The sequence below is a fragment of the Cherax quadricarinatus genome, unplaced genomic scaffold (assembly GCF_038502225.1).
Source record: "Cherax quadricarinatus isolate ZL_2023a unplaced genomic scaffold, ASM3850222v1 Contig1541, whole genome shotgun sequence".
Classification (NCBI taxonomy): Eukaryota; Metazoa; Arthropoda; class Malacostraca; order Decapoda; family Parastacidae; genus Cherax; species Cherax quadricarinatus.
In genome coordinates, this window is record NW_027196567.1 from 4,482 (window position 1) to 76,570 (window position 72,089).

At 44.0% G+C, this 72,089-nt stretch overlaps 1 protein-coding gene across 1 annotated transcript; it reads left to right on the forward strand.

Moving 5' to 3' along the window:
- The first annotated feature begins 26,673 nt into the window (after window positions 1–26,673).
- On the forward strand, window positions 26,674–30,116 carry LOC128697930 (uncharacterized). The gene has a single exon (XM_070081038.1). The coding sequence runs from the start codon at window positions 27,162–27,164 to the stop codon at window positions 30,084–30,086; it is 2,925 nt and encodes a 974-aa protein (XP_069937139.1). The 5' UTR covers window positions 26,674–27,161; the 3' UTR covers window positions 30,087–30,116.
- The last annotated feature ends 41,973 nt before the right edge of the window (window positions 30,117–72,089 follow it).

Sequence of the window (72,089 nt, forward strand, 5' to 3'; positions counted from 1 at the left end):
ACTGTTGATGGTAGGGGCATGGAAAGGGTGGGTGGGGATGGTAGGAGCATGGTAAAGGTGGGTGGTAATGGTAGGAACATAGTACGGGTGAATGGGGATGGAAGAAGCATTGAAGAGGTGAGTGGTTATGGTAGCAGCATGTTAGGGGTGAGTGGTGATGGTAGGAGCATGGTAATGGTGAGTGGTGATAATAGGAGAAAGGTAGGGGTGAATGGTGATGGTAGGAGTATGGTAGGGATGAGTGGCGATGGTAGGAGAATCGTAGTTGTGAGGGGTGATGGTAGGACCATGGAAGCTGTGGGTGGTGATGGTATGAGCATGGTATGGGTGAGTGGTGATGGTAAGGGTGAGTGGTTACGGTAGGAGCATCCTAGTTGTGAGGGGTGATAGTAGGAGCAAGGTAAGGGAAAGCGGGTATGGTAGGAGTATGACATTTGTGAGGGGTGATGGTAGGAGCATGGTAGCTGTGGGGTGGTGGAGGTAGAAGCATGGCAGGGGTGAGTGTTCATGGTAGGAGCATGATTTTTGTGAGGGGTGACGGTAGAAGCGTGGTAGCTGTGGGATTGTGATGGAAGAAGCATGGTAAGGGTGCGTGATGATGGTAGGAGCATGGTACAGGTGAGTGTTGATGGTATTAGCGTGGTAGGGGTGAGTGGTGATGATAGGAGCATGATAGTTGTGAGGGTTGCTGGTAGGAGCATGGTAGCTGCGGGTGGTGAAGGAAGGAGCATGGTAGAGGTGACTGGTGGTGGTAAAAGCATGGTAGAGATGAGTTATGATGGTAGGAGCATGGTAGCTTTGAGTGGTGATGGGAGAAGCATAGAAGCTGTGAGGGGTGATCGTAGGAGCATAGTAATGGTGAGTGGTGATGGCAAGAGCATGATAGGTGTGAGGGGTAATGGTAGGGGCATCGTAGGGGTGAGTGGTTATGGTAGAAACATGGCAGTTGTGAGGGGTTATGGTAGGAGCATGGTAGCTGTGGGTGGTGATGGCAGGAGCATGGAAGGGGTGAGTGATAATGGTAGGGGCATGGTAGGGGTGAGTGGAGTTGTAGGAGCATGGAAGATGTGAGTGGTGATGACAGGAACATTATAGGGGTAAGTGGTGATGGTAGGAGCATGGTAGGAGTGACTGGTGATGATAAGAGCATATTAGGGGTCAATGGTGATGGTAGTTACATGGTACGCGGGAGTGGTGAAAGTAGGAGCATGGTAGCTGTGAGTGGTGATGGTTGGAGCATGGTACGGGTGAGTGGGTATCTTAGGAGAATGATAGTTGTGAGAGGTGATGGTAGGAGCATGGCAGAGGTGAGTGGTGAAAGTACGAACATGGTAGGGGTGGTAGGTGATGGTAGGAGCATGGTACCTGTGAGGGGTGATGGTAGGAGCATTGTAGGGGTGAGTGGTAATGGTAGGAGCAGGGTAAGGGTGAGTGGTGATTGTAGGAGCATTGTAAGGGTGAGTGGTAATGGTAGGAGCTTTGTAAGGATGAGTGGTGATGGTAGGAGCATGGTAGAGGTGACTGGCGATGCTAAAAGCATGGAAGGGATGAGTGGTGATGGTAGGAGCATGGAAGCTTTGAGTGGTGATGGTAGGAGCATGATAACTGTGAGGGGTGATTGTAGGAGCAGGTAATGGTGAGTGGTGATGGTAGCAGCATCATAGGAGCATGGTAGGGTTGAGTAATGGTAGTAGGTGGATGGGTATGAGTGGTAATGGTAAAAGCATCGTAGAGGTGAGTGGTTATGGTAGGAACATGGTAATTGTGAGGGGTGATGGTAGGAACATGGAAGGGGTGAGTGGTGATGGTAGGAGTATGGAAGGGGTGAGTGGTGATGGTAGGAACATGGTAGATGTGAGTAGTGTTGGTAGGAGCATGGTAAGGGTGACTGATGACGATAAGAGCATATTAGGGGTAAATGGTGATGTTAGTTACTTGGTACAGGTGAAAGGCCTACATGGCCCACATTAACGACCCAAAGTCCACACCGAAGCAAGATGCACTGAGAAACATACGCAGCAATACCCAGCGAAAAATGCGTGAAATGCAAGACTCTTGGCTAAGCAACAAAGCCGATGAGATTCAGGGCTTTGCAGACAGAAACGATATGAAGAACTTCTATGACGGCCTGAAAGAAATCTACGGCCCTACCACCTCTGGCACATCACCACTCCTCAGCGCAGATGGGTCAACGCTGCTCACAGACAAGGAGAAAATTCTAGAGAGATGGGCAGAATACTTTGACAGCGTGCTGAACCATCCATCCACCATCAACGATGAAGCCATCGAACGTCTACCTCAGATTCCGACTAACGAGACGCTGAATGCCATCCCCACTTTGGAGGAGACTCAGCAAGCAATACGTCAACTGTCCAGTGGCAAAGCTCCTGGGTCTGACGCCATCCCAGCTGAAGTCTACAAAGAAGGCGGAATGGCACTGGTAGAGAAACTTCACCAACTCTTCCAGCTTGTACGGCAGCACGAGACAGTTCCTCAGGGCTTTAAAGATGCTTCCATCGTGCATCTCTACAAACGAAAAGGAAACCGCCAGGCATGCGACAACCACCGTGGTATCTCCCTGCTCTCCATCGCAGGCAAAACCCTGGCTAGAGTTCTACTCAATCGGCTCAACGAACATCTAGAGCAAGGACTCCTACCTGAAAGCCAGTGCGGCTTCCGGAAATTCGCGGGACTATCGACATGGTGTTCGCTGCTAGACAGCTACAGGAGAAATGTCAGGAACAGAACGCCGATTTGTACTCCACCTACGTCGATCTGACCAAGGCCTTCGACACCTTTAGTAGAGAGGGCCTTTGGAGAATCATGGCGAAGTACGGCTGCCCAAAGACGTTCATCGCCATCGTACGCCAACTTCACGATGGAATGCTGGCCAGAATCCAAGACAACGGAGAGACGTCTAAACCATTCCCAGTCTCAAATGGAGTGAAACAAGGCTGCGTGCTTGCTCCCACCCTGTTCAGCCTGATGTTCTCGGCCATGCTTACAGACGCATTCAGGGACACAGACGCAGGAATCGGCATCAGGTACCGTACAGATGGGTCTGTCTTCAACCTCAGGAGGCTTCAAGCAAAAACCAAGGCTGCAACTGACACCATCAATGACCTGCTATTTGCTGATGACTGCGCCCTCAACGCTGCTTCAGAAGCCGCCATGCAGCACAGTGTTGACAAGTTCTCTGACGCCTGCAACAACTTCGGGCTGACAATCAGTACAACGAAGACTGAAGTGATGCACCAGCCTGCTCCGGGAAAGACGTATGTTGAGCCAAACATCACCATCAACGGGCAGCGACTGAACGCCGTAGACAAATTCACCTACCTCGGCAGTACCCTTTCCAGAAACGTTGTCATTGATGATGAGGTGAATGCCAGACTTGCCAAAGCCAGTGCCACCTTTGGCAGGCTCCACAAGAATGTATGGAACAGAAGAGGCATTACCACAAGCACCAAGATCAAGGTGTACAGAGCCATAGTCCTCACCACACTTCTCTATGGCTGCGAAACCTGGAGTGTCTACAAACGTCACGCCAGAAAGTTGAACCGCTTTCACACCACACGGCTCAGAAAAATTCTCGGCATCAAATGGCAAGATAAGATCCCAGACACAGAAGTGCTGACTACAGCTGGCCTGCCTAGCATCTACACCATCCTAATGCAGACACAGCTTCGCTGGGCAGGTCACGTTGCTCGCATGCCAGACCACCGGCTGCCAAAGAAACTCTTGTTTGGCGAACTGCAGCATGGAAAGCGCTCTCAAGGAGGCCAAAAGAAGCGCTACAAGGACACCCTTAAGACTGCTCTGAAAGGTTTCAACATCAACCACACTATGTGGGAGCTGATAGCTCAGGACAGGAATGACTGGCGAGCAGTTGTCCAGAAAGGGGCAACATCCTGCGAGGCAAGCAGAATCTCACTAGCTGAGCAGCGCAGGCAGGCGAGGAAGACCAGAGCCATCAGACCCCTCGATGCCGCCACCCTTCCCTGTCCACACTGCCAGAGAACGTTTCGTGCGCGGATTAGCCTGACAAGTCATCTGCGTACCCACCAACTTCGACCCCAGGATGACTAGATGGTCCTCGTCGAATCGACGGACAAACAACACAGGTGAGTGGTGATGGTAGGAGCATGGTAGCTGTGAGTGGTGAAGTTTGGAGCATGGTAGCTGTGGGTGGTGATGGCAGGGGCATGAAAGGGGTGAGTGGTGATGGTAGGATCATGGTAGGGGTGAGTGGTGTTGGTAGGAGCATGGCAGGGGTGAGTGGTGATTGTTGGAGCATTGCAAGGGTGAGTTGCAATGATAGGATCATGGTAGGGATGAGAGGTGATGGTTGGAGCATGGTAGCAGTGAGTGGTGATAGTAGGAGCATTGTAGAGTGAGTGATGATAGTAGGAGCATGGTACCTGTGAGTGAAGATGGTAGGAGCATTGTAGGGGTGAGTGGTAATGGGAGTAGCATGGAAGGGGTGAGTGGCGATGGTAGGTGCATGGTAGGGTGAGTGGTGATAGTACAGCATGGCAGGGGTGAGTGCTTATGGTACGAGCAAGGTAGCTGCGAGTGATTATGGGACGAGCATGGTAGCGGTGAGTGAAGAAGGTAGGAGCACAGTAGTTGTAAGAGGTGATGGTAGGGAAATGGAAGCTGACGGTGGTGATGGTTGGTGCTTGGTTGTTTTGAGGGGTGAGGGTAGGAGAGTGGTTGGGGTGAGCGGTTATGTTAATTGCATGGTATCAGTGAGTGGTGGTGGTAGGAGCATGACATAGGAAAGTGGTGATAGAAGGAGCATGGTAGGAGTGGGTGGTTAGGGCACGAGCATGGTAGCGGTGAGTGGTTTTGGGATAAGCAGGGTAGCGGTGAGCAGTGACGGGAGGAGCATGGTAGGGGTTGAGAGTTGATGGTAGGAGCATGGTTGGGGTGAATGATGATGGTAGGAGCTTGGTATGGGTAATTCGTGATAAAAAGAGCATAGAAGGGGAGAATGGTGATGGTAATGGCATGGTATCGGTGAGTGGTGATGATAGGAGTAAGGTAGGGGTGAGTGGTTATGGTACGAGCATAGGAGTGGTGAGTAGTGATGGAAGGAGCACGGTAGATTTGAGTTGTGATCGTCGGAGCATGGTACCTGTGAGTGGTGATAATAGGAACATGGTAGGGGTGAATTGTGATGGTAGGAACATGGTAGGGGTGAGTGGTGATGGTAGGAGCATGATAGTTGTTAACGATGATGGTAGGAGCATGACAGCTGTGGGTAGTGGTGGTAGGAGCATGGTACGGGAGACTGGTGATTGTAGGAGCATGATAGATGTTAAGGGTGATGGAAGGAGCATGGTAGCTGTGGGTAGTGATGGTAAGAGCATTGAAGGAACATGAGTGGTGATTGTGGGAGCATGGTAGGGGTGACTGGTGATGATAGGAGCATGGTAGGGATGAATGGTCATTGTAGTATCATGCTAAGGGTGAGTTGTGATTGTAGGAGATTGGTAGCTGTGAGTGGTGATAATTGGAGGATGATAGGGTTGATTGGTGTTGGTAGGAGAATGATAGTCGTGAGGGGTAATGATAGGAGCATGGTAGCTGTGGGTAGTGATGGTAGGAGCATGGTAAGAGTGCGAGGAGATGGTAGGAGCATGGTAGGGGTGAGTGGTGATAGTAAGAGCATGGTAACTCTGAGTGGTGATGGTAGGAGCATGGGAGGGATGAGTGGTGATAGTAGGAACATGGTAATTGTGGGTGGTGATGGTAGGAAAATGGTAGGGGTGAGTGGTGACGGTAGGAGCATAGTACGGGTGAGTTTTTGTGGTAGGAGCATAGTATTTTTGAGGAGCGATGGTAGGAGCATGCTTGGGGTGAGAGGTTATGGTAGTTCCATGGTAGCGGTCAATGGTGATGGTAGGAGCAGGGTAGGGGTGAGTGGTAATAGTAGAATTATGGTAGAAATGATTGGTTATGGTACGAGCATTGTAGCTGTGAGTGGTTTTGGGACGAGCATGGTAGCGGTGAGTGGTGATGGTAGGAGCATGGTAATTGTGAGTGATGATGGTATGAGAATTACACTTGTGAGGGGTGATGGTAGGAGCATGGTAGGGGTAAGTGGTGATGATAGGAGCATGGTAGCTGTGTGTTGATGGTAGTAGAAAGGTAAGGGTGAGTGGTGATGGTAGGAGAATGATAGTTGTGAGGGGTGATAATAGGAGCATGGTAGGGTGAGTGATGATGGTAGGTGCATGGTAGGGGTGAGTGGTGATGCTGGGAGCATGGTAGGGGTGAGTGGTGATGGTAGGAGCATGGTACCTATGAGTGGCAGTGGTAAGAGAATGGAAGGGGTGAGTGGTAATGGTAGGATGATGCTAGGGCTTATTGGTGATGGTAGGAGCATTGTAACTGTGGGAGGTGACGGTAGGTGCATTGTAGAGGTGAGTGGTGATGCTAGGAGCTTGATAAGGGTGAGTGGTGATGATAAGAGCGTGGTAGAGGTGAATGGTGATGGTACTAGCATGGTAGGGGTGAGTGGTGATGTTAGGAGCATGGTAGCTGCGGGTGGTGTGGGTATGAGCATGGTAGAGGTAAGGGGTGATGGTAGAAGCATGGTAGGGGTGAGTGCTTATGAAAGTTATATTGTAGCGTTGAGTGTTAATGGTAGGAGCATGTCAGGGGTGAGTGTTAATAGTAGGAGCATTGTAGGGGTGAGTGGTAATAGACGGACCTTGGTACGGATGGGTGGTGATGGTAGGAGTATGGTAGAGGTGACTGTTGATGGTAGGAGCATGGAAGGGGTGAGTAGTGTTGGTAGGAGCATGGTAAGGGTGGGTGGTGATTGTAGGAACATAGTACGGGTGAGTGGGGATGGAAGGAGCACTTTACCTACGAGTGGTGATGGTAGGAGCATTGTAGAAGTGATTGGTAATGGTAGGAGCATGTTAGGGGTGAGTGGTGATGGTAGGAGCATGGCAATGGTGAGTGGTGATAGTCGGAGCATGCTAGGGGTGAATGTTGATGGTAGGAGTATGGTAGGGATGAGTGGTGATGGTAGAAGAATCATAATTGTGAGGGGTGATGGAAGGAGCATGGAAGCTGTGGGTGGTAATGGTATGAGCATGGTATGGGTGAGTGGTGATGGTAAGGGTGAGTGGTTACGGTAGGAGCATCGTATTTGTGAAGGGTGATGGTAGGAGCATGTTAAGGGAGAGCGGTTATAGTAGGAGCATGATATTTGTGAGGGGTGATAGTAGGAGCATCGTAGCTGTGGGATGGTGACGGAAGGAGCATGGAAGGGGTGAGTGATGATGGTAGGAGCATGGTAGGAGTGAGTGTTGATGGTAGGAGCATGATATTTGTGAGGGTTAATAGTAGGACCATGGAAGCTGTGGGTGGAGATGGAAGGAACATGGTAGGGTTAAATGGTGAAGTTAGGAGCATGGTAGGAGTGAATGATGATGGGAAGAGCATGGTAGAGGTGACTTAGGATGATTGGAGCATGATAGGGAAAAGTGGTGGTGCTAGGTACATGGTATGGGTGAGTGGTGAAGGTAGGAACATGGTGGGGGTGAGTAGGGACGGTAGGAGCATGGTACCTGTGAGTGGTGATGGTATGAGCATTGTAGAGGTGAGTGGTAATGGTAGTAGTATGAGAGGGGTGAGTGGTGATGGTAGGAGCATGGTAATGGTGAGTGGTGATAGTAGGAGCATGGAAGGGGTGAGTGCTTATGGTACGATCATTGTAGCTGTGAGTGGATTAGTGACGAGCATGGCAGCGGTGATTGGTGATGGTTGGACCATGGTAGGGATGAGTGGTGATGGTAGAAGAATTTTAGTTGTTAGAGGTGATGGTAGGAGCATGGTAGTGGTGAGTGTTCATGGTAGGAGCATGATTTTTGTGAGGGGTTATGGTAGGAGCATTTTAGTAGTAGAATGGTGATGGAAGAAGCATGACAGGGGTGAGTGGTGATGGTAGAAGCATGGTAGGGGTGAGTGGTTATGGTAATTGCATGGTAGCGATGAGTTGTGATGGTAGGAGCATGGCAAGGGTGAGTGTTGATGGTTGGAGCATGCTAGGGGTGAGTGGTGATGGTAGGAGCATGATAGTTGTGAGGGTTGATGATAGCAGCATGGTAGCTGTGGGTGGAGATGGAATGAGCATGGTAGGGGTGAATGATGATAATTAAAGCATGGTAGAGGTGACTGATCATGGTAGGAGAATATTTGGGATGAGTGGGGATGGTAGGAACATGGTAGGGGTGAGTGGTGATGGTAGTAGCATGGAACCTGTGAGTGGTGATGATAGGAGCATTGAAGGGGTGAGTGGTGATGGTAGAAGCATTGTACTTGTGAGTAGTGATGGTAGGGTCATTGTAGGGGTGAATATTGATGGTAGAAGCAGGGTAGAGGTGACTGATGATGGTAGGACTATGGTAAGGATGAGTGGCAATGTTAGGAGCATGGTAGCTGTGAGTGGTGAAGGTAGGAGCATGGTAAGGGTGAGCGGTTATGGTAGGGGCATGGTAGGGGTGAGTGGTGATGGTTGGAACATGGTAGGGATGAGTGGTGAAGGTAGAAACATGGTAGAGGAGAGTGGTGATGGTAGGAGCATCGTAAATATGAGTGGTGATGGTAGAAGCATTGTAGAGATGAGTGTTAATGGTAGGAATATGTTAGTAGTGAGTGGTGATGGTAGGAGCATGGTAGCGGTGAGTGGTGACAGTAGGAGCATGGTAGCTCTGAGTGGTTATGGGACGAGCATGGTAGGGGTGAGTGGTGATGGTAGGAGCATGGTAATTGTGAGTGATGATGGTATGAGAATTACACTTGTGAGGGGTGATGGTAGGTGCATTGTAGGGGTAAGTGGTGATGATAGGAGCATGGTAGCTGTGTGTTCATGGTAGTAGAAAGGTAAGGGTGAGTGGTGATGGTAGGAGAATGATAGTTGTGAGGGGTGATAGTAGGAGCATGGTAGGGGTGAGTGGTGATGGTAGGTGCATGGTAGGGGTGAGTGGTGAAGCGGGGAGCATGGTAGGGGTGAGTGGTGATGGTAGGAGCATGGTACCTATGAGTGGCACTGGTAAGAGAATGGAAGGGGTGAGTGGTAATGGTAGGATGATGCTAGGGCTTATTGGTGATGGTAGGAGCATTGTAACTGTGGGAGGTGACGGTAGGTGCATTGTAGGGGTGAGTGGTGATGCTAGGAGCTTGATAAGGGTGACTGGTGATGATAAGAGCGTGGTAGAGGTGAATGGTGATGGTACTAGCATGGTAGGGGTGAGTGGTGATGGTAGGAGCATGGTAGCTTTGAGTGGTGACGGTAGGAGCATGGTAGCTGCCGGTGGTGAGGGTATGAGCATGGTAGAGGTAAGGGGTGATGGTAGAAGCATGGTAGGGGTGAGTGCTTATGAAAGATATATTGTAGCGTTGAGTGTTAATGGTAGGAGCATGTCAGGGGTGAGTGTTAATAGTAGGAGCATTGTAGGGGTGAGTGGTAATAGACGGACCTTGGTACGGATGGGTGGTGATGGTAGGAGTATGGTAGAGGTGACTGTTGATGGTAGGAGCATGGAAGGGGTGAGTAGTGTTGGTAGGAGCATGGTAAGGGTGGGTGGTGATTGTAGGAATATAGTGCGGGTGAGTGGGGATGGAAGGAGCATTTTACCTATGAGTGGTGATGGTAGGAGCATTGTAGAAGTGATTGGTAATGGTAGAAGCATGTTAGGGGTGAGTGGTGATGGTAGGAGCATGGCAATGGTGAGTGGTGATAGTCGGAGCATGCTAGGGGTGAATGTTGATGGTAGGAGTATGGTAGGGATGAGTGGTGATGGTAGAAGAATCATAATTGTGAGGGGTGATGGAAGGAGCATGGAAGCTGTGGGTGGTAATGGTATGAGCATGGTATGGGTGAGTGATGATGGTAAGGGTGAGTGGTTACGTTAGGAGCATCGTATTTGTGAAGGGTGATGGTAGGAGCATGTTAAGGGAGAGCGGTTATAGTAGGAGCATGATATTTGTGAGGGTTGATGGTAGGAGCATCGTAGCTGTGGGATGGTGACGGAAGGAGCATGGAAGGGGTGAGTGATGATGGTAGGAGCATGGTAGGGGTAAGTGTTGATGGTAGAAGCATGATATTTGTGAGGGTTAATGGTAGGACCATGGAAGCTGTGGGTGGAGATGGAAGGAGCATGGTAGGGTTAAATGGTGATGTTAGGAGCATGGTAGGGGTGAATGATGATGGGAAGAGCATGATAGAGGTGACTTAGGATGATAGGAGCATCATAGGGAAAAGTGGTGGTGCTAGGTACATGGTATGGGTGAGTGGTGAAGGTAGGAACATGGTGGGGGTGAGTAGGGACGGTAGGAGCATGGTACCTGTGAGTGGTGATGGTATGAGCATTGTAGAGGTGAGTGGTAATGGTAGTAGTATGATAGGGGTGAGTGGTGATGGTAGTAGCCTGGTAGGGGTGAGTGGTGATGGTAGGAGGATGTTAGGGGTGAGTGGTGATCTACCTGGAGTCTACCTGGAGGGCATTCCGGGGATCAACGCCCCCGCGGCCCGGTCCACGACCAGGCCTCCCGGTGGATCAGGGCCTGATCAACGAGGCTGTTACTGCTGGCCGCACGCAATCCAACGTACGAACCACAGCCCGGCTGATCCGGCACCGTCTTTAGGTATCTGTCCAGCTCCCTCTTGAAGACAACCAGGGGTCTTCCCGTAATGCCCCTTATTGCTGGTGGGAGGCTGTTGAACAGTCTTGGGCCCCGGACACTTATTGTGTTTTCTCTTAGTGTACCAGTGACGCCCCTACTTTTCACTGGGGGTATGTTGCATCGCCTGCCAAGTCTTTTGCTTTCGTATGGAGTGATTGCTGTGTGCATATTAGGGACCAGTCCCTCCAGAATCTTCCAGGTGTAGATTATGATATATCTCTCTCGCCTGCGCTCTAGTGAGTACAAGTCAAGTGCTTCCAGGCGCTCCCAGTAGTTAAGGTGTTTGATGGAACTTATACGTGCAGTAAAGGTTCTCTGTACATTCTCTAGCTCTGCAATTTCACCTGCCTTGAATGGGGATGTTAATGTACAGCAGTATTCCAGCCTAGAGAGAATAAGTGATTTAAAAAGGATCATCATTGGCTTAGCATCTCTTGTCTTGAATGTTCTCATTATCCATCCTATCAGTTTCCTAGCAGATGTGATAGTGGCATTGTTGTGGTCCTTGAAGGTGAGGTCTTCGGACATTACCACACCCAGGTCCTTCACATTACTTTTCCGCTCTATTGTGTGATTGGAGTTTGTAGTATACTCAGTCCTAGTTATTATTTCCTCCAGTTTTCCATAACGGAGTAGTTGGAATTTGTCTTCATTGAACATCATATTGTTCTCTGTTGCCCATTGGAAAACTTGGTTTATATCTTCTTGGAGCTTTGCCGTGTCCTCAATGGATGACACTCTCATGCAGATCCTAGTATCGTCTGCAAAAGATGATACAGTGCTGTGGTTTACATCTCTGTCTATGTCTGATATGAGAATAAGGAACAGGATAGGTGCGAGTACTGTGCCTTGTGGGACAGAGCTCTTCACTATGGCAGCATCTGATTTAACTCTGTTTACCACTACTCTTTGTGTGCGATTGGTTAGAAAGTTGAAGATCCATCTGCCTACTTTGCCGGTTATCCCTTTAGCACGCATTTTGTGTGCTATTACACCATGGTCGCACTTGTCAAAGGCTTTTGCAAAGTCTGTGTATACTACATCTGCATTCTGTTTGTTTTCCAGTGCATCTAGGACCATATCATAGTGGTCAAGCAGTTGCGAAAGGCAGGAGCGACCTGCTCTGAAACCATGTTGCCCTGGGTTGTGCAATTTTTGGGAGTCCAGGTGGTTTGCTATCCTGCTTCTTAGAACTCTTTCAAAGATTTTTATGATGTGGGACGTTAAAGCTATTGGTCTATAGTTCTTAGCTACTGCTTTGCTGCCACCTTTATGGAGTGGGGCTATATCTGTTGTTTTTAGTGACTGTGGAATCTCGCCTGTGTCTAAGCTCCTTCTCCATAGCATACTTAGGGCCCGTGAGAGGGGTTTCTTGCAGTTTTTAATGAACACCGAGTTCCACGAGTCTGGGCCTGGGGCTGAGTGCATGGGCATGTCGTCGATGGCTTTCTCAAAGTCTAGTGGAGTTAGGGTTATGTCATAAATCTGGCCTACATTGGCAGGGTTTTGAGGCTCATTCATGAAAAAATTGTTTGGATTGTCTATCTTTAAACTGGTTAGTGGCTTGCTGAACACTGAGTCATACTGCAGATCTCAGTATCTCGCTCATTTCTTTGTTGTCGTCTGTGTAGGATCCGTCTTGTCTGAGCAGGGGCCCTATACTAGAAGTGGTTTTTGACTTGTTTTTGGCATATGAAAAGAAATATTTCGAATTTCTTTCAATTTCATTAATCGCTTTTAGCTCCTCTTGTCTCTCCTGGATCCTGTATGAGTCCTTTAACTTCAGCTCAATATTTTCCACTTCCCTGGTTAGCACTTCCTTCCGTGTATCAGATAATCTGGCATTCTTGAGGAGCTCAATGATTCTTCGTCTTCTCCTGTAGAGGGAGCGTCTCTCTCTCTCCAGTTTACTTCTTCTTTTCTTTTGTCTTATAGGAATATACCTTGAACATACTTCAGCTACCAGGAGGGTGATCTTTTCGAGGCATTGGTTAGGGTCCATGTAATTTAAGATATCCTCCCAGCATGTTTCATTTAGGGCATAGTTTACCTGATCCCAGATGATGTTCTTGTTGTTGAAGTTGAATTTGGTAAAGGTACCCTCATAACTGTATGCATCTTGCCGATCAGGACTCCTGTGCATGCAAGTCTGGACTTCGATTAGATTGTGATCAGAATTTGTTGTTTTTGATATTGTTATATTCCTTACCAGGTCCTCATTATTTGTGAAAATAAGGTCCAGTGTGTTCTCCAGTCTTGTTGGCTCCACTATCTGCTGACTTAGGGTGTGTTTGTTGCAGAAATTCAGCAGCTCCTGTGTGTGTGACCTTTCATCTGAGCTACCTCCAGGGATTATTTCTGCTACGACATTATTTGCTATATTCTTCCATTTTGTGTGTCTTAGATTGAAGTCACCAAGCAGCAAGATGTTTGGGGATGGGGCTGGAAAGTTGTCCAGACAGGAGTCGATTTTTGACAGTTGTTCTTTGAACTGTTGGGAAGTTGCATCCGGTGGCTTATATACAAGTGTATATTAGCAAATATAAATGAGGTTGTGTTGCATGTTTGTTGGGGGGATTTTGTTGTTGGCATCAGTAGCTGTGAGCCCGGAGGTGCCACTGGCTGTGCCTCCAGTCCAACAAGGCTCCAAGGTGGTGGACTATTTTGGTTATCTCTTTCCATTTTCTTTCTTCGTTTCCTACCCCTAAAAAATCACTTGGGGTGTTGTCATAGCTACCATAGTTACTATGATGTGTTGTACGGGGTGTGTGCCTCCTGGTCCCTTTTAGATGGTATGCAGTGCAATTGGTATTGTAACATTGTTTTTCAAGGACTGAAGACTGACACATCTCAGGGTGGAAGTATTTGCAAGAGGTAGAACGACACACTCCCTTAGACAGGAGGTCACAGCAATTTTTGGGATGCTCAAAGTTGCATGCCCCATTCTTTTTCCCTGATATTCCGTGTTTACAGATGCCTCAAATATAGTATTTGCACCATTTTGTTTTTGGCTGGGTACAATTCGTGCTGGATGTATTCTTAATCTGTGCTGGCCCTAGGGCTGAACTACAGTCCTCCATAGCCAATCCAGAGATGCCACTATCTGCTGTCATGGCACCAACATTTTTCCTGGGAGGGGATTTCCCGACTACATCTGTACTAGAGGCTATGACTGTGATGGCTGCAGAAGAGTCTACCCCAGAGGATGGCTCCTCTACTACATCTGTACTAGGGGGTTGTAGACTGGGCATTCTCTGTGTTAGACTTTACTCCTCTCCTATCTTCCCATGCTCTATATATTCCAGGTAGACTATTCAATAGTTCCTCCTTTTTTTCGTGTTTGTTGTTTGTTAACCTCCTGAGTGCTTTCCTGATATCTGTCCATAGTTCCACATCCCTGTTGCAGATCCAGAAACACCTATCTAGATAGGTGTCATTTTTGGTTGCAGTGTTTATTCTTGCACAGGTAACATGATGTTTTGAAAAGCAAAGGTTGCATGTGATTCTAGATTTTTTCCCAAGAGCCTTTTCACATGTCCCACAGGTATACTGTACTGCCATCCTGCCTGTATTCTATTTGCAACTGGGTACCACAAGAACCTGATCTTCACTTTACCTTTCAGCTCTGCACGCAGGTGTGGGTGTTATAGGTCAATACATGGGTATGTGGGATGTAATTAGTATGGAGACTTATTACCCATTAAAAACTTTTGTTGTATAACATCATATATCATACATCCTACAGCATCTGATTCCTGTCATGATCACTGCTGTTTATCTTGTCCTGGACAGTTATATGTAGTGGTGGTGGCTGGGTTTCGGTGATGAAAGGTAGTTCGGTGGTCAGGGGTATGGGGTATGGGTGCCAGTAGAGGGGGTGAGGACCATCCCCGCTGGTTGGGGTGTCGGAGGGGGAGGGTGTCGAGAGGATTTGGTGATGGTAGGGTTGATTGGTTATGGTAACATCATGGTAGTTGTGAGTGGTGATGGTAGGAGCATGGTAAGGGTGAGCTGTTATGGTAGAAGCATGATAGCCGTGAGGAGTGATGCTAGGAACATGGCAGGGGTGAGTGGTGATCGTATGAGCATGTTAGGGGTAAGTGGTGATGATAAGAGCATTGTAGGGGTGAGTGGTGAAGGTAGGAAGATGGTAGGAGTGAGCTGTGGTGGTACGAGCTTTGTACCTGTGAGTGGTGATGGTAGAAGCATTGTATTGGTGAATGGTAACGGCAGGAGCATGGTAGGGGGATGTGGTGATGGTAGGAGCGTGGTTGGGGTGAGTGGTAATGGTAGGAGCATGGTAGAGGTGAGTGGTGATGGTAGGAGCATGGTAAGGGTGAGTGGTAATGGTAGGAGCATGGTAGCTGTGACTTGTTATGGGACGAGTATGGTAGCGGTGAATGGTGATGGTAGGAGCATTTTAGGGATGAGTGGTGATGGTAGGAGCATGGTAGGGGCAAGAGGTTATGGTAGGAGCATGGTAGTTGTGAGGCGTGATGGTAGGAGCATCGTAGGTTTGAATGATGATGGTTGGAGCATGGTAGAGATGACTAGCGATCGTAGGAGCATGGTAGGAATGAGTGGTGATTTTACGAGCATGGTAGCTTTTAGTAGTGATGGTAGGAGCATCGTACGATTTTGTGGTTATGGTATAGTAGTTACTGTGCAAGTACCTCATTAGTCCAGTATAGTAATTACTATGCTATAACCTATGTAGTCCAGAATAGTAGTTACTGTGCAAGTACCTCATTAGTACAGTATCGTAGTTACTATGCTATTACCTATGTAGTCCAGAATAGTAGTAACTGTGCTAGCACATCAGTAGTCCAGTATAGTAGTTACTGTGCTAGTACCTCAGTAGTCCAGTATAGTAGTTACTGTGCTATTACCTATGTAGTCCAGTATAGTAGTTACTGTGCTAGCACCTCAGTAGTCCAGTATAGTAGTTACTGTGCTAGTACCTCAGTAGGCCAGTATAGTAGTCACTGTGCTAGTACCTCAGAAGTCCAGTATAGTAGTCACTGTGCTAGTACCTCAGTAGTCTAGTAAAGTAGTTATTGTGCTAGTACCTCGGTAGTCCAGTATAATAGTCGCTATGCTAGCACCTCAGTAGTCCAGTATAGTAGCTACTGTGCTAGTACCTCAGTAGTCCAGTATAGTAGTTACTGTGCTAGCACCTCAGTAGTCCAGTATAGTAGTTACTGTGCTAGTACCTCAGTAGTCCAGTATAGTAGTTACTGTGCTAGCACCTCAGTAGTCCAGTATAGTAGTTACTGTGCTAGTACCTCAGTAGTCCAGTATAGTAGTTACTGTGCTGGTACCTCAGTAGTCCAGTATAGTAGTTACTGTGCTAGTGCCAAAATAGTCCAGTACAGTAGTTACGGTGTAAGTATCTCAGTAGTCCAGCATAGTAGTTTCTGTGCTAGCACCTCAGTAGTCCAGTATAGTAGTTACTGTGCTAGCACCTCAGTAGTCCAGTATAGTAGTTACTGTGCTAGCACCTCAGTAGTCCACTAAAGTAGTTACTGTGCTAGTACCTCAGTTGTCCAGTATAGAAGTCATCGTGCTAGTACCTAAATAGTTTAGTATAGTAGTTACTGTGTTAGTACCTCAGTAGTTCAGTACAGTAGTTACTGTGCTAGTACCTCAGTAGTTCAGTACAGTAGTTTCTGTGCTAGCACCTCAGTAGTTCAGTACAGTAGTTTCTGTGCTAGCACCTCAGTAGTCCAGTAAAGTAGTTACTGTGCTAGTACCTCAGTAGTCCAGTATAGAAGTCACTGTGCTAGTACCTCAATAGTTTAGTATAGTAGTTACTGTGCTAGTACCTCAATAGTTTAGTATAGTAGTTACTGTGCTAGTATCTCAGTAGTCCAGTATAGTAGTTACTGTGCTTGGACCTCAGTAATCCAGTTTAGTAGTTACTGTGCTAGGACCTCAGTAATCCAGTATAGTAGTTACTGTGCTAGTATCTCAGTAGTCCGCTCTAGTAGTTACCGTGCTAGCACCTCAGTAGTCCAGTATAGAAGTTACTGTGCTAGCACCTCAGTAGTCCAGTATAGTAGTTACTGTGCTAGGACCTCAGCAATCCAGTATAGTGGTTACTGTGCTAGTATCTCAGTAGTCCGCTCTAGTAGTTACCGTGCTAGCACCTCAGTAGTCCAGTATAGAAGTCACTGTGCTAGTACCTCAATAGTTTAGTATAGTAGTTACTGCGCTATTACATCAGTATTTCAGTACAGTAGTTACTGTGCTAGTACCTAAGTATTCCAGTTTAGTAGTTATTGTGCTTGCACCTCAGTAGTCCAGTATAGCAGTTAATGTGCTAGTACCTCAGTATTCCAGTATAGTAGTTATTGTGTCACCTCAGTAGTCCAGTATAGTAGTTACTGTGCTAGTATCTCAGTAGTCCAGTATAGTAGTTACTGTGCTAGTACCTCAGTAGTTCAGTACAGTAGTTTCTGTGCTAGCACCTCAGTAGTCCAGTAAAGTAGTTACTGTGCTAGTACCTCAGTAGTCCAGTAAAGTAGTTACTGTGCTAGTACCTCAGTAGTTCAGTACAGTAGTTTCTGTGCTAGCACCTCAGTAGTCCAGTATAGCAGTTTCTGTGATAGCACCTCAGTAGTCCAACATAGTAGTTACTGTGCTATCACCTCAGTAGTCCAGTATAGTAGTTACTGTGCTATCACCTCAGTACTCCAGTATAGTAGTTACTGTGCTATCACCTCAGTACTCCAGTATAGTAGTTACTGTGCTAATATCTCAGTATTCCAGTATAGTAATTACTGTGCTAGGACCTCAGTAATCCGGTATAGTAGTTACTGTGCTATCACCTCAGTAGTCCAGTATAGTAGTTACTGTGCTAGCACATCAGAAGTCCAGTATAGTAGTTACTGTGCTAGTACCTCAGTAGTCCAGTATAGTAATTACTGTGCTAGGACCTCAGTAGTCCAGTATAGTAGTTACTGTGCTATCACCTCAGTAGTCCAGTATAGTAGTTACTGTGCTAGCACATCAGAAGTCCAGTATAGTAGTTACTGTGCTAGTACCTCAGTAGTCCAGTATAGTAGTTACTGTGCTAATATCTCAGTATTCCAGTATAGTAATTACTGTGCTAGGACCTCAGTAATCCGGTATAGTAGTTACTGTGCTAGTATCTCAGTAGTCCGCTCTAGTAGTTACCGTGCTAGCACCTCAGTAGTCCAGTATAGAAGTCACTGTGCTAGTACCTCAATAGTTTAGTATAGTAGTTACTGTGCTAGCACCTCAGTAGTCTAGTACAGTAGTTACTGTGCTAGTACCTCAGTAGTCCAGTATAGTAGTTACTGTGCTTGTACCTCAGTTGTCCAGTATAGTAGTAACTGTGCTAGCGCCTCAGTAGTCCAGTATAGTAGTTACTGTGCTAGCACCTCAGGGGTCCAGTATAGTAATTACTGTGCTAGCACCTCAGTCGTCCAGTATAGTAGTTACTGTGCTAGTACCTCAGTAGTCCAGTATAGTAGTCACTGTGCTAGCACCTCAGTAATCCAGTATAGCAGTTACTGTGCTAGCACCTCAGTAGTCCAGTATAGTAGTTTCTCTGCTAGTACCTCAGTAGTCCAGTATAGTAGTTACTGTGCTATTACCTCAGTGGTCCAGTATAGTAGTTACTGTGCTAGCACCTTAGTAGCCCAGTATTGTAGTCACTGTGCTAGCACCTCAGTAGTCCTGTATAGTAGTCACACTGCTAGCACCTCTGTAGTTCAGTATATTAGTTACTCTGTTAGCACCTCAGTAGTCCAGTATAGTATTTACTGTGCTAGTACCTCAGTAGTCCAGTATAGTAGTTACTGTGCTAGTACCTCTGTAGTCCAGCATAGTAGTTACTGTGCTAGCACCTCAGTAGTCCAGTATAGTATTTACTGTGCTAGCACCTCTGTAGTCCATTATAGTAGTCACTGTGCTAGCACCTCAGCAGTCCAGTATAGTAGTTACTGTGCTAGCACCTCAGTAGTCCAGTATAGTAGTTACTGTGCTAGTACCTCAGTAGTCCAATATTGTAGTTACTGTGCTAGTACCTTTGTAGCCCAATATAGTAGTTACTGTGCTAGCACCTCAGTAGTCCAGTATAGTAGTTACTGTGCTAGCACCTCAGTAGTCCAGTATAGTAGTTACTGTGCTAGTACCTCAGTAGTCCAATATTGTAGTTACTGTGCTAGTACCTTTGTAGCCCAATATAGTAGTTACTGTGCTAGTACCTCTGTAGTCCAGTATAGTAGTTACTGAGCTAGTACCTCAGTAGTCCAGTATAGTAGTTACTGTTCTAGTACCTCAGTAGTCCAGTAGAGTAGTTACTGTGCTAGTACCTCAGTAGTCCAGTATAGTAGTTACTCTGCTAGTACCTCAGTAGTCCAGTATAGTAGTCACTGAGCTAGTACCTCAGTAGTCCAGTATAGTAGTTACTGTGCTAGTACCTCAGAAGTCCAGTATAGTAGTTACTGTGCTAGCACCTCATAAGTCCAGTATAGTAGTTACTGTGCTAGTACCTCAGAAGTCCGGTATAGTAGTCTCTGTGATAGCACCTCAGTAGTCCAATATAGTAGTTACTGTGCTAGTACCTCAGTAGTCCAGTATAGTAGTTACTGTGCTATTACCTATGTAGTCCAGTATAGTAGTTACTGTGCTAGCACCTCAGTAGTCCAGTATAGTAGTTACTGTGCTAGTACCTCAGTAGGCCAGTATAGTAGTCACTGTGCTAGTACCTCAGAAGTCCAGTATAGTAGTCACTGTGCTAGTACCTCAGTAGTCTAGTAAAGTAGTTATTGTGCTAGTACCTCGGTAGTCCAGTATAGTAGTCGCTGTGCTTGCACCTCAGTAGTCCAGTATAGTAGCTACTGTGCTAGTACCTCAGTAGTCCAGTGTAGTACTTACTGTGCTATTACCTCAGTAGTTCAGTACAGTAGTTACTGTGCTAGTACCTCAGTAGTCCAGTATAGTAGTTACTGTGCTAGCACCTCAGTAGTCCAGTATAGTAGTTGCTGTGCTAGTACCTCAGTATTCCAGTATAGTAGTTACTGTGCTAGTGCCTCAGTAGTCCAGTATAGTAGTTACTGTGCTAGTGCCTAAATAGTTCAGTACAGTAGTTACTGTGTTAGTATCTCAGTAGTCCAGCATAGTAGTTTCTGTGCTAGCACCTCAGTAGTCCAGTATAGTAGTTACTGTCCTAGCACCTCAGTAGTCCAGTATAGTAGTTACTGTGCTAGCACCTCTGTAGTCCACTATAGTAGTTACTGTGCTAGTACCTCAGTTGTCCAGTATAGAAGTCACCGTGCTAGTACCTAAATAGTTTAGTATAGTAGTTACTGTGTTAGTACCTCAGTAGTCCAGTAAAGTAGTTACTGTGCTATTACCTCAGTAGTTCAGTACAGTAGTTACTGTGCTAGTACCTCAGTAGTTCAGTACAGTAATTTCTGTGCTAGCACCTCAGTAGTCCAGTATAGTAGTTACTGTGCTAGTACCTCAGTTGTCCAGTATAGAAGTCACTGTGCTAGTACCTCAATAGTTTAGTATAGTAGTTACTGTGCTAATACCTCAATAGTTTAGTATAGTAGTTACTGTGCTAGTATCTCAGTAGTCCAGTATAGTAGTTACTGTGCTTGGACCTCAGTAATCCAGTATAGTAGTTACTGTGCTAGGACCTCAGTAGTCCGCTCTAGTAGTTACCGTGCTAGCACCTCAGTAGTCCAGTATAGAAGTTACTGTGCTAGCACCTCAGTAGTCCAGTATAGTAGTTACTGTGCTAGGACCTCAGTAGTCCAGTATAGTAGTTACTGTGCTAGTATCTCAGTAGTCCGCTCTAGTAGTTACCGTGCTAGCACCTCAGTAGTCCAGTATAGAAGTCCTGTGCTAGTACCTCAATAGTTTAGTATAGTAGTTACTGCGCTATTACCTCAGTATTTCAGAACAGTAGTTACTGTGCTAGTACCTAAGTATTCCAGTTTAGTAGTTATTGTGCTAGCACCTCAGTAGTCCAGTATAGCAGTTAATGTGCTAGTACCTCAGTATTCCAGTATAGTAGTTATTGTGCTAGCACCTCAGTAGTCCAGTATAGCAGTTACTGTGCTAGTACCTCAGTATTCCAGTATAGTAGTTATTGTGCTTGCACCTCAGTAGTCCAGTATAGTAGTTACCGTGCTAGCACCTCAGTAGTCCAGTATAGAAGTCACTGTGCTAGTACCTCAATAGTTTAGTATAGTAGTTACTGCGCTATTACCTCAGTAGTTCAGTACAGTAGTTACTGTGCTAGCACCTCAGTAGTCCAGTATAGCAGTTTCTGTGCTAGCACCTCAGTAGTCCAACATAGTAGTTACTGTGCTATCACCTCAGTAGTCCAGTATAGTAGTTACTGTGCTATCACCTCAGTACTCCAGTATAGTAGTTACTGTGCTAGCACCTCAGTAGTCCAGTATAGTAGTTACTGTGCTAGTACCTCAGTAGTCCAGTATAGTAGTTACTGTGCTAGCATCTCAGTAGTCCAGTATAGCAATTACTGTGCTAGCACCTCAGTAGTCCAGTATAGTAGTTACTGTGCTAGCACCTCAGTAGTCCAGTATAGTAGTTACTGTGCTAGCACCTCAGTAGTCCAGTATAGTAGTTACTGTGCTAGTACCTCAGTTGTCTAGTATAGAAGTCACTGTGCTAATACCTCAATAGTTTAGTATAGTAGTTACTGTGCTAGCACCTCAGTAGTCCAGAACAGTAGTAGTTACTGTGCTAGCACCTCAGTAGTCCAGTATAGTAGTTACTGTGCTAGCACCTCAGTAGTCCAGTATAGTAGTTACTGTGCTAGTATCTCAGTAGTGAAGTATAGTAGTCAGTACAGTATAGTAGTTACTGTGCTAGCATCTCAGTAGTCTAGTACAGTAGTTACTGTGCTAGCACCTCAGTAGTCTAGTACAGTAGTTACTGTGCTAGCATCTCAGTAGTCTAGTACAGTAGTTACTGTGCTAGCACCTCAGTAGTCCTGTATAGTAGTCACTCTGCTAGCACCTCAGTAGTCCAGTATAGTAGTTACTGTGCTAGCACCTCAGTAGTCCTGTATAGTAGTCACTCTGCTAGCACCTCAGTAGTCCAGTATAGTAGTTACTGTGCTAGCACCTCAGTAGTCCAGTATAGTAGTTACTGTGCTAGTACCTCAGTAGTCCAGTATAGTAGTTACTGTGCTAGTACCTCAGTAGTCCAGTATAGTAGTTACCGTGCTAGCACCTCAGTAGTCCAGTATAGTAGTTACTGTGCTAGCACCTCAGTAGTCCAGTATAGTAGTTACTGTGCTAGCACCTCAGTAGTCCAGTATAGTAGTTACTGTGCTAGTACCTCAGTAGTCCAGTATAGTAGTTACTGTGCTAGTACCTCAGTAGTCCAGTATAGTAGTTACTGTGCTAGTATCTCAGTAGTCCAGTATAGTAGTTACTGTGCTTGGACCTCAGTAATCCAGTTTAGTAGTTACTGTGCTAGGACCTCAGTAATCCAGAATAGTAGTTACTGTGCTAGTACCTCAGTAGTCCAGTATAGTAGTTACTGTGCTAGCACCTCAGTAGTCCAGTATAGTAGTTACTGTGCTAGTTCCTCAGTAGTCCAGTATAGTAGGTACTGTGCTAGCACCTCAGTAGTCCAGTATAGTAGTTACTGTGCTAGTACCTCTGTAGTCCAGTATAGTAGTTACTGAGCTAGTACCTCAGTAATCCAGTATAGTAGTTACTGAGCTAGTACCTCAGTAATCCAGTATAGTAGTTACTGTGCTAGTACCTCAGTAGTCCAGTAGAGTAGTTACTGTGCTAGTACCTCAGTAGTCCAGTATAGTAGTTACTGTGCTAGTACCTCTGTAGTAGCTTGATTTTTTCTGCTCTGACGGTGATGCATTTCTCATTATTGATCAGTACAGCCCAGGTGTTGTACACGAGTCTTATTGATCAATATTGAATCCAAGGTGTTTTATACCTGGAGAGATTTCCGGGACTCAACGCTTCCGCGACCTGGTCTGTCACCAGGCCTCATGGTGGATCAGGGCCTGACCTGCCAGGCTGTTAATGTTGGCCGCACGCAAACCGACGTACGAACCACATCCCGGCTGGTCAGGTACCGACTTTAGGTGCTTGTCCAGTGCCAGCTTGAAGACAGCCAGGGATCTACTGGTAATCCCTCTTATGTATGCTGAAAGGCAGTTGAACAGTCTTGGGCCCCTGACACTTATTGTATTGTCTCTTAACGTGCTAGTGACACCCCTGCTTTTAATTGGGGGAGATGTTGCATCGTCTGCCAAGTCTTTTGCTTTCGTAGTGAGTGATTTTCGTGTGCAAGTTCGGTACTAGTCCCTCTAGGATTTTCCAGGTGTATATAATCATGTATCTCTCCCGCCCGCGTACCATGGAGTACAGGTTCAGGAACTTCAAGCGATCCCAGTAACTGAGGTGTTTTATCTCCGTTATGCGCGCCGTGAAGGTTCTCTGTACATTTTCTAGGTCAGCAATTTCACCTGCCTTGAAAGGTGCTGTTAGTGTGCAGCAATATTCCAGCCTAGATAGAACAAGTGACCTGAAGAGTGTCATCATGGGCTTGACATCCCTAGTTTTGAAGGTTCTCATTATCCATCCTCTCATTTTTCTACCAGATGTGATTGATACAATATTATGGTCCTTGAAGGTGAGATCTTCCGACATGATCACTCCCAGGTCCTTTACATTAGTTTCTCTCTCTAATGTGTGGTTGGAATTTGTTTTATACTCCGATGAAGTTCTAATTTCCTCACGTTTTCCATTTTGGAGTTATTGAAATTTCGATACCCAGGTGTTGTACATGAGTCTTATTCATCAATATTGATACCCAGGTGTTGTACATGAGTCTTATTCATCAATATTGATACCCAGGTGTTGTACATGAGTCTTATTCATCAATATTGATACCCAGGTGTTGTACATGAGTCTTATTCATCAATATTGATACCCAGGTGTTGTACATGAGTCTTATTCATCAATATTGATACCCAGGTGTTGTACATGAGTCTTATTCATCAATATTGATACCCAGGTGTTGTACATGAGTCTTATTCATCAATATTGATACCCAGGTGTTGTACATGAGTCTTATTCATCAATATTGATACCCAGGTGTTGTACATGAGTCTTATTCATCAATATTGATACCCAGGTGTTGTACATGAGTCTTATTCATCAATATTGATACCCAGGTGTTGTACATGAGTCTTATTCATCAATATTGATACCCAGGTGTTGTACATGAGTCTTATTCATCAATATTGATACCCAGGTGTTGTACATGAGTCTTATTCATCAATATTGATACCCAGGTGTTGTACATGAGTCTTATTCATCAATATTGATACCCAGGTGTTGTACATGAGTCTTATTCATCAATATTGATACCCAGGTGTTGTACATGAGTCTTATTCATCAATATTGATACCCAGGTGTTGTACATGAGTCTTATTCATCAATATTGATACCCAGGTGTTGTACATGAGTCTTATTCATCAATATTGATACCCAGGTGTTGTACATGAGTCTTATTCATCAATATTGATACCCAGGTGTTGTACATGAGTCTTATTCATCAATATTGATACCCAGGTGTTGTACATGAGTCTTATTCATCAATATTGATACCCAGGTGTTGTACATGAGTCTTATTCATCAATATTGATACCCAGGTGTTGTACATGAGTCTTATTCATCAATATTGATACCCAGGTGTTGTACATGAGTCTTATTCATCAATATTGATACCCAGGTGTTGTACATGAGTCTTATTCATCAATATTGATACCCAGGTGTTGTACATGAGTCTTATTCATCAATATTGATACCCAGGTGTTGTACATGAGTCTTATTCATCAATATTGATACCCAGGTGTTGTACATGAGTCTTATTCATCAATATTGATACCCAGGTGTTGTACATGAGTCTTATTCATCAATATTGATACCCAGGTGTTGTACATGAGTCTTATTCATCAATATTGATACCCAGGTGTTGTACATGAGTCTTATTCATCAATATTGATACCCAGGTGTTGTACATGAGTCTTATTCATCAATATTGATACCCAGGTGTTGTACATGAGTCTTATTCATCAATATTGATACCCAGGTGTTGTACATGAGTCTTATTCATCAATATTGATACCCAGGTGTTGTACATGAGTCTTATTCATCAATATTGATACCCAGGTGTTGTACATGAGTCTTATTCATCAATATTGATACCCAGGTGTTGTACATGAGTCTTATTCATCAATATTGATACCCAGGTGTTGTACATGAGTCTTATTCATCAATATTGATACCCAGGTGTTGTACATGAGTCTTATTCATCAATATTGATACCCAGGTGTTGTACATGAGTCTTATTCATCAATATTGATACCCAGGTGTTGTACATGAGTCTTATTCATCAATACTGATACCCAGGTGTTGTACATGAGTCTTATTCATCAATATTGATACCCAGGTGTTGTACATGAGTCTTATTCATCGATATTGATACCCAGGTGTTGTACATGAGTCTTATTCATCAATATTGATACCCAGGTGTTGTACATGAGTCTTATTCATCAATATTGATACCCAGGTGTTGTACATGAGTCTTATTCATCAATATTGATACCCAGGTGTTGTACATGAGTCTTATTCATCAATATTGATACCCAGGTGTTGTACATGAGTCTTATTCATCAATATTGATACCCAGGTGTTGTACATGAGTCTTATTCATCAATATTGATACCCAGGTGTTGTACATGAGTCTTATTCATCAATATTGATACCCAGGTGTTGTACATGAGTCTTATTCATCAATATTGATTAGTAGTTGTTGTACATGAGTCTTATTCATCAATATTGATACCCAGGTGTTGTACATGAGTCTTATTCATCAATATTGATACCCAGGTGTTGTACATGAGTCTTATTCATCAATATTGATACCCAGGTGTTGTACATGAGTCTTATTCATCAATATTGATACCCAGGTGTTGTACATGAGTCTTATCTCAGCAACAATATCTATGAAGCAACAGCATCAGTGTCAGCAACAATATCTAAGAAACAACAGCATCAGTGTCAGCAACAATATCTAAGAAACAACAGCATCAGTGTCAGCAACAATATCTAAGAAACAACAGCATCAGTGTCAGCAACAATATCTAAGAAACAACAGCATCAGTGTCAGCAACAATATCTAAGAAACAGAAACAACAGCAGCAGTGTCAGCAACAATATCTAAGAAACAACAGCATCAGTGTCAGCAACAATATCTAAGATACAACAGCATCAGTGTCAGCAACAATATCTAAGAAACAACAGCATCAGTGTCAGCAACAATATCTAAGAAACAACAGCACCAGTGTCAGCAACAATATCTAAGAAACAACAGCATCAGTGTCAGCAACAATATCTAAGAAACAACAGCATCAGTGTCAGCAACAATATCTAAGAAACAACAGCACCAGTGTCAGCAACAATATCTGAAAGCAACATCAATACCATCATTAACATTATTAACATAATCTTGCCTCTACAATACCATCATTAACATTATTAACATAATCTTGCCTCTACAATACCATCATTAACATTATTAACATAATCTTGCCTCTACAATACCATCATTAACATTATTAACATAATCTTGCCTCTACAATACCATCATTAACATTATTAACATAATCTTGCCTCTACAATACCATCATTAACATTATTAACATAATCTTGCCTCTACAATACCATCATTAACATTATTAACATAATCTTGCCTCTACAATACCATCATTAACATTATTAACATAATCTTGCCTCTACAATAACATCATTAACATTATTAACATAATCTTGCCTCTACAATACCATCATTAACATTATTAACATAATCTTGCCTCTACAATACCATCATTAACATTATTAACATAATCTTGCCTCTACAATACCATCATTAACATTATTAACATAATCTTGCCTCTACAATACCATCATTAACATTATTAACATAATCTTGCCTCTACAATACCATCATTAACATTATTAACATAATCTTGCCTCTACAATACCATCATTAACATTATTAACATAATCTTGCCTCTACAATACCATCATTAACATTATTATCATAATCTTGCCTCTACAATACCATCATTAACATTATTAACATAATCTTGCCTCTACAATACCATCATTAACATTATTAACATAATCTTGCCTCTACAATACCATCATTAACATTATTAACATAATCTTGCCTCTACAATACCATCATTAACATTATTAACATAATCTTGCCTCTACAATACCATCATTAACATTATTATCATAATCTTGCCTCTACAATACCATCATTAACATTATTAACATAATCTTGCCTCTACAATACCATCATTAACATTATTAACATAATCTTGCCTCTACAATACCATGGCTGTAATAACAAAAGAGGAAAATAATGGCTTCAGAATGCTGAAAGCTTTGAGTGAGTGTGGGAGACGAGTGTTGCATCAGACGTTCCGCTGGGGAACACCAGATAAACCTGCTACTACAACACTTGATCATTACTTAAACAACTTGAGACAAACATCATCTGCTAATTACTTAAAACTCAAAAGTAAAGATCGAAAGTTTGACAAAACACAAAAGAAACTGATAAGTAGAAGTTCAAATGGAAGAAAGTTTGATGTTCCACTACTGTGTAGGAGCATTAAACTTGCTTGTGAGAATGTTGCTCCTCTCAGTGATCCAATATGGATCACTGCCAGTACACAAATGGAGTACTACGTCACTGCCATAAACAACATGAGGAACGATGCTGTTCACGGTCCACTTGCAGTTACTGATGAAGATTATTATGAAAATATGAGAAAGCTTCGTGAGTTGTTAACTGGTTGTGTTAAGACGTCTGGAGAGAGGTATGGGAGAGACCAGGATGATGTTAACAAGGAGATCCAGCAGATGAATGATGACCTGGACTACATCATGGATGAGATTCTCGGTGAGGATGATATAATGAAGTATTGTATTGATGACATAAAACAGATTATCATTAAAGACAGTTGTGTTACGCTGAAGAAGATCTTACAACAAATAACTTATATTAACCCAGTATCTTTTATCACTGACAACTTTCAACTTGAAGTAGACAAAATTTTTGTCGATATTGAAGTTAAACAAGGAAGACGTAGAGGTAATAATGAACATATAGATTATGTAGACCTTCTCTTACTTGTCCAGAAAACATGTGTGGCTTCATGTGTGAGCTCTGGCGCACAACAACAAGGTTCCTCTGGACGGCCGCAAATACTGTTGCTTGAAGGTGTTGCAGGCAGTGGCAAGACCACTCTAGTGAAGCTAATAACTGACCAATGGATACAAGGTGGTCAAGGTAACATCAAGGACTTAGATAATTATGATCTCTTACTGTGGGTACAGTGTAGGGACCCGACTATCAACTCCAACCATCATCTTCTACACCGACTATTACCAGATGTTTCAGCAAAATTCAGAAACATTCTGCCTAAAATACTCAAGCTTTGTAAGGTAATAATAATAGTTGATGGTCTGGATGAACTCAATAACAACTCCAGAACACTAGTCAAAAGTCTTTTACTGGAATTCCAAAACTCTGTTAACACAATTTTTATCTGCACCTCAAGACCTGAAGCAGTTGAAATGTTCAGCTTAACGATCCCTGAAGATTATCATGTAACTAATGCTGAACTACGAGGCATAAAGGAGGAACATATGAAAGACTTTGTGCGTCGGACTCACCAGGAGATAATTAAGTTGACCAACAGTAACACAAACACTGTTGAACTAGTAAATAAGGTGATGAATGTTACAGGTCTTCACCAACACTTACGTCTACCAATGAATTTAACATTTATTGTTTACATCTTGGACCAGGAACCTGATGAGTTAAACATAAGAACAATAACACAAACGCAACTCTATCATAAAATACATCATATGTGTCAAAGTAAGTTATTAGAGAGATTAACGAACTGTTCAAAGATCAAGGTGATGAATGAAAGTACTCTACAGAACAGTGTTGAAGAAATATTGAAGATAATATACGCGACATCACTAGAGAGTCTGTCACGTGACCAGTTGAGTCTTGAAGCAGAGACTGCAGAAGAACTAATATCTGTTTGTAACAAACATGATATACCTTACCATGAGATGCTGTCTGCTTTTTTGAGTTTGAAGCCAATATGGACTTGGCAAGGCATCGAGGAGCGCTACTCTGCACCACACAAGGGAATCCAAGACTACTTCAGTGCTCTGCATATTGTGATGACACTCAAGTACCAGCTGGAGTCTTCACCACTCCCTGTCTTGTACACTCAACACCCAGCACCACCTGTATCTTCCCAACCACCTGTGATAACTGTATCACCATCACCACCTGTGTCTTCCCAACCATCTGTGATAACTGTACCACCATCACCAACACCACCTGTGTCTTCCCAACCATCTGTGACAACTATGTCACCAACAGTAACTATGACGTCTCCACCACCTGTAACAAGTATGTCACTATCACCAACACCAGCTGTGACTTCTCCACCACCTGTGAAAATTATGTCACCATCTCGTACTCAATCTCCATATTCACCAGTTACAGCTTCACCATCCTCACCTTCACCAGCACGACCTACACCCACCTTACTTACACCTTCACAACCTACACCCACCTTACTTATACCAGCATCACCTATACCAGCACCACCTACACTAGCATCACCTACACCTGCTTCACCTATAACCTGCACACCTGACAGTATCAGGGGAATGTTAGAAGAGAGCGTCATGTCAGCTACACCTGCCTCAGCTACACCTGACACACCTGTCAGTATCAGGGGAGTGTTGAAACAAAGCATCAGGTCAGGTGTGGTAGACATGAACAAGTACCAGAATGTTCTGATACATGTGGCTGGGCTGCTGTACCTGGTACTAGGCCAGGTACCTGAAACACCTGGACGGGAAGTGGTTCATCTCCTACAAGAGTCTGGTATGAGACACAACAATCAGTGGCTCGACCTCCTTGACAACACTAACATGTCTCCAGTTACTGTCAAAGAAATATCTCGCTTCTACAATACTGAAGAAACAATTGACGTAAGTGATGGACGTCTGAGAAGCTACGCTGCTCTCCTGCCACACCTCAGCTCCTGCAAGGTGAGGATTACTATCCATGGTGACCTTGGTGACCTGCCTGACCTGGCTGACCTGTTGGCTGCCCTCACCCACCACCACTGTACACACCTGGCACTGTGGTACCACTACCATCATGCTGACAGAGGCACCACTTCTGACAACCAGCTGCAACGTCTACAACCTCGGTGAGTTGTTGCTATTGTTAATAATGTAACTCTATATAACATTATCTTAATAATGTTAAAATAATGATAATGTTATCATATACCATAACGTTATTAACATTACTAATAATGTTAGGATAATGTTAATATTCTCACTGTATATATAAATATAATATGTTATATTTGTCTAAATATTGTAGGTGTTAACATTGTTGTCGGTGTTAATATTGCTGTTGTTATTATTGTTGTAGTGTTAACACCGTTGTTGGTGTTAACATCGTTGTCGGTGTTAACATCGTTGTTTTAACATTGTTCTTCTTGGAGTTAACATTATTGCTGGGGTTAACATTGTTTTTGGGGTTAACATAGTTGTTGGTGTTAATATTGTTGCAATGTTAACATTGTTGTTGGTGTTAACATCGTTCTTGGTGTTAACATCGCTATTTATTTATTTATTTATTTATTTATTTATTTTACGTCTTTGCAAACAGTACATTGAGATTTTATATTTACAATAGTGGGATACAATAGTGGGATACAATAGTGGGATACAATAGTGGGATACAATAGTGGGATACAATAGTGGGATACAATAGTGGGATACAATAGTGGGATACAATAGTGGGATACAATACGAAGAGAACCTCTATTATGCCTTGGCATTATGGGTCAACTTAACATTATTGGCTTACAGTCTACTTAATACTAAGGATTAGTATATCATAGTTGTACAGTAGGATAGTAATTATTTCATAGTTTTACAGTAGATTATTAATTATAAATGAATCAAAATTTGTATAAGACAAAAGATTTTTTTTTTTTTTTTCAACAAGTCGGCCGTCTCCCACCGAGGCAGGGTGACCCAAAAAAGAAAGAAAATCCCCAAAAAGAAAATACTTTCATCATCATTCAACACTTTCACCACACTCGCACATTATCACTGTTTTTGCAGAGGTGCTCAGAATACAACAGTTTAGAATCATATACGTATAAAGATACACAACATATCCCTCCAAACTGCCAATATCCCAAACCCCTCCTTTAAAGTGCAGGCATTGTACTTCCCATTTCCAGGACTCAAGTCCGACTATATGAAAATAACCGGTTTCCCTGAATCCCTTCACTAAATATTACCCTGCTCACACTCCAACAGATCGTCAGGTCCCAAGTACCATTCGTCTCCATTCACTCCTATCTAACACGCTCACGCACGCTTGCTGGAAGTCCAAGCCCCTTGCCCACAAAACCTCCTTTACCCCCTCTCTCCAACCCTTTCGAGGACGACCCCTACCCCGCCTTCCTTCCCCTATAGATTTACATGCTTTCCATGTCATTCTACTTTGATCCATTCTCTCTAAATGACCAAACCACCTCAACAACCCCTCTTCTGCCCTCTGACTAATACTTTTATTAACTCCACACCTTCTCCTAATTTCCACACTCCGAATTTTCTGCATAATATTTACACCACACATTGCCCTTAAACAGGACATCTCCACTGCCTCCAACCGTCTCCTCGCTACTGCATTTACCACCCAAGCTTCACACCCATATAAGAGTGTTGGTACTACTATACTTTCATACATTCCCTTCTTTGCCTCCATAGATAACGTTTTTTGACTCCACATATACCTCAACGCACCACTCACCTTTTTTCCCTCATCAATTCTATGATTAACCTCATCCTTCATAAATCCATCCGCCGACACGTCAACTCCCAAGTATCTGAAAACATTCACTTCTTCCATACTCCTCCTCCCCAATTTGATATCCAATTTTTCTTTATCTAAATCATTTGACACCCTCATCACCTTACTCTTTTCTATGTTCACTTTCAACTTTCTACCTTTACACACATTCCCAAACTCATCCACTAACCTTTGCAATTTTTCTTTAGAATCTCCCATAAGCACAGTATCATCAGCAAAAAGTAACTGTGTCAATTCCCATTTTGAATTTGATTCCCCAAAATTTAATCCCACCCCTCTCCCGAACACCCTAGCATTTACTTCCTTTACAACCCCATCTATAAATATATTAAACAACCATGGTGACATTACACATCCCTGTCTAAGTCCTACTTTTACCGGGAAGTATTCTCCCTCTCTTCTACACACCCTAACCTGAGCCTCACTATCCTCATAAAAACTCATAAAAGATATATTCATATATTTGAAAATGCTTTTTGTGAAAAACAATGGATAAAAGGTTCAAAGTGATTGTTGAAGTTATGATGTGGGAGTACATAGGTGAGTAAGTGTGTACTGAGTATTTAGCGTTTAGTCTAGGGTGATTAAGTGGCTTTTGAGAAGAGTTTTAAATTGATTTTCAGACTGGGTTACTTTAATATTTTCTGGTAATGAATTCCATATTTTGGGGCCCTTTATGTGCATAGAGTTTTTACACAGTGTGATATGGACACGAGGTATATCAAAAAGAGATCTGTGTCTTGTGTTGTGGTCATGTGTCCTGTTTAGGTTGGTGAGGAGAAGTTTGAGTGGAGGGTTTATATTTGCGTGTATTGTTCTGTGTATGTAGTAGGCACATGAACAAGTATGGATGTTCTTAATGGTGAGCAGATTCAGACTTTTGAAAAGTGGGGGAGTATGCTGGTGGGAGTGGGAATTTGTTATCATTCTTACTGCTGCCTTTTGCTGGGTTATTAGGGGTTTTAGGTGATTGGATGTTGTTGATCCCCATGCACAAATTCAATATGTAAGATAAAGGTATATGAGTGAATGGTACAGTGCCAGGAGAGCTGATTGTGGAACGTAGTACCTTATCTTTGATAGTATGCCTACAGTCTTGGAGATTTTCTCGGTGATTTGTTGTATGTGTGTCCGGAACTTAAGGCTACTGTCAAGGTGGATTCCTTGGAATTTTTCCTCTGTGAGTCTTGTGACTGATGATCCATTTAGCTTTATGTTAACTGGATCATTTCGCAGCTTTGTTTCCAAACTGAATGAAATAGGTTTTATCAGTGTTCAGGGTAAGTTTGTTAGTCATCATCCAGGCAGATATTTTCTGTAATTCAGCATTGACTGTGTTTGCTAGTATGACTGCGTTTGGGTGGGAAAAGACATATGTAGTGTCATCTGCAAATATTATGGGTTTTAGTAGCTGTGATGCCTTCGGTAGATCATTGATGTAGATGAGAAAGAGGAGTGGTCCAAGGACGCTTCCTTGTGGGACTCCTACTGTGGTTGGTTGTTTACCTGGAGTTTACCTGGATTGAGTTTCGGGGGTCAACGCCCCCGCGGCCCGGTCTGTGACCAGGCCTCCTGGTGGATCAGCCCCTGATCAACCAGGCTGTTGCTGCTGGGTGCACGCAAACCAACGTACGAGCCACAGCCCGGCTGATCAGGAACTGACTTTAGGTGGAAGAGTTTGCATCATTTGCATACATATCGTAGGGGTTCTTAAATGGAGATATCGAGGGTTGAAGGTAGACACACTTGTTGGATGGTAACGATATATTGTCAGACTGTGATGATGGAAGATGGAGCCCAGCCTCTGCCTTGTCCTAGCCTATGTCAAACGCCGACTGAGGCCGAGGTAGCTAGCTTGCCTCACACTCAAGCTGTATCCCGTGACGTCACACAAACAGTCACAGGCCTAGGGATCTCCTATCTAAAGGACATGGATGATACTGATATGCTATACAACACAGGGATCAGCAACTATGCTGACAGCTCGGTCATGTTACGTATGTCGTCTCGACATACACTACTATCTATAGGCTGAACAGGCAGGTGGTTCTGGGCTGATTCTATACAATAACAAATTCATATATAACTTAGAGCTAAGGGATGGTATCATACTGGATGTTAACAAAATGAATTTTACATAATGGGTGTTAACGTAATCACTTTTAACGTAATGATTTTTAACATAATGCATTACAAACTTTAAAAACAAATCATTGTACAATATGGGATAGAATTGATCGATCAATCTGCATTCATGCACTCTATGGATTCTGAGGAAGAATAAATATATATATACAAGGTGAAATTAACAGCAAAGGCATCTGGTGTGCACTCAGATCATTACTGTCAAATTCTCAGAATACAGAGGGAACGTGAATACGAAAAAAAAAAAAATTCTGAAAAACTAATTAGTTAATAACAAACAGCTGACAATTTACTTCATCTTGGACATCTAGTTATACAGACTATGTACATTTAAACCCAATTCTGCGAGGGTGAGGTTTACATATGCAGAATGGTTATCATCTCCGGGAGGATCGAATTCCTCTGCAATGGCTAACACATGCCTTGACTGAGGGAGACTTGAACGAGTATCTACAAAAGATACTTGTGGGTTTCTCATTACTTGTTGAGCACGCAAGGAGTAACGACATTCAGGTTGATTATCTGACTGATTATCTGAGGTAGAGGGTACAAAGTCAAGAGGATTTTCAGCATCTGTCACATTAGTCTGGGTAGCAATATCATCAACATCGCATACTAATTTCATATGATCTAAATGCGATTCTTTGTACTTGCCAGTACTAATTTCTCTAACCTTATACTTATTACCAGAGATATGTTCAACAACTCTATAAGGTCCGACAAACTTTTGATCGAGCTTAGGCATTACGGATGTTTTGTTGAAATTTGTCAGCATTACTCTCGAACCTACTTTGACTTTTGATGGCTTAGCACGGCTATTAGTTACTCTAGTAAATTCTGCTGTTGATTTATGAAGTGTTTCACAGATTCTTCTAAAAACACTTTGAGCCATGCTGGTACGAGTTGCTACGAAATCATCAGGGTTGTAATTAGGTTTCAGAGTGGAATATAACAACTCATAGGGTAAACGCTTGTCTACACCATACAATGCATAATGTGGAGTATCACCTATGGAAGCATTGTAAGCAGAATTTATGGCACATTGAACATCTGGTATGACTTCATCTCAAGTTTCACTATTGGGGTTGATAGTGGCTCTCAGGACATCAAGTACTTTCTTATTGGTTCGTTCGGCTAACCCATTGCTGGCAGGATGATGAGGAACAATGGTGGATTTAGAGATCTTGTACAAAGTACACAAATTTTCAAGAATCTCATTACAGAATTCACCTCCATTATCTGTTACTAAGGACTTTGGGGTGGTATGCCTGCAGATAATGCGTTCTTTAAACACTTTAGCTACTGTCTCAGCAGTCTTATCTGCGATAGGAACTAACTCACAATATCTGGTGAAATGGTCTACCATAACACACAGTTAAACCATACCCCCTTGCCTTGGAGGGAACATTTAAAATTGGTTAATAAGTCAAGGGCAACTCTTTCCCACGGTTCGCTAGTGGTTGGGTACACTTGGATTGGATTAGGACCATTGATATTTCCTTTATGTTGCATACAAACACTACATTTCTTAACATACTCTGAAATGTCAGTTGCCGTACGTGGCCAAAAGTATTTCATTCTGGCTTGTTTCACAGAACGATCCATACCAGAGTGTGCAACATCTGGTGCATCATGAACTAGCTGTAGAGCTACGTTCACTAGTGACTGTGGAATTACTAACTGGTACACTCTTCTACTTTGAGTACCCAACTCGGCTGTTCGATACAGTAATTCCTGGCTCATTACAAAGTCACTAATGGGTGCTGGTGGCTTCACAGTAAGAATAAGATCTTCCTGGAGCAGGAATCGAATCACACCAGACCACATGGGATCTGTTCTTTGGGCATTTTTGACATCCTCGACAGTAAATGGAGGATCTGCAGTAACTACACTAACGTGTCACGATAAAGCATCTGCGACTACATTTGACTTGCCAGGTAAATGTTCAAAAGTGGGATTGAGCTCTTGGATAGTCAAGGTCCATCTGGCTAACTTTCCAGTAGGCTGTTTGTTCTGGAATAAAGGTATCAGTGGTGCATGGTCTGTCAAGACATGAACAGGGTACTGGTAAATAATGTCTCGGAAGTGCTTTAAAGACCATACTATTGCTAAAGCTTCTTGCTCCGTTACTGTATAATTACGTTCAGCCTTTGTAAGGAGTCGGCTAGCAAATGCAACTGCATTGTACTTGCCATCAGTCTTCTGAGCTAGTACGGCACCTATGCCAATTGAATTAGCATCAGTTGTCAGATAGAAGGGCTTAGAAAAATTTGGGAATTTCAAAATTGGAGCAGATGTTAGCTTTTCTTTTAGAGTTTGGAATGCTCTTTCTTGATGGAAGGTCCAAACAAAAGGAGCATCTTTCTTAAGCAACTTAGTTAGAGGAGCAGCTATGGAAGAAAAATTGGCAATGAAAGATCTATAAAAACCTGCTAGACCCACAAAGGATCTTACAGCATCAGCAGTTTTGGGAGTTGGAAAATTTAGTACTGCCGTTACTTTACTTTGATCAGTCGTAACCCCTCTAGGAGTGACTACGTGACCAAGAAACTTAATTTCTGATCTGAAAAATTGACATTTGGACAGTTTGATCTTTAAATTGGCTTCTTCAAGCTTGCCAAGTACCATATCAAGTATTTCAGGTGTGTATCCACATCTTCGGACATGACGATTACGTCGTCTAAGTACACCATAAGTGCTTTACCTATAAGACCTCTAAAGATGTTGGTCATGAGTCTAGAGAACATGATAGGTGAGGATCGTAATCCAAAAGCCATTCATAGGAAGTAATAATGACCTGTGGGAGTAGAGAATGCAGTTAATTCTTGGCTGTCCTCGTGAAGAGGGACTTTCCAAAGCCCTTGTAACAAGTCCAGGATCGAGAAGACTTTGTTATCTCCGATATTGTGTAAAAGATCACCTAGTACAGGAAGTGGGAAGCGATCTGGAATAGTTTTCGCATTTAACTTCGTAAAGTCCATCACCGGGCACCAAGTACCATTCTTCTTAGGCACTAGGATCAAGGGCGTATTCCAGGGTGAATTGCTATGTGCAATAACTCCATCATTGAGCATTTGATTGATCAGTTCTTCTGCGACAGCAACTTGGGAATGAGGCATTCTGTGCGCAGGTATATAGATAGGTCTAGTACCAGGTTCAAGTGGAATACAATGGGACAATAAGTTCGTTATACCCATCTTCTCACCTGGTAAGGCAATGGCTTTACGACATTTGTTCAACAGCGTCAACAAGCGCTGGACTTCGTCTGGGAAATCAGTGGGAGCTAAGTCTTTCTCCTCAACTGGTGGGATGGATTGATCCAGTGGAGTGGATGAGGTCTCCACTGTTGAAATATAGCACTGACCCACTGGTCAGGTGGCACGTCATCCTGTACTTGAACAGGGTAAGGATAGTGAACTAGGTCAACGAGATTGGTATTTGCTCTGAGACGAACACTGTGACCCGAAGTGTTAGCAAGGAATAAATGGATCTTACTGTCTCTTACAATGTGTAAGGAAGGTTCAACAAATAAACCCTTGACCTTGCAGGAATCACTGTCAACTAGGACGTTATCACCATCTGGAACATTAAGAACAACAACAGACACTCTAGTGAGAGCACTAGCTGCAACAGAGACGTCTTTCTGCAGACGGCATGTGACATCAACAAGAGATGGCATTACTAGTTTCAAGTAATCGTTTTCTGACAAGGCATCCCCTGTGGAGAAACTACTACTCGAACTAGCAGTCATTGCAGGGATAGGCTGTGCACTCAAGGCAGTCTGAGTGTCCCCGGACACTTGAGGCAATGGAACACTATCTTGCAAGTCTGAAGGTGTAGGTGGAACACAGATGGGAGTGACAGAGTTACTAGTGCCTGACCGCTTGGGTACGCTACTGGAGAATGCATTGGCTTGTAAGGACTTAATCCGTACATCATACTCTGTGGCAGTATGGCAGATTTCTGATCCAAGCTGGTAACCCCAGAATGGAACGATCAAGTCGTCAATTTGGGCATGCCATCGGTACAGGTCGAGCACAATGCGTAAGTCTCGCATGGAAGCAAATCCCAGTAGGTCACCAGGGAAAGTAATCTGGTCGACAACAAGAATAGCAGCAGTAAAGTCTCTGCCTTGGATAGTAAAGGTGAGCGAAGTCTGACCTCGGACTCGCAGAAGGGAACCAGCTACTCCACTAAGGGAGGTTACAGTAGCTGGTTCAACGAGGAGGACATGTCGTAACTGCTTCTCTTTAAACAAGCTAGACCTGATGATATTAACTTGCGCACCAGAGTCCATGAACACATGAACGGGCACATTATGAACAGAAGCTTGTACTAAAGGACCAATCGTTTCGTTAGGAGTTATGTGCAAACAGAAAGGTGGGTTGTCATCGGAGAAGGCATTTTCTACTTCATCCCCAAATTCCTCTATGTCAGAGACGTGTGAAGCAGCATCAACAGCAGGGTTGTCATTCTCAAGGCTGGCTAAGGCTTCATAGGAATTTTGGACTGTGATGGTGTACTCGTTATCACCTACTACTGTCACGACTGGACGAGTAGACTTGGGCGCTCGGATTCCCCCGAATTGGAAGAATGAGCCTGGTTCTGGTTAGTTTGTGAACCACGACATCTGTTTCCTCTCCTGGCTCTGCGGTTGGAACGGCCACGGAAAGATCTAGAGTACTGCAGGTTGTAGAGAGCATTGCACTCAGATGTGTCATGTCCATGAATTCTATGATAAGTACAGTAGGGAAGATCTGTCTGGTACTTATCATCAGTCTCCCTGAAAGCATTGAGTATACATAGTGTATAGTGTATACTACAGTGGCTCCCTAGTATATTGATGATAAAGGCTAAAGTGTCATTTGAAAGCAGGTGAATTTGTAAATGAAGTGATAAGCCTATAGAGGCAGGTGCCAGAAGTCGCCAGAAACTTACCACAGGTCAGCTGTTTTAATAATCTTCCTGGCCTGCTAGTGTACTCGCATATAATCTAGTGATACCAGTGAATAGCAGAATACAGCATTCTAGTAGCAACTAACCAGTATTATAATGGTACTTAGTGGAGTGGAGTGACTTTCATTAGTTTCTTTTTCTTGAAATACCAGACGTTACTGTGAATTTCATATAACCTGTAGTTACCAGCGGTCGCAATATACACAACGAGAAGCAATTATTACTACAGAAAAAGCGCCCTTCCTCCAAAATTTGCACCAGTCAACTATAGTGATAATATAGCATTTATTGTGGTGGAGACGAAAAAAAAAAATAAATAGAGAAGCTAGATACAGCGATTGATAAACAAAGGTGGAGGCTCGACCGTTCGTCATTGTAGGAGTGCCAGCAGTCACCGGCTCTTCAACACGCAAGTTATACTTTTGTATCAATCAAATCACATATTACTCGGGTAGATAATTTCCAGTAGATCCTTCATGTGTTAGCTCAAATCACCGACCAGTATGGTTTAAATAAGTGACCCACTGATCAGATCAGATAGACTGGTCCGAACCCTTGACTAGTCCGAACCCTTGACTGGTCCGAACCCTTGACTGGTCCGAACCCTGGACTGGTTTCAAACGGTTTCGTTGTGCACCACCTAGCAGATTATTAATAGAATATTCAAGAGGTTGCTAGTAGAATTGCAGTAAATCAACCATTCAAATCATTATGAAGCTGTGTGTAGTCTGTGGTCAGTCAAACAAACGGGCTTCCACATGCATAAATTGTCATTTCTGTGGAAATTGGTGTCACGCCCCTTGTGCAGATATCCAAGAACTAGCTACAAGCAGTATTAAAACAGGGAAGTGTTTTTGGGTATGCCCAAATGAGATAAATCTGTGGACTAAAATCACAAGGGTATTAAAAGAGGTCAACATCAAAGCTGCTTTCATAGAAAACCTGGAAGCTTTCTACAACAGATGGGAACATAAAAAGTCCGGGCTGAATGGTACTGCCCTTGATACTGGCCATGTAGTCAGAAACTGTAAGGCTGGAGATGATGTCCTGGTAGTCAGTAAATGGGGGGCTGATAGTGCTGTCCTGGGAGACAGTAATGGGGAAGCTGGAGGTGCTGTCCTGGGAGACAGTAATGGTGAAGCTGGAGGTGCTGTCCTGGGAGACAGTAATGGTGAAGCTGGAGATGCTGTCCTGGGAGACAGTAATGGGGAAGCTGGAGATGCTGTCCTGGGAGACAGTAATGGTGAAGCTGGAGATTTTGTCCAGGTAGTCGGGAATTATACGCAGGAAGGAATACATATGAATGACCTCATAGGGGACAGGAGCCATAGTAGGGAAACAAGTGTAGTCAAAGATAAGATAAAACCAATATTGCAAACTAGAAATACCGCAGGAAATAGCAAACAAGAGGACTCCACTAGCAATAGTGAGGATATATTACCAAAAACAAATGGTGGGAGCTCCATTGTTGGTGCTAGGGAGGATAGAAGTAAGACAGGGAAACATGCACCAACAGGGAATACAGTCACAGAAACCCAAGGCAAACGGAAACCAAGCCTGTGCACATACTATGCACTCGGTATCTGCTGGCATGGGAAATCTGGAAAAACAGATGGGACGTGCAACTATGACCACCCTAGGAAATGCCATGCCCATATGACAACAGGAAAATGCAAACTCCCTTCCTGTAAGCTTTTTCACCCTGAACTGTGTACCTCTTCAGTACAGGAAAGACTGTGCTATAACTTAAATTGCCAGGCATACCATCTAAAGGGGACAAAAAGATACAAAACATCCAGGCCATGGGAAAACCTGGGTAGCCACAGCCACTCAAGAGGGAGAGGTTTTTTAGTGCCAGGAAGGAAAAAAAACTGGCAGGAAATGGCAGAAATCGTACACCAAATCCAGTCATTCCTGGAGTGGAACCACAGTCGATGGCCTCCACTCCAAACCAACAGATACAGATACTAATGCCGGAAAAAAAATCCCCCCCCAGTACCAACAATACCACCAGTCCGATAACATTCTTCTTTGCAAATATACAGGGTCTAAAGCCAGCAACAAACAACAAAATACCTTTCATCCGTGGACTGCTTGCAGAGGCAAAGGCAATGTTCGCGGCTTTCACTGAGACCCACATAAAGGATCACTTGGACAACGAAATATGGATCCCAGGTTACAACCTATACAGATGTGACAGAGTGAACAGGCAAAAGGGGGGGGTTGGCCTGTACATTGCAGAGTCACTTGTTTGCACAGAACTGCTAAATGCCTCAAATGATGTAGTGGAAGTTTTAGCAGTAAAGGTCGAGAACCAAAACCTAGTCATTGTGATAGTCTACAAGCCTCCGGATGCAACATCCCAGCAATTCCAGGAACAGCTGTTAAAAATTGACCACTGTCTGGAAAACCTTCCAGCTCCTGCACCCAACATCTTGCTCCTGGGGGATTTCAACTTAAGGCACCTAAAATGGAGGAATATAGCAAATAATATTGTTGCAGTAATAACACCAGGAGGCAGCTCTGATGAAAACTCACACTCACGCGAGCTTTTAAATCTCTGCACAAAATTCAATTTAAACCAGCAAATAATAGAGCCTACTAGACTGGAGAATACACTAGACCTCATCTTCACTAACAATGATGATCTGATAAGAAATATCACCATATCAAAAACAATATACTCAGATCACAACATAATTGAGGTTCAGTCATGTATGCGCGGAGCCCCAGACCGACATAAGGAGATTAGTCACGAGGGAGCATTCACCAAATTCAACTTCAATAACAAAAACATAAAGTGGGACCAAGTAAACCAAGTCCTAACCGATATAAGCTGGGAAGATATACTAAGCAACACAGACCCCAACTTATGCCTAGAACAGATTAACTCGGTAGCACTCGATGTATGCACAAGGCTTATTCCTCTAAGAAAAAGGAGGAGTAGATGTAAAACAGAAAGAGACAGGCGCTCCCTTTACAGGCGACGGAAAAGAATAACAGAGCGGCTAAAAGAGGTCAATATATCTGAAATGCGTAGGGAGACACTGGTCAGAGAAATAGCAAGCATCGAACTTAAGCTAAAAGAATCCTTTAGGAGTCAGGAATCGCGGGAAGAACTAAAAGCCATAAATGAAATCGAAAGAAACCCAAAGTATTTCTTCTCCTATGCCAAATCAAAATCGAGAACAACGTCCAGTATTGGGCCCCTACTTAAACAAGATGGGTCCTACACAGATGACAACAAGGAAATGAGTGAGCTACTCAAGTCCCAATATGACTCAGTTTTTAGCAAGCCGCTAACCAGACTGAGAGTCGAAGATCAAAATGAATTTTTTATGAGAGAGCCACAAAATTTGATTAACACAAGCCTATCCGATGTTATCCTGACGCCAAATGACTTCGAACAGGCGATAAATGACATGCCCATGCACTCTGCCCCAGGGCCAGACTCATGGAACTCTGTGTTCATCAAGAACTGCAAGAAGCCCCTATCACGAGCCTTTTCCATCCTATGGAGAGGGAGCATGGACACGGGGGTCGTCCCACAGTTACTAAAAACAACAGACATAGCCCCACTCCACAAAGGGGGCAGTAAAGCAACAGCAAAGAACTACAGACCAATAGCACTAACATCCCATATCATAAAAATCTTTGAAAGGGTCCTAAGAAGCAAGATCACCACGCATCTAGAAACCCATCAGTTACACAACCCAGGGCAACATGGGTTTAGAACAGGTCGCTCCTGTCTGTCTCAACTATTGGACCACTACGACAAGGTCCTAAATGCACTAGAAGACAAAAAGAATGCAGATGTAATATATACAGACTTTGCAAAAGCCTTCGACAAGTGTGACCATGGCGTAATAGCGCACAAAATGCGTGCTAAAGGAATAACAGGAAAAGTCGGTCGATGGATCTATAATTTCCTCACTAACAGAACACAGAGAGTAGTCGTCAACAGAGTAAAGTCCGAGGCAGCTACGGTGAAAAGCTCTGTTCCACAAGGCACAGTACTCGCTCCCATCTTGTTCCTCATCCTTATATCCGACATAGACAAGGATGTCAGCCACAGCACCGTGTCTTCCTTTGCAGATGACACCCGAATCTGCATGACAGTGTCTTCCATTGCAGACACTGCAAAGCTCCAGGCAGACATCAACCAAATCTTTCAGTGGGCTGCAGAAAACAATATGAAGTTCAACGATGAGAAATTTCAATTACTCAGATATGGTAAACATGAGGAAATTAAATCTTCATCAGAGTACAAAACAAATTCTGGCCACAAAATAGAGCGAAACACCAACGTCAAAGACCTGGGAGTGATCATGTCGGAGGATCTCACCTTCAAGGACCATAACATTGTATCAATCGCATCTGCTAGAAAAATGACAGGATGGATAATGAGAACCTTCAAAACTAGGGAGGCCAAGCCCATGATGACACTCTTCAGGTCACTTGTTCTATCTAGGCTGGAATATTGCTGCACACTAACAGCACCTTTCAAGGCAGGTGAAATTGCCGACCTAGAAAATGTACAGAGAACTTTCACGGCGCGCATAACGGAGATAAAACACCTCAATTATTGGGAGCGCTTGAGGTTCCTAAACCTGTATTCCCTGGAACGCAGGAGGGAGAGATACATGATTATATACACCTGGAAAATCCTAGAGGGACTAGTACCGAACTTGCACACGAAAATCACCCACTACGAAAGCAAAAGACTTGGCAGACGATGCACCATCCCCCCAATGAAAAGCAGGGGTGTCACTAGCACGTTAAGAGACCATACAATAAGTGTCAGGGGCCCGAGACTGTTCAACTGCCTCCCAGCACACATAAGGGGGATTACCAACAGACCCCTGGCAGTCTTCAAGCTGGCACTGGACAAGCACCTAAAGTCAGTTCCGGATCAGCCGGGCTGTGGCTCGTATGTTGGTTTGCGTGCAGCCAGCAGCAACAGCCTGGTTGATCAGGCTCTGATCCACCAGGAGGCCTGGTCTCAGACCGGGCCGCGGGGGCGTTGACCCCCGGAACTCTCTCCAGGTAAACTCCAGGTAATTGTTTGATAAGGAGTTACTCGAATTTTGGGCTGACGCATTAATGGTTGTACTAGCAGCATGTGCTGAGGCATCGCTTAAGAAAACTTGAGACATATTTGCAAAATGTAAAACAAGAATTTAGAGAAACAAAAGAAAACGTAACTGAGGAACACACAAAACAGTGAACTTAAATGGGAAGAAAATGCTTAACTATTCTGCATAAGTAATTAAAAATTGACAGGTCACACAGTAAGCAAAGAAACTCACAGTCACAGAGAAAATGCTTATCTGAACAAACAACACTTTGAAAGTCAAGAGAACTTGTACTTTACTCAAATCTAATTTGCTCAACTTTTATTTTAAATAGAATGAATGGCACAGTGAGTTGTCTTTACTTTCAATGCAATAGGGAAATACACAATAAAATGATAAAATGGACTCAATAAAGCTTGTGCAAAAATAAAACAAACTGGGACACAATTCACTGAAATAAAATAAAATGGCACAGAAAGAATAAAATATTATGCACAGAACAGAGCATATGAAACTGCACTGAAATAAACTGTAGCAATATTGCAAATAACAATTGCTAATCAAAAAGTACTGCACAACACTGCATAAAATTTCTGCAAGAAAAACTTTAATGGCAACACAATCTTTGCACAAGAATTATTGCAAAATGAGTCTATGTGCAATAATAAAAAATATTACACACACAAGAAAAGAAATATATCAAGGAATGAACTGAGTGAACACATTAACTCTTAACTACAACTTAAACAACACTTAACAAGCAAAAGAACAATTTACTCTAAAAGAAGAACTTAAAAATTGCACTAAGAGTGAATTTGTTCAATGAAACATGAAAAATAATAGTTGCTAAAACACAGAACAAAAAAGTTTGGACACTTAGTGATGCAGAACACAACACTTACAGTGATGCAGAACACAACACTTACAGTGACGCAGAACACAACACTTACAGTGATGCAGAACACAACACTTACAGTGATGCAGAACACAACACTTACAGTGATGCAGAACACAACACTTACAGTGATGCAGAACACAACACTTACAGTGACGCAGAACACAACACTTACAGTGATGCAGAACACAACACTTACAGTGATGCAGAACACAACACTTACAGTGATGCAGAACACAACACTTACAGTGATGCAGAACACAACACTTACAGTGATGCAGAACACAACACTTACAGTGATGCAGAACACAACACTTACAGTGATGCAGAACACAACACTTACAGTGATGCAGAACACAACACTTACAGTGATGCAGAACACAACACTTACAGTGATGCAGAACACAACACTTACAGTGATGCAGAACACAACACTTACAGTGATGCAGAACACAACACTTACAGTGATGCAGAACACAACACTTACAGTGATGCAGAACACAACACTTACAGTGATGCAGAACACAACACTTACAGTGATGCAGAACACAACACTTACAGTGATGCAGAACACAACACTTACAGTGATGCAGAACACAACACTTACAGTGATGCAGAACACAACACTTACAGTGATGCAGAACACAACACTTACAGTGATGCAGAACACAACACTTACAGTGATGCAGAACACAACACTTACAGTGATGCAGAACACAACACTTACAGTGATGCAGAACACAACACTTACAGTGATGCAGAACACAACACTTACAGTGATGCAGAACACAACACTTACAGTGATGCAGAACACAACACTTACAGTGATGCAGAACACAACACTTACAGTGATGCAGAACACAACACTTACAGTGATGCAGAACACAACACTTACAGTGATGCAGAACACAACACTTACAGTGATGCAGAACACAACACTTACAGTGATGCAGAACACAACACTTACAGTGATGCAGAACACAACACTTACAGTGATGCAGAACACAACACTTACAGTGATGCAGAACACAACACTTACAGTGATGCAGAACACAACACTTACAGTGACGCAGAACACAACACTTACAGTGATGCAGAACACAACACTTACAGTGATGCAGAACACAACACTTACAGTGATGCAGAACACAACACATCAACATAAACACAATACTAGAATTTTCTTGCAATGAAACTTGATGTGTGAAAAATTTGATAATATAATAATTATCTTGCTTGCACAAAACAATGGCGCTATTGTCTGTGGAAATAAGACAAATTAGACACTGGCTGAATGAAAGAATATGAACACAAAAAAAAAAGTTCAACACACAGAGAACGAAAAAAAAATACACAAATGCTAGGAAAAAAAATGCAACAGATAACACTGAGTTGTGATGCAGAATATAAGGTGAAAAATTACTGAAATACTTCACTGGAACACTGAGAACACTAGGTGATTCTGAAGTGTAAACACAAGTTCCATACTGCTCATATGTTGCACACACAACAAAGGAAAATAACTAAGTACTTACTTCGAGTGTATAAAAGGACACACAACACAACAGACATAAGATAATGCACGAAAATTAACACTGAATTAAGGAGATAAAGAGATTATTGCAAACAAACACTGAGTCTGATCGAGAGTCACTGAATGTCACTATGAGAAAAAAAAATCACTGAAAACACAAAAAGAAATGTCTGAACACTTGCAAATGTCTCTATGAAAAATATTATCGCTGTAACGACTTGGTGAAGAATAAGGTTGATGGTAGTGGAGAGTAGAGGAGACTGGTTGCTGACTCACTGCTCCTCAGCACACTTGATCGTAGAATTGCACTTAAATCGACGATAGACACACACAGGAGGCTTTCAATGATGGTGCAAAACACACTCTAGCTCTTGACCCCCTATGTGGTCCTTAAAATATGGTGCTATAACCCTTTGTAGTGTACCAAACACTGGCAGAGGTTTGGTGAGTGGGTTAATTGCTGAGTGAGGTGTCTGAGGCCGCGTGGTGAGTGGGTGGGTGGGCTTAGCAGGGCTAAGACCGGGGGTGGTGAGACACATGTGGTGAGTGGGCCTATGGGATGAATGGCGTAAGCCTCACTGAGGACACCCACACTGGCGCGAAGATATTCTAAGCTGGCTGGCTTAAAATACACCCACGAAATACCACAACACCACAGTGATGAAAAAGAGCACTCAGAATTGCTTGGAGCTTGAATCACAAGCGATGAAGACTACTCACGTGGCTTACTTGAGTACTGGGGTAAACACCTGGGTTAGTTGCTAGCTGGCTTATCTTAACCCTTCACACAGAATAGCTTGATAACTTCTCACGATACAGGTTTTTCCTTTTCCTTTCATCGAAAACCTATGGACAGTGGCATGTACATTCACTACTTTTCCTATCATGCTTCCCCTGTCAAGAAAAGTTTTCTTATCTCCCTCTTTCTCCGTGCCCTCCGCATCTGTGATCCTCAGTTCCTTCCAGCAGAAATTTCCACTCTTCATAATTCGTTTTCCCGTCTTGGCTACCCTTCCCATTTCATAGACTCTGCTCTCTCACGTGCTAAACGTAATTTCTTCTCTCCCAAACTCTCTATTCCTGGGAACTCTTCTGTCCTCTGCCTTCCCTACATTTCCGATCTTTCTAATCTCAACAATTCTCTCTGTCCCTTAGACATCAATCTTACCTTCCACCAGACTAACACTCTTCACACTAATCTCGTTCATACCTCTCCTCCCTCTACAGATGTTCCTGGTGTCTACTCTATTTCTTGCTCCTCCTGTCCCCTTCAATACTTTGGAGAAACTGGTCGATCTCTTTCTGACAGACTTAGGGAGCACAAAAATAGTGTTAGGCTTGCCGACACTAACAATGCTCTTTTCTGTCACGTCAGAGATCATAGCCATCCTATTGACTGGTCTTCTGCTAAAACTGTCTTCCCTACATCCAACTCTAACAGTCGCCGTCTAGTTGAATCCTCTCTAATACACAACTTTCCTTGCATGAATCTTAGCCCTGGCTTCGTCTCTGTTGATGCCTTCCTCTCCCACTACATTGTAAAATGCTCCAAATTTCAGAACACCCGTGACTTAACCTGACTCCTCATTTTTTCTTTTTCTTTTTCTTCTTCTCCCTCTTCCCCTTTCCTCTTTCCTTTTTCTCCTCTGGGTTGTCTTTCTTCTGTCTCGTGTTTCTGTTCCTTCATTATTTATTTTACCACTTCCCCTTTCACCCACCTCTGTGCACTTGCTCTCCCTCGGTGGGCTCCCCTTTCTTTGTATTTGACTGGCTCCTCCTCCTTATTCCCCACTACTGCCACTACCACTACTACTACTACTACTACTACTAATTCTACCACTACCACCACCACCACTACTACTACTACTACTACTACTACTACTACTACTACTACTACTGCCACTACCTCTTCCTGCCTATATATAGCCGTCCTGCTCCACTTCTGGTTAGTGCGACTTTGTAAATGGTCCAAGTCGGACCGAAACGTCGTCGTAAGCTTCTCTCTTCTATGTGCGGGTTATCTGTGTATCGTTCCAGTCACGGTATTGTGCCTTTTTTTGTTATATATTGGTCTATAGTTATTCAAGTCAGCTTGGTCACCTCCTTTATGGATCGGAGTGACCCTCGCTATTTTGAGGATTGTTGGGAAGGTAGATGATTCAATGGATTTGTTAAAGAGTGTTGCAATAATTAGTGACAATACTTGAGAAGCTTTTTTGTACATAAAAGCAGGCAAGTTGTTTATATCTCCTGCCTTGTTTTTAAGGGTGTTGATGATGAGTGTAACTTCTATGGGGTTGTTTGGAGCTAGGAATAGCATATTTGGGTAGGTACCTATGAGGTAGTCTGATGGATGGTTAACATTGCTGTTGTCTATAACATAGCTGTTGGTTTTAATATTGTTGTAATGTTAACATTGTTCTAATGCTACCATTGCTGTTGGTGTTAACATCATTGGTGTTAACGTTGGTGTTAACATCATTGGTGTTAACGTTGTTGCTGATGATAATGCTGTTGTTGGTGTTAACATTGCTGCTTTTGTTAGCATTGTTGTTGGTGTTAACATTGCTGCTTTTGTTAACATTGTTGGTGGTGTTAACATCGTTGTTGGTGTTAACATTATTGTTGGTGTTAACATTGCTCTTTTTGTTAACAGTGTTGTTGGTGTTAAACAGCAATGTTTAACATCAACAACACTGTTGTTGTTAACACTGTTTTTTACCTGGAGAGGGTTTCGGAGATCAACGCCCATGCGGCTCGGTCTGAGACCAGGTCTCGTGGTGAATCAGGGTCTGATCAACCAGGCTGTTACTGCTGGCCGCACGCAAGCTGACGTACGAACCACAGCCCGGTTGGTCAGGCACTAACTCTAGGTGCCTGTCCAGTGCCTTCTTGAAGACAACCACGTGTCTATTGGTAATCCCCCTTATTTAGGCTCGGAGGCAGTTGAACAGTCTTGCGCCCCGGACACTTATTGTGTTGTCTCTCAGTGTACTCGTGCCGCCCCTGCTTTTCATCGGGGAATTGTTGCATCTCCTGCCGAGTCTTTTGTTTTCATATGGAGTGATTTTCGTGTGTAGGTTTGGTACCAATCCCTCTAGGACCTTACAAGTGTATATTATCATGTATCTCTCTCGCCTGCGTTTGAGGGAATACCGATCAAGGACCTTCAACCGTTCCCAGTAGTTTAGGTGCCTTATCGCACTTATGTGTGTCGTGAAAGTTCTTTGTACACTCTCCAGGTCTGCAATGTCGCCAGCCTTGAAGGGGGGCGTTAGTGTACAGCAGTATTCCAGCCTAGAGAGCACAAGCGATTTGAAGAAAATCATCATGGGCTAGGTGTCCCTAGTTTTGAAGGTTCTCATTATCCATCCTACCATTTTCCTAGCTGATGAGGTAGATACATTGTTGTGGTCTCTGAAGGGGAGATCCTCTGACATTATCACTCCCAGGTCATTCACATTACTTTTCCACTCTATTGTATGGTTAGAATTTGTCGTATATCATGATACATTTTTAATTTCTTCAAGTTTTCCATATCTGAGTAGTTGAAATTTCTCCTCTTTGAACTTCATATTGTTTTGAGTGGCCCATTCGAAGATTTGGTTGATGTCCACTTGGAGTCTCGCAGTGTCTTCGATGGAGGTCACTGCCATGGTGATCCGGGTGTCATCTGCAGAGGAAGACACGGAGCTATGGCTTACATCTCTGTCTATGTCAGAAATGAGGATGAGGAATAGAATGGGAGCGAGTACTGTGCCTTGTGGAACAGATCTTTTTTACCATGGCTGCTTGGGACTTTACTCTGTTTACTATTACTCTTTGTGTTCTATTTGTCAGGAGGTTGTAGATCCATCTACCAACTTTTCCCTTTATTCCTTTATCCCGCATTTTGTGTGCTATTACACCATGGTCACACTTGTCGAAAGCTTTTGCAAAGTCTGTGTATACTACATCTGTATTGTGTTTATCCTCTACAGCATCCAGGACCTTGTCATAGTGGTCCAGTAGCTGGGACAGGTGGGAGCGATCTGCTCTAAACCTGTGTTGCCCTGGGTTGTGTAACTGATGGGTATCTAGGTGGTTAGTGATCTTGCTTCTTAGAACCCTCTCAAAGATTTTATGATAAGGGATGTTAGTGCTATCAGTCTGTAGTTCTTTGCAATTGCTTTACTGCCACCTTTGTGGAGTGGGGCTATGTCTGTTGTTTTTAGTGTGTGTGCGATGACCCCTGTGTCCATGCTCCCTCTCCATAAAATGCTGAAGGCACGTGATAGGAGCTTCTTGCAGTTCTTCATGAACACGGGGTTCCATGAGTCTGAGCCTGGGACAGAGTGCATGAGCATGTCATTTATTGCCTCTTCAAGATCTTGTGGAGTTAGGATAATATTCGAGATTTTTGAGATGACCCAGTTTTGGGCTTCGTTCATAAAGAATTCATTTGGGTCGTCAATCCTTAGTGTGGGCAGCGGCTCGCTGAACACTGAGTCGTACTGGGACTTTAGTATCTCACTCATTTCTTTGGCTCTCATCTATGTCCCATCCCGCCTAAGAAGGGGCCCAGTACTGGATGTTGCTTTTCCCTTAGATTTCGCATAATATACAGTGTAACATTGTTCGCTACCACTTGATGTAATATACTGTGTAACGTTGTTCGCTACCACTTGATGCAATATACAGTGTAACATTGTTCGCTACCACTTGGTGCAATATACATTGATGTAATATACAGTGTAACATTGTTCGCTACCACTTGATGCAATATACAGTGTAACATTGTTCACTGCCACTTGGTGCAATATACAGTGTAACATTGTTCGCTACCACTTGGTGCAATATACAGTGTAACATTGTTCGCTACCACTTGATGTAATATACTGTGTAACGTTGTTCACTGCCACTTGGTGTAATATACAGTGTAACATTGTTCACTACCACTTGATGTAATATACTGTGTAACGTTGTTCACTGCCACTTGGTGTAATATACAGTGTAACATTGTTCACTACCACTTGATGTAGTATACTGTGTAACGTTGTTCACTGCCACTTGTTGTTATATACAGTATAACATTGTTCGCTACTACTTAGTGTAATGTACAGTGTAACAGTGTTCACTACCACTGGCTGTAATATACAGTGTAACGTTGTTCACTATCACTTGGTGTAATATACAGTGTAGGTGGTGAGTCAATAAGAGCGAGGTGTTCATCAGTGTTTTATCCTGGTACAGGAGTTACCTGGAAGGGTTCATTGGTAGTCTTACTGGTGGAGGACTGAGGCTCCTACAACAGTGTCACAAGCTGAGGACCCTCTACCTGGCTGTGGTGGGTGACCACCTGTCTGGCTGTCTCCTGCCACAACTACACCACATTGTCACCTCCACACTACATCAACTTGACTACCTCAGTAAGTGTTACAGTGTGTACTGTATATTGCTGTGAGTGATGGTGCTAGTTGTGTACTGTACTCACCTAGTTGTACTCACCTAGTTGAGGTTGCAGGTGTCGAGTCCCAGCTTCTGGCCCCGCCTCTTCACTGGTCGCTACTAGGTTCACCGTGTCTTACTATGTGTGATGGTGCTAGTTGTGTACTGTGTCTTACTGTGTGTGATGGTGCTAGTTGTGTACTGTGTCTTACTGTGTGTGATGGTGCTAGTTGTGTACTGTGTCTTACTGTGTGTGGTGGTACTAGTTGTGTACTGTGTCTTACTGTGTGTGGTGGTGCTAGTTGTGTACTGTGTCTTATTGTGTGTCTTACTGTGTGTGTGATGGTGCTAGTTGTGTACTGTGTACTTACTGTGTGTGTCTTACTGTGTGATGCTGCTAATTGTGTTCTGTGTCTTACTGTGTTCTGTGTCTTACTGTGTGTGTTAGTGCTAGTTGTATTCTGTGTCTTACTGTGTGTGATGGTGCTAGTTGTGTACTGTGTCTTACTGTGTGTGGTGGTACTAGTTGTGTACTGTGTCTTACTGTGTGTGGTGGTGCTAGTTGTGTACTGTGTCTTATTGTGTGTCATGGTGTTAGTTGTGTACTGTGTCTTACTGTGTGTCATGGTGCTAGTTGTGTACTGTGTCTTACTGTGTGTCATGGTGCTAGTTGTGTACTGTGTCTTACTGTGTGTGGTGGTGCTAGTTGTGTACTGTGTCTTACTGTGTGTGATGGTGCTAGTTGTGTACTGTGTCTTACTGTGTGTGGTGGTGCTAGTTGTGTACTGTACTCACCTAGTTGAGGTTGCAGGGGTCGAGTCCAAGCTCCTGGCCCCGCCTCTTCACTGGTCGCTACTAGGTCACTCTCCCTTAACCTTGAGCTTTATCATACCTCTGCTTAAAGCTATGTATGGATCCTGCCTCCACTACATCGCTTCCCAAACTATTCCACTTCCTGACTACTCTGTGGCTGAAGAAATACTTCCTAACATCCCTGTGATTCATCTGTGTCTTCAACTTCCAACTGTGTCCCCTTGTTGCTGTGTCCCAACTCTGGAACATCCTGTCTTTGTCCACCTTGTCAATTCCTCTCAGTATTTTGTATGTCGTTATCATGTCCCCCCTATCTCTCCTGTCCTCCAGTGTCGTCAGGTTGATTTCCCTTAACCTCTCCTCGTAGGACATACCTCTTAGCTGTGGGATTAGTCTTGTTGCAAACCTTTGCACTTTCTATAGTTTCTTTAGGTGCTTGGCTAGGTGTGGGTTCGAAACTGGTGCCACATACTCCAATATGGGCCTAATGTACACGGTGTACATGGTCCTGAACGATTCCTTATTGAGATGTCAGAATGCTGTTCTGAGGTTTGCTAGGCGCCCATATGCTGCAGCAGTTATTTGGCTGATGTGTGCTTCAGGAGATGTGCCTGGTGTTATACTCACCCCTAGATATTTTTCCTTGAGTGAGGTTTGTAGTCTCTGGCCCCCTAGACTGTACTCCGTCTGTGGTCTTCTTTGTCCTTCCCCAATCTTCATGACTTTGCACTTGGTGGGGTTGAACTTCAGGAGCCAATTGCTGGACCAGGTCTGCAGCCCGTCTAGATCGCTTTGTAGTTCTGCCTGGTCTTCGATCGAATAAATTCTCCTCATCAACTTCACGTCATCTGCAAACAGGGACACCTCAGAGTCTATTCCTTCCGTCATGTCGTTCACAAATACCAGAAAAAGCACTGGTCCAAGGACTGACCCCTGTGGGACTCCGCTGGTCACAGGTGCCCACTCTGACACCTCGCCACGTACCATGACTCGCTGCTGTCTTCCTGACAGGTATTCCCTGATCCATTGTAGTGCCTTCCCTGTTATCCCTGTTTGGTCCTCCAGTTTTTGCACTAATCTCTTGTGTGGAACTGTGTCAAACGCCTTCTTGCAGTCCAAGAAAATGCAATCCACCCATCCCTCTCTCTCTCTTGTCTTACTGCTGTCACCATGTCATAGAACTCCAGTAGGTTTGTGACACAGGATTTCCCATCCCTGAAACTATGTTGGCTTAGGTGTTCCACCACTCTTTTTATGATAATCTTCTCCATGACTTTGCATACTATACATGTCAGTGACACTGGTCTGTAGTTTAGTGCTTCATGTCTGTCTCCTTTTTTAAAGATTTGGACTACATTTGCTGTCTTCCATGCCTCAGGCAATCTCCCTGTTTCGATAGATGTACTGAATTTTGTTGTTAGGGGTACACATAGTGTCTCTGCTCCCTCTCTCAGGACCCATGGAGAGATGTTATCCGGCCCCATTGCCTTTGAGGTATCTAGCTCACTCAGAAGCCTCTTCACTTCTTCCTAGGTTGTGTGTACTGTGTCTTACTGTGTGTGATGGTGCTAGTTGTGTACTGTGTCTTACTGTGTGTGGTGGTGCTAGTTGTGTACTGTGTCTTACTGTGTGTGATGGTGCTAGTTGTGTACTGTGTCTTACTGTGTGTGATGGTGCTAGTTGCGTACTGTGTCTTACTGTGTGTGATGTTGCTAGTTGTGTACTGTACTCACCTGTTTGTGGTTGCAGGGGTCGATTCATAGCTCCTGGCCCTGCCCCTTCACTGATTGCTATTAGGTTATCTCTTTCCCTGCTCCACGAGCTTTATCAAACCTCGTCTTAAAACTATGTATGGTTCCTGCCTCCACTACGCCACTTTCTAGGCTATTCCACTGCCTGACTACTGTATGACTGAAGAAATACTTCCTAACATCCCTTTGACTCATCTGAGTCTTCAACTTCCAACTGTGACCCCTGGTTTCTTTGTCCCATCTCTGGAACATCCTGCCTCTGTCCACCTTGTCTGTTCTATGCAGTATTTTGTATGTCGTTATCATGTCTCCTCTAACCCGATTTCCCTTAACATTACTTCATAGGACATTCCCCTTAGCTCTGGGACTAGTCTTGTTTCAAACCTTTGCACTTTCTCTAATTTCTTGAAGTGCCTCTGTCCACCTTGTCTGTTCTATGCAGTATTTTGTATGTCGTTATCATGTCTCCTCTAACCGATTTCCCTTAACATTTCTTCATATGACATTCCCCTTAGCTCTGGGACTAGTCTTGTTGCAAACCTTTGCACTTTCTCTAATTTCTTGAAGTGCTTGACCATGTGTGGATTCCAAACTGGTGCTGCATACTCCAGTATGGGCCTGACGTAAATGGTATACAGAGTTTTGAACGATTCCTTGCTGAGGTATCGAAACGCTATCCTTAGGTTTACCAGACGCCCTTATGCTGCAGCAGTTATCTGCTTGATGTGTGCCTCAGGAGATGTGCTCGCTATTATACTCACCCCAAGATCTTTTTTCTCGAGTGAGGTTTGCAGTCTTTGGCCACCTAGACTATACTGTGTCTGCAGTCTTCTTTGCCCTTCCCCGATCTTCATGACTCTGGATTTGGCAGGGTTAAAATCAAGGAGCCAGTTGCTGGACCAGGCTTGTAGCCTGTCCAAGTCCCTTTGTAGTCCTGCCTGATCCTCGACAGATTTGATTCTCCTCATTAACTTCACATCATCCTCAAACAAGGACACTTCTGAGTCTATCCCTTCCGTTATGTCATTCACATATACCAAAAACAGCACAGGTCCAAGGACTGACCCTTGTGGAACTCCGCTTGTCACAGGCGTCCACTCTGACACCTCGTCACTTACCATGACTCCCTGTCAGATATTCTTTGATCCACTGCAGTGACTTTCCTATTATGTGTGCCTGATCCTCTAGCTTTTGCATTAACCTCTTGTGAGGAACTGTGTCGACGGCCTTCTTGCAGTCCAAGAAAATGCAATCTATCCACCCCTCCCTCTCTTGTCTTACTTCTGTCACCTGGTCATAAAACTCCTGTAGGTTTGTGACACAGGATTTTTCTTCCCTGCTGGTTGTCGATTATATGGTTGTTTCTTTCCAGGTGCTTCACCACTCTCCTCCTGATGATCTTCTCCATAACCTTACATACTATACACGTTAGTGATACAGGTCTGTAGTTTTATGCCTCGTGTCTGTCTCCTTTTTAAAAATTGGGACTACATTTGCCATCTTCCATACCTCAGGGAGTTGCCAAGTTTCAATGGATGTGTTGAAGATCTTTGTTAGTGGCACACACAGCATCTCTGCTCCCTTTCTATGGACCCACAGAGAGATGCTGTCTGGTCCCACCGCCCTTGAGGTATCAAGTTCACATAGCAGCTTCTTCACCTCCTCCTCGGTTATGTGTACCTCGTCCAGCACTTGTTGGTGTATCCCCCTGTTCTGAATTCCTGGAGTCCTACCTGTTCCACTGTAAATACTTCTTTAAATCTCATGTTGAGCTCCTCACATACCTCTTGGTCGTTTCTTGTGAACTCCCCACCATCCTTCCTCAGCCTGATTACCTGGTCCTTGACCGTTGTTTTCCTCCTGTTGTGGCTGTACAACAGCTTCGGGTCAGATTTGGCTTTCGATGCTATTTCATTTTTGGATTGTCACTGGGCCTCCCTTCTTATCTGTGCATATTCGTTTCCGGCTCTTCAGCTGATCTCTTTATTTTCTTGGGCTCTTTGTCTTCTGTATCTTTTCCATTCTCTAGTGCACCTAATTTTTGCCTACCTACACCTCTGGGTGAACCGAGGACCCGTTCTGGTCTTCCCATTACTTCTGTTTCCCTTGGGAACAAACCTCTCCTCTGCCTCCTTGCATTTTGCTGTCAAATAGTCAATTTCTTTTACTGGTTTTCCTGCCAGTTCTCTCTCCCACTGAATGTCTTGCAGGCAGTTCCTCATGCCTGTGTAGTACCCCCTTTTGTAATTTGTTTTTCCCATCCTATTCCTGCTACTCTCTCCACTTGTAGCTCAACTATGTAATCAAAGCATAGAACCACATGATCACTAGCTCCAAGGGGCCTTTCATGCATGACATCCTCGATGTCCGAGCTACTCAAGGTGAATACAAGGTTCAGTCTTGCTGGATCATCCTCACCTCTCTCTCGGTAGTGTCTCTAACATGTTGATACATGAGATTTTCCAGTACCACATCCATCATCTCCATGTTTCGGGACCCCCATGAGGCTCCAGGTTTTTGCAGTCAACCTCGTTGTGATTGAAATCGCCCATAACTAGTAACTTCGCTCTCCGCATGTGAGCTCTTCTGCCCACCTCGGCTAGTGTGTCAACCATTGCTCTCTTGCTCTCGTTGCTTTCTTCTTTTGGCCTCCTGCAGTTCTGTGGCTGGTTGTACATTACTGCAATTACCACCTTAAGGCCCTCAGACTGGATTGTTCCTACTAAGTAGCACCTTTCGCACATTCCATCCATTCCTTCCATTTCGTCAAATCCTCACCAGTTTGTAATGAGCAGTGTAACTCCTCCTCCCCCTCTCTTCCCTCTATCTTTCCTGAGGACTTGGTATTCAGGTGCAAAGATTGCATCTGTTATACTTCTGGTGAATTTCGTTTCTGTGAGTGCTGTTATGTCTGGGGATGTCTCCTTGATTCTTTCATGCCACTCCTAAACTTATTTGTTATTCTGTCTGCATTTGTATACCAAACCTTCAACTTCTTTTCTAAAACTATGGGTGGTTGCTGTGAGAGTGGAGTTTGTAATGAGGTGGGTGGGGGCATTGGATATGGCATGTGCATTTTTTGTTAGAATGTTTTGTTGCACTGGGGTTGTCCTGGATGGTTAGGTTCTGTAGGTGGTTGTGAGGGAGGCTTTATTTGATCTTCCTCCTGAGTCTGGGTTCTCTTGTCCAACTCCATCTTCACCTCTCTTTCCTCCTTTTGTCTTTGTATCGTCTCTTTCAGTTTCTGCCTTTCTTCTCATGTTCTGTCGCAGTCGAGATACACCTTCTGGTATGCCGGCAAGTCCCTTAGTCTTGCTTTCTTCTGCAGGATCCTGTGTGTGATGGTGCTAGTTGTATACTGTGTGTGATAGTTCTAGTTGTGTACTGTGTCTTACTGTGTGTGATGGTGCTAGTTGTGTACTGTGTACTGTCATACAATGTGTGATGGTGGTGTTAGTTTTTTACTGTGTACTGTCTTAATGTACATGATGGTGCTAGTTGTGTACTGTGTGTGATGGTGCTAGTTGCATACTGTACTCACCTAATTACTCACCTAATTGTGGTCGCAGGGGTCGATACTCAGCTCCTGGCTCAGCCTCTTCACTGAGTGCTACTAGTTCGTCTCTCTTCGTGCTCCATTAGCTTTATCATACCTCATCTTAAAGCTATGTATGGTTCCTGTCTCCACTACCTCACTTGCTAGGCTATTCCACTTCCTGCCTACTCTATGACTGAAGAAATACTTCCTAACATACCTTTGACTCATCTGGGTCTTCATCTTCCAATTGTGACCCCTTGTTTCTGTGTCCCCTCTGTGGAACATACTGTCTCTGTCCACCTTGTTAATTCTGCACAGTAATTTGTATGTCATTATCATGTCTCCCTTAACCCTCCTGTCATCCAGTGTCGTCAGGCCGATTTCCTTAACCTTTCTATGAAGGACATTCCCCTTAGCTCTGGAACTAACCTTGTCAGAAACCTTTGCACTTTCTCTTATTTCTTGACATGCTTGATAAAGTGTGGGTTCCAAACGGGCTGCATACTCCAGTATGGGCCTGACGTACACGGTGTACAGTGTCTTGAATGATTCCTTACTAAGGTATCGGTACACTGTTCTCAGATTTGCCAGGCAACCATAAGCTGCAGCAGTTATCTGGTTGATGTGTGCTTCCAGAGATGTACTTGGTGTTATACTCACCGAAACAAAATTCACCAAAAGTATAACAGATGAAATCTTTCCACCTAAACATCAAGTCCTCAGGAAAGATAGAGGGAGAAGAGGGGATGGAGGAGTTACACTGCTCATTACAAGCTGGTGGGGATTTGAGGAAATGGAAGGAATGGATGGAATGTGCGAAAGGTGCTACTTAGTAGGAACAATCCAGTCTGAGAGCCATAAGGTGGGAAACATAAACACATATGCAGTTTAATGTGATCCTTTATTGACAACGTTTCGCCCACACAGTGGGCTTTTTCAAGTCACAAACAGATCTACCTGGGGTGGAAGGTACGGGAGTATTTATAGTCAGGTTCAGAATGTTGAGGTCAGGTGGAGAATGCTGCATCTGATGATCTACCGGGTGGGGTTATAGAGTCTTGGGTAGCTTGGCAGGGGTATTGGACAAGTTGTGAGTAGACCTTCTGCAGTGTTCTATGTTCTTATGTGGGATAGCGATGAAGAAGTTTCTTGGCAAGTGGTTCAGCTATGTTATAGAAGCCATTGTTCTGGTTGAAATTGTTGGTTATAGAGATAAGCGATGATTCCAGGATTCTTCGGTATTGAGTGTTGTCTTCTGTGGCGATAAGTCTTGAGTTTCTGTAGTTAATTAAATGGTTGTGTGAATTGCGATGTTGTACACAGGCATTCCTTGTATCGTCAGTCCTGCTTGCGTATTGGTGTTCTGAAATACGTGTTTGGAGGTCTCTTGATGTTTCGCCCACGTATAATTTGTTGCAGTCATTACAAGGGATTATGTATACCCCTGCAGAGGATGGAAGCTTGTCCTGTCTACTACTGGTGATGTCCTTGATGGTCGTGGTTGTGGAGGTAGATACTTGGAATGATGTATTGGAAAAGATGTTGGAAACATGTTTGGCAATGGAGTTGGTGGGGAGGACTATGTATCTCTTCTCGGCAGTGTCTTCTCTGGGTGTGTTGAAGATGTTTAATGCCCGCCGTCTGCAGTCTCTGATGAAGTGACGAGGATAGTGGAGTTTAGAAAATACTTGTTCAATTATAGTGCATTCTTCCTCAAGGAACTCATTGCTGCAGATTCTGAGTGCGCGCAGGAAGAAGCCTATAATTACACCACGTTTAGTTTTGGTGTCGTGGTGAGAGTAGAAGTGGAGAAGATCGTTTTGGTTGGTTGGTTTTCGATAGACTTTAAAACGAAGTTCATGGTCAGTTTTGCAGAGAAGAACATCAAGGAAAGGAAGAGTGTTGTCGACTTCTTCTTCAAGTGTGAACTGGATTGAGGGCTCGACCTGGTTGAGCTTGTCTTGGAGAGCTTGAACGTTGAAGCGCCTGGGAGTTATGAGGAGAATGTCGTCAACATAACGGAGCCAGGTGACAGTCGAAGGAATAATGGTGGAGAAACGCTCGGCTTCCAGATGTTCCATGTATAAGTTCGCCAGGACGGCACTGAGTGGCGAGCCCATGGGTAGACCAAAAGTCTGTTGAAAGAGGTGATTTTCGAAAGAGAAACACGTAAAGCCGACACATAGTTCAACGAGGTCGATGAAATCGCTGGCTGGAATAGGAAGATCAAGTGAATCGTCAATTTTTCTGCGCAGGAGATCGATGGCTTGTGTAGTAGGTACTTTGGTGAATAGGGAAGTTACGTCAAGGCTGGAAAGTTTCTTGTTCCTGATGTTGATGTTGCGAATGCGATTGAGAAGATCACCCGAGTGTTTGAGATGTGCTGGACTGATAGTGCCCAAGAGTTTGGAGAGGTGTTTTGCGAGAATTCCTGAGAGTTGGTGGGGAGCACTGCCTATTCCCGAAGATATGGGCCTCAATGGGATACCAGGCTTGTGAGTTTTTGGTAGGCCGTACATTCTGGCAGGTCTGGGGTTGCTGGGTATGGTGTGCAGAAGTTTCTTCCCTTGTTCTGAGTTCCTCAGAATGCGGCGAGTCCTTTGAAGAAAAGTTTTAGTAAGGTTGTCCACTTGGTTAGTTGTGAGGGGTTTGTAGGTATCTGGGTCATTAAGTAGATTGAGCATTTTGTTCCTGTAGTCGTCAGTGTTCATGATAACAACACCACCTCCTTTATCAGCGGTGGTGACCCTGATGGTCGTGTCTTCTGCTAAACCTTTAAGTGCAATGATGTAACGTCGAGGTATGACTGGGGAGCTGCGTGTAGAGATGGCTGCTGAGATGATGCCTTGAAGAAAACCTTTTTGGAAGTCGGAGTCATTGTGTCTGTAGTTTTTGGCGATGAAATTGAGGTCTTGTTTTGGTTTCGTAATTCCTGTTGCGAATTTGAGGCCTAAGCTGAGGGCTTCGGTTTCTGTGGTTGATAGTGGACGAGATGAAAGATTTTGAATAATGTCAGGTCTTCCTAAACTTTTCCAATGACTATTATCGCAGAGAGTTTGTAGTTTTCTAGTAAGTCTGATCTTCTGTTGAACATTCGCTGTGGTAACTCTGCTGCGAATGATTTCGGCGGTGCGTCTGTTCATGTTGCCCCGAAGTGCTGTGCCTAGTGTTCTGGCTTGGAGAAAAGCTTCCTTTGTAGCATTGTTTAAGTCATCTGCACACTCTTCAAGGTAGGTCCGAGCTGTAGTGGAGAAAGGAGGTTTGATGTTCACATTTCTTGGATGCAGTCACAAAGTACCTACTACACAAGCCATCTGTGTGAAGGATCTCCTGCGCATTCGCAAATCAACATTGAACAAGAAACTTTCCAGCCTTGATCTTCCCTATTCACCAAAGTACCTACTACACAAGCCATCGATTTCATTCGATTCACTTGTATTCCAGCCAGCGATTTCATGACCTGTCTATGTGCTTTACGTGTTTCTCTTTCGAAAATCACCTCTTTCAACAGACTTTTGGTCTACCCATGGGCTCGCCACTCAGTGCCGTCCTGGCGAACTTATACATGGAACATCTGGAAGCCGAGCGTTTCTCCACCATTATTCCTTCGACTGTCACCTGGCTCCGTTATGTTGACGACATTCTCCTCATAACTCCCAGGCGCTTCAACGTTCAAGCTCTCCAAGACAAGCTCAACCAGGTCGAGCCCTCAATCCAGTTCACACTTGAAGAAGAAGTCGACAACACTCTTCCTTTCCTTGATGTTCTTCTCTGCAAAACTGACCATGAACTTCGTTTTAAAGTCTATCGAAAACCAACCAACCAAAACGATCTTCTCCACTTCTACTCTCACCACGACACCAAAACTAAACGTGGTGTAATTATAGGCTTCTTCCTGCGCGCACTCAGAATCTGCAGCAATGAGTTCCTTGAGGAAGAATGCACTATAATTGAACAAGTATTTTCTAAACTCCACTATCCTCGTCACTTCATCAGAGACTGCAGACGGCGGGCATTAAACATCTTCAACACACCCAGAGAAGACACTGCCGAGAAGAGATACATAGTCCTCCCCACCAACTCCATTGCCAAACATGTTTCCAACATCTTTTCCAATACATCATTCCAAGTATCTACCTCCACAACCACGACCATCAAGGACATCACCAGTAGTAGACAGGACAAGCTTCCATCCTCTGCAGGGGTATACATAATCCCTTGTAATGACTGCAACAAATTATACGTGGGCGAAACATCAAGAGACCTCCAAACACGTATTTCAGAACACCAATACGCAAGCAGGACTGACGATACAAGGAATGCCTGTGTACAACATCGCAATTCACACAACCATTTAATTAACTACAGAAACTCAAGACTTATCGCCACAGAAGACAACACTCAATACCGAAGAATCCTGGAATCATCGCTTATCTCTATAACCAACAATTTCAACCAGAACAATGGCTTCTATAACATAGCTGAACCACTTGCCAAGAAACTTCTTCATCGCTATCCCACATAAGAACATAGAACACTGCAGAAGGTCTACTCACAACTTGTCCAATACCCCTGCCAAGCTACCCAAGACTCTATAACCCCACCCGGTAGATCATCAGATGCAGCATTCTCCACCTGACCTCAACATTCTGAACCTGACTATAAATACTCCCGTACCTTCCACCCCAGGTAGATCTGTTTGTGACTTGAAAAAGCCCACTGTGTGGGCGAAACGTTGTCAATAAAGGATCACATTAAACTGCATATGTGTTTATGTTTCCATGTTGTCGGTATTTTATACCATTTATTTTCAGCTGAGGGACTGATTACCTCATCTTTTGTATATAGTTCTTCTGTTTTCTAATTATGTCCAAGAATCTGTATTGATAAAGCCACTGGATGGCGAAACGTCTACAATAAAGATATCCAGATGTTGCACATGTGTCTTAACTTTCATATTGTCGGTATTTTATACCTTTCTTGCACAACTTGTCAGACACTGCAACATCATGGAATCTTGGTTCAGAGGACATCTACAAGACCTTCTTCACGGCTGCTACAACTAACCCATCAACTAACCCAACACTTTTTTCACAGACAACACTGTCAACTCTGACAACATTGTCCACCCTGACAGCATTGTCCTCCATAACGACAGTGTCCACTTTGACAACACTGTCCGCTTTCAAACAATACCCTCCCTGACAACACTGTCTACATTGACAACACTGTCCACACTGTCAACAACGTCCAACCTGGCAAATATATCCCTGATAAAACTGTCCACCCTGACAACACTGTCCACCATGACAACACTGTCCACCGTTACAACACTGTCCACCCTGACAACACTGTCCTCCTCGACAACACTGTCCACCTTGAAAACATTGTCAACTCTGACAACACTGTCCACCGTTACAACACAGTCCAACCTGACAACACTGTCCACCATGACAACTCTGACCACCATGACAACTCTGACCACCATGACAACACTGTCCACCCTTACAACACTGTCCACATTGACAACACTGTCCACCCTGACAACACTGTCCACCCTAACAACACTGTCCACCCTGACAACACTGTCCACCCTGACAACACTGTCCACCCTGACAACACTGTCCACCCTGACAACACTGTCCACCCTGACAACACTGTCCAACCTGACAACACTGTCCACCATGACAACACTGTCCACCCTGACAACACTGTCCACCATGACAACACTGTCCACCATGACAACACTGTCCACCATGACAACACTGTCCACCATGACAACACTGTCCACCCTGACAACACTGTCCACCATGACAACACTGTCCACCATGACAACACTGTCCACCTGACAACACTGTCCAGCCTGACAACACTGTCCAGCCTGACAACACTGTCCAGCCTGACAACACTGTCCAGCCTGACAACACTGTCCAGCCTGACAACACTGTCCAGCCTGACAACACTGTCCAGCCTGACAACACTGTCCAGCCTGACAACACTGTCCAGCCTGACAACACTGTCCACCATGACAACACTGTCCACCCTGACAACACTGTCCACCCTGACAACACTGTCCACCATGACAACACTGTCCACCCTGACAACACTGTCCACCATGACAACACTGTCCACCATGACAACACTGTCCACCCTGACAACACTGTCCACCTTGACAACACTGTCCACCATGACAACACTGTCCACCATGACAACACTGTCCACCCTGACAACACTGTCCACCCTGACAACACTGTCCACCATGACAACACTGTCCACCTTTCAACACTGTCCACCCTGACAACACTGTCCACCCTGACAACACTGTCCACCTGACAACACTGTCCACCCTGACAACACTGTCCACCCTGACAACACTGTCCACCATGACAACACTGTCCACCATGACAACACTGTCCACCATGACAACACTGTCCACCATGACAACACTGTCCACCCTGACAACACAGTGATGGTGACAGTATGGTGTATGACTACAGTAGTGATGGTGACAGTATGGTGTATCACTACAGTAGTGATGGTGACAGTATGGTGTATCACTACAGTAGTGATGGTGACAGTATGGTGTATCACTACAGTAGTGATGGTGACAGTATGGTGTATCACTACAGTAGTGATGGTGACAGTATGGTGTATCACTACAGTAGTGATGGTGACAGTATGGTGTATCACTACAGTAGTGATGGTGACAGTATGGTGTATCACTACAGTAGTGATGGTGACAGTATGGTGTATCACTACACTAGTATGGTGTATCACTACAGTAGTGATGGTGACAGTATGGGGTATCACGACACGAGTGATGGTGACAGTATGGTGAATCACGACAGTAGTGATGGTGACAGTATGGTGTATCACTACAGTAGTGATGGTGACAGTATGGTGTATCACTACAGTAGTGATGGTGACAGTATGGTGTATCACTACAGTAGTGATGGTGACAGTATGGTGTATCACTACAGTAGTGATGGTGACAGTATGGTGTATCACTACAGTAGTGATGGTGACAGTATGGTGTATCACTACAGTAGTGATGGTGACAGTATGGTGTATCACTACAGTAGTGATGGTGACAGTATGGTGTATCACTACAGTAGTGATGGTGACAGTATGGTGTATCACTACAGTAGTGATGGTGACAGTATGGTGTATCACTACAGTAGTGATGGTGACAGTATGGTGTATCACTACAGTAGTGATGGTGACAGTATGGTGTATCACTACAGTAGTGATGGTGACAGTATGGTGTATCACTACAGTAGTGATGGTGACAGTATGGTGTATCACTACAGTGATGGTGACAATATTGTGTATCACTACAGTATGACAGTATGTGTATCACTACAGTAGTGATGGTGACAGTATGTGTATCACTACAGTAGTGATGGTGACAGTATGGTGTATCACTACAGTAGTGATGATGACAGTATGGTGTATCACTACAGTAGTGATGGTGACAGTATGGTGTATCACTACAGTAGTGATGGTGACAGTATGGTGTATCACTACAGTAGTGATGGTGACAGTATGGTGTATCACTACAGTGGTGATGGTGACAGTATGGTGTATCACTACAGTAGTGATGGTGACAGTATGGTGTATCACTACAGTAGTGATGGTGACAGTATGGTGTATCACTACAGTAGTGATGGTGACAGTATGGTGTATCACTACAGTAGTGATGGTGACAGTATGGTGTATCACTACAGTAGTGATGGTGACAGTATGGTGTATCACTACAGTAGTGATGGTGACAGTATGGTGTATCACTACAGTAGTGATGGTGACAGTATGGTGTATCACTACAGTGATGGTGATGGTGACAGTATGGTGTATCACTACAGTATCACTAGTGATGGTGACAGTATGGTGTATCACTACAGTAGTGATGGTGACATTATGGTGTATCACTACAGTAGTGATGGTGACAGTATGGTGTATCACTACAGTAGTGATGGTGACAGTATGGTGTATCACTACAGTAGTGATGGTGACAGTATGGTGTATCACTACAGTAGTGATGGTGACAGTATGGTGTATCACTACAGTAGTGATGGTGATCACTACAGTAGTGATGGTGACAGTATGGTGTATCACTACAGTAGTGATGGTGACAGTATGGTGTATCACTACAGTAGTGATGGTGACAGTATGGTGTATCACTACAGTAGTGATGGTGACAGTATGGTGTATCACTACAGTAGTGATGGTGACAGTATGGTGTATCACTACAGTAGTGATGGTGACAGTATGGTGTATCACTACAGTAGTGATGGTGACAGTATGGTGTATCACTACAGTAGTGATGGTGACAGTATGGTGTATCACTACAGTAGTGATGGTGACAGTATGGTGTATCACTACAGTAGTGATGGTGACAGTATGGTGTATCACTACAGTAGTGATGGTGACAGTATGGTGTATCACTACAGTAGTGATGGTGACAGTATGGTGTATCACTACAGTAGTGATGGTGACAGTATGGTGTATCACTACAGTAGTGATGGTGACAGTATGGTGTATCACTACAGTAGTGATGGTGACAGTATGGTGTATCACTACAGTAGTGATGGTGACAGTATGGTGTATCACTACAGTAGTGATGGTGACAGTATGGTGTATCACTACAGTAGTGATGGTGACAGTATGGTGTATCACTACAGTAGTGATGGTGACAGTATGGTGTATCACTACAGTAGTGATGGTGACAGTATGGTGTATCACTACAGTAGTGATGGTGACAGTATGGTGTATCACTACAGTAGTGATGGTGACAGTATGGTGTATCACTACAGTAGTGATGGTGACAGTATGGTGTATCACTACAGTAGTGATGGTGACAGTATGGTGTATCACTACAGTAGTGATGGTGACAGTATGGTGTATCACTACAGTAGTGATGGTGACAGTATGGTGTATCACTACAGTAGTGATGGTGACAGTATGGTGTATCACTACAGTAGTGATGGTGACAGTAGTATCACTAGTGATGGTGACAGTATGGTGTATCACTACAGTAGTGATGGTGACAGTATGGTGTATCACTACAGTAGTGATGGTGACAGTATGGTGTATCACTACAGTAGTGATGGTGACAGTATGGTGTATCACTACAGTATGGTGTATCACTACAGTATGGTGTATCACTACAGTAGTGATGGTGACAGTATGGTGTATCACTACAGTAGTGATGGTGACAGTATGGTGTATCACTACAGTAGTGATGGTGACAGTATGGTGTATCACTACAGTAGTGATGGTGACAGTATGGTGTATCACTACAGTAGTGATGGTGACAGTATGGTGTATCACTACAGTAGTGATGGTGACAGTATGGTGTATCACTACAGTAGTGATGGTGACAGTATGGTGTATCACTACAGTAGTGATGGTGACAGTATGGTGTATCACTACAGTAGTGATGGTGACAGTATGGTGTATCACTACAGTAGTGATGGTGACAGTATGGTGTATCACTACAGTAGTGATGGTGACAGTATGGTGTATCACTACAGTAGTGATGGTGACAGTATGGTGTATCACTACAGTAGTGATGGTGACAGTATGGTGTATCACTACAGTAGTGATGGTGACAGTATGGTGTATCACTACAGTAGTGATGGTGACAGTATGGTGTATCACTACAGTAGTGATGGTGACAGTATGGTGTATCACTACAGTAGTGATGGTGACAGTATGGTGTATCACTACAGTGATGGTGACAGGTGTATCACTACAGTAGTGATGGTGACAGTATGGTGTATCACTACAGTAGTGATGGTGACAGTATGGTGTATCACTACAGTAGTGATGGTGACAGTATGGTGTATCACTACAGTAGTGATGGTGACAGTATGGTGTATCACTACAGTAGTGATGGTGACAGTATGGTGTATCACTACAGTAGTGATGGTGACAGTATGGTGCATCACTACAGTAGTGATGGTGACAGTATGGTGTATCACTACAGTAGTGATGGTGACAGTATGTTGCATCACTACAGTAGTGATGGTGACAGAATGGTGTATCACTACAGTAGTGATGGTGACAGTATGGTGTATCACTACAGTAGTGATGGTGACAGTATGGTGTATCACTACAGTAGTGATGGTGACAGTATGGTGTATCACTACAGTAGTGATGGTGACAGTATGGTGTATCACTACAGTAGTGATGGTGACAGTATGGTGTATCACTACAGTAGTGATGGTGACAGTATGGTGTATCACTACAGTAGTGATGGTGACAGTATGGTGTATCACTACAGTAGTGATGGTGACAGTATGGTGTATCACTACAGTAGTGATGGTGACAGTATGGTGTATCACTACAGTAGTGATGGTGACAGTATGGTGTATCACTACAGTAGTGATGGTGACAGTATGGTGTATCACTACAGTAGTGATGGTGACAGTATGGTGTATCACTACAGTAGTGATGGTGACAGTATGGTGTATCACTACAGTAGTGATGGTGACAGTATGGTGTATCACTACAGTAGTGATGGTGACAGTATGGTGTATCACTACAGTAGTGATGGTGACAGTATGGTGTATCACTACAGTAGTGATGGTGACAGTATGGTGTATCACTACAGTAGTGATGGTGACAGTATGGTGTATCACTACAGTAGTGATGGTGACAGTATGGTGTATCACTACAGTAGTGATGGTGACAGTATGGTGTATCACTACAGTGGTGATGGTGACAGTATGGTGTATCACTACAGTAGTGATGGTGACAGTATGGTGTATCACTACAGTAGTGATGGTGACAGTATGGTGTATCACTACAGTAGTGATGGTGACAGTATGGTGTATCACTACAGTAGTGATGGTGACAGTATGGTGTATCACTACAGTATGGTGTATCACTACAGAGTGATGGTAACAGTATGGTGTATCACTACAGTAGTGATGGTGACAGTATGGTGTATCACTACAGTAGTGAGGGTGACAGTTTGGTGTATCACTACAGTGATGGTGACAGTATGGTGTATCAGACAGTAGTGATGGTGACAGTATGGTGTATCACTACAGTAGTGATGGTGACAGTATGGTGTATCACTACAGTACTTATGGTGACAGTATGGTGTATCACTACAGTAGTGATGGTGACAGTATGGTGTATCACTACAGTAGTGATGGTGACAGTATGGTGTATCACTACAGTAGTGATGGTGACAGTATGGTGTATCACTACAGTAGTGATGGTGACAGTATGGTGTATCACTACAGTAGTGATGGTGACAGTATGGTGTATCACTACAGTAGTGATGGTGACAGTATGGTGTATCACTGACAGTATGGTGTATCACTACAGTGATGGTGACAGTATGGTGTATCACTACAGTAGTGATGGTGACAGTATGGTGTATCACTACAGTATGGTGTATCACTACAGTATGGTGACAGTATGGTGTATCACTACAGTAGTGATGGTGACAGTATGGTGTATCACTACAGTAGTGAGTGTATGGTGTATCACTACAGTAGTGATGGTGACAGTATGGTGTATCACTGCATTGGTGAAGGCGACAGTATGGTGTATCACTACAGAAATGATGGTGACAGTATGGTGTATCTCTATAGTAGTGATTGTGACAGTATGGTGTATCACTACAGTAGTGATGGTGACAGTATGGTGTATCACTGCAGAGGTGAAAGTGACAGTATTGTGTATCACTACAGTGGTGATGGTGACAGTATGGTGGTGATGGTGATCACTACAGTAGTGATGGTGACAGTATGGTGTATCACTACAGTAGTGATGGTGACAGTATGGTGCATCACTACAGTAGTGATGGTGACAGTATGGTGTATCACTACAGTAGTGATGGTGACAGTATGGTGTATCACTACAGTAGTGATGGTGACAGTATGGTGTATCACTACAGTAGTGATGGTGACAGTATGGTGTATCACTACAGTAGTGATGGTGACAGTATGGTGTATCACTACAGTAGTGATGGTGACAGTATGGTGTATCACTACAGTAGTGATGGTGACAGTATGGTGGCGAGTCCGTCACTAATGTTCATATGTTGTGGGTGAGGTGGCCCAGGAGCTACAACCACCAGGAAAGTGAGTCCGTCACTGTTGTTCATGTGTTGTGAGTGAGGTGGTCCAGGAGCTACAACCACCAGGAGGGTGAGTCCATCACTGTTTTTCTTGTGTTGTGAGTGAGGTGATCCAGGAGCTACAACCCCAGGAAAGTGAGTCCATCACTGTTGTTCTTGTGTTGTGAGTGAGGTGGTCCAGGAGCTACAACCACCAGGAGGGTGAGTCCGTTAATGTTCTTGTGCTGTGAGTGAGGTGGCCCAGGAGCTACAACCACCAGGAGGGTGAGTACGTTAATGTTCTTGTGTTGTGAGTGAGGTGGCCCAGGAGCTACAACCACCAGGAGGGTGAGTCCTTCACTGTTATTCTTGTGTTGTGAGTGAGGTGGTCCAGGAGCTACAACCAGGAGGGTGACACAAGAGGGTCCAGGAGCTCCAGGAGGGTGAGTCCACTGTTGTTCTTGTGTTGTGAGTGAGGTGGTCCAGGAGCTACAACCACCAAGAGGGTGAGTCCTTCACTGTTATTCTTGTGTTGTGAGTGAGGTGGTCCAGGAGCTACAACCACCAGGAGAGTGAGTCCACTGTTATTCTTGTGTTGTGAGTGAGGTGGCCCAGGAGCTACAACCAAGAAGGTGAGTCCTTCACTATTGTTCTTGTATTGTGAGTGAGGTGGTCCAGGAGCTACAACCACCAGGAGGGTGAGTCCTTCACTGTTGTTCTTGTGTTGTGAGTGAGGTGGTCCAGGAGCTACAACCACCAGGAGGGTGAGTTCTTCACTGTTATTCATGTGTTGTGAGTGAGGTGGTCCAGGAGCTACAACCACCAGGAGGGTGAGTTCTTCACTGTTATTCATGTGTTGTGAGTGAGGTGGTCCAGGAGCTACAACCACCAGGAGGGTGAGTTCTTCACTGTTATTCATGTGTTGTGAGTGAGGTGGTCCATGAGCTACAACCACCAGGAGGGTGAGTCTGTCTCTATTCTTCATGTGTTGTGAGGTGGTCCAGGAGCTACAACCACCAGGAGAGCGAGTCCGTCACTAATGTTCATATGTTGTGAGTGAGGTGGCCCAGGAGCTACAACCACCAGGAGGGTGAGTTCTTCACTGTTATTCATGTGTTGTGAGTGAGGTGGTCCAGGAGCTACAACCACCAGGAGGGTGAGTCCTTCACTGCTGTTCTTGTCTTACTTTCAATGTTGATTGTGGTGGTGATGATAGTTGTAGTGGTGGTGGTGGTGGTAGTGGTGGTGCTGTTGCAAGTAGCGATAATGGTAGCAGTCATGGTGGTGGTGGTAGTAGTAGTAGTTTCAGCAGTGATGGTGGTGGTTGTTGCAGCAGTGATGGTGGTCGTGGATGCTGCATTGGTTGTTGTGGTTGCAATAGTGATGGTGGTCGTTGCAACAGTGATGGTGGTGGTTGCAGCAGTGATGGTGGTAGTTGCAACATTGATGGTGGTGGTTACAGCAGTGGAGGTGGTTGTGGTGGTTGCAACAGTGGTGGTGGTTGCAGCAGTGGTGGTGGTTGCAACAATGATGGTGTTTGGTGCAGCAGTGGTCGTTGTTGTGGTGGTTGGAACGGTGATGGTGGTGGTTGCAGCAGTTGTGATGGTTGTAGTGGTTGGAACAGTGATGGTGGTGGTTGGAGCAGTGATGGTTGTGGTGGTTGCAGCAGTGATGGTGGTGGTTGCAGCAGTGGTGGATGTTGCAGCAGTGGTGGTGGTTGCAGCAGTGGTGGTGGTGGTGGTTGTAGCTGTGATGGTGGTGGTGGTGGTTGCAGCAGTGGTGATGGTTGTGGTGGCTGCAACATTGAAGGTCGTTGTTGCAGCAGTGGTAGTGGTTACAACAGTGATGGTGGTGGTTGCAGTAGTGATGTGCTTATGGTGGTTGCAGCAGTGATGGTGGTTGTGGTGGTTGCAGCAGTGATGGTGGTTGTGGTGGTTGCTGCAGTGATGATGGTTGTGGTGGTTGCAGCATTGATGGTGGTTGTGGTTGTTGCAGCATTGATGGTGGTTGTGGTTGTTGCAGCATTAATGGTGGTTGTGATTGTTGCAGCAGTGGTAGTGGTTGCAGAATTGAAGGTCGTTGTTGCAGCAGTGGTGGTGGTTACAACAG

What these genes read in the sequence shown, in the direction of transcription:
- LOC128697930 (XM_070081038.1), top strand. Translation starts at nt 27,162, where the DNA reads ATGGCTGTAATAACAAAAGAGGAAAATAATGGCTTCAGAATGCTGAAA.